At 41.4% G+C, this 62,896-nt stretch overlaps 6 protein-coding genes across 7 annotated transcripts; 2 read left to right on the top strand and 4 right to left on the bottom strand.

The window, feature by feature from the left end:
- The first annotated feature begins 2,315 nt into the window (after positions 1–2,315).
- On the top strand, positions 2,316–7,299 carry cgref1 (cell growth regulator with EF-hand domain 1). Its single transcript, XM_085773107.1, has 7 exons — positions 2,316–2,475; positions 3,329–3,416; positions 3,637–3,711; positions 5,433–5,506; positions 5,750–5,874; positions 5,988–6,089; positions 6,642–7,299. The coding sequence occupies exons 1-7, from the start codon at positions 2,466–2,468 to the stop codon at positions 6,888–6,890; spliced, it is 723 nt and encodes a 240-aa protein (XP_085629233.1). The 5' UTR covers positions 2,316–2,465; the 3' UTR covers positions 6,891–7,299.
- Positions 7,300–10,139: 2,840 nt separating this feature from the next.
- On the top strand, positions 10,140–12,796 carry drc8 (dynein regulatory complex subunit 8). The gene is made up of 7 exons (XM_085763817.1): positions 10,140–10,201; positions 10,405–10,483; positions 11,199–11,271; positions 11,608–11,684; positions 12,324–12,366; positions 12,454–12,520; positions 12,655–12,796. The coding sequence occupies exons 1-7, from the start codon at positions 10,141–10,143 to the stop codon at positions 12,771–12,773; spliced, it is 519 nt and encodes a 172-aa protein (XP_085619943.1). The 5' UTR covers position 10,140; the 3' UTR covers positions 12,774–12,796.
- A 1,049-nt stretch (positions 12,797–13,845) lies between these two features.
- adpgk2 (ADP-dependent glucokinase 2) lies at positions 13,846–23,307 on the bottom strand. The gene is made up of 7 exons (XM_085763803.1): positions 23,092–23,307; positions 20,976–21,135; positions 18,671–18,861; positions 18,321–18,417; positions 18,014–18,150; positions 17,427–17,563; positions 13,846–16,886 (listed from the first exon to the last, which is right to left on the bottom strand). The coding sequence occupies exons 1-7, from the start codon at positions 23,285–23,287 to the stop codon at positions 16,314–16,316; spliced, it is 1,491 nt and encodes a 496-aa protein (XP_085619929.1). The 5' UTR covers positions 23,288–23,307; the 3' UTR covers positions 13,846–16,313.
- A 1,428-nt stretch (positions 23,308–24,735) lies between these two features.
- Positions 24,736–31,876, bottom strand: ctsba (cathepsin Ba). Of its 2 annotated transcripts, none has more exons than XM_085763827.1 (11): positions 31,782–31,876; positions 28,478–28,605; positions 28,310–28,395; positions 27,676–27,790; positions 27,361–27,476; positions 26,754–26,839; positions 26,518–26,664; positions 26,033–26,149; positions 25,705–25,833; positions 25,338–25,419; positions 24,736–25,228 (listed from the first exon to the last, which is right to left on the bottom strand). In XM_085763827.1, exons 2-10 carry the CDS (start codon positions 28,598–28,600, stop codon positions 25,346–25,348), a joined length of 993 nt encoding a protein of 330 aa, XP_085619953.1. In that variant the 5' UTR covers positions 28,601–28,605; positions 31,782–31,876; the 3' UTR covers positions 24,736–25,228; positions 25,338–25,345. The 2 variants fall into 2 exon arrangements, with proteins under 2 accessions (XP_085619953.1, XP_085619962.1); XM_085763836.1 differs by having other exon boundaries at positions 31,682–31,876.
- An 8,427-nt stretch (positions 31,877–40,303) lies between these two features.
- On the bottom strand, positions 40,304–47,479 carry xkr5b (XK related 5b). The gene is made up of 13 exons (XM_085763848.1): positions 47,264–47,479; positions 45,804–45,893; positions 45,588–45,693; positions 44,673–44,839; positions 44,146–44,279; positions 43,910–43,988; positions 43,629–43,798; positions 43,362–43,473; positions 43,078–43,245; positions 42,120–42,310; positions 41,902–41,985; positions 41,611–41,797; positions 40,304–41,101 (listed from the first exon to the last, which is right to left on the bottom strand). The coding sequence occupies exons 1-13, from the start codon at positions 47,370–47,372 to the stop codon at positions 40,416–40,418; spliced, it is 2,283 nt and encodes a 760-aa protein (XP_085619974.1). The 5' UTR covers positions 47,373–47,479; the 3' UTR covers positions 40,304–40,415.
- Positions 47,480–50,037: 2,558 nt separating this feature from the next.
- On the bottom strand, positions 50,038–59,566 carry eva1ab (eva-1 homolog A, regulator of programmed cell death b). The gene is made up of 4 exons (XM_085773108.1): positions 59,359–59,566; positions 53,668–53,834; positions 51,875–52,234; positions 50,038–51,054 (listed from the first exon to the last, which is right to left on the bottom strand). Exons 2-4 carry the CDS (start codon positions 53,768–53,770, stop codon positions 50,942–50,944), a joined length of 576 nt encoding a protein of 191 aa, XP_085629234.1. The 5' UTR covers positions 53,771–53,834; positions 59,359–59,566; the 3' UTR covers positions 50,038–50,941.
- Between the last annotated feature and the right edge of the window lie 3,330 nt (positions 59,567–62,896).

Consider the following 62,896-nt stretch of genomic DNA (forward strand, 5'->3'; position numbering starts at 1 on the left):
AGTTAGATCTTATCTGGAATCCGGGTGGAGAAGCTGAAGGATCCAAATCCATGGAGTTGCTCCTCAACTCCTCCAAGTGCAGCCACGTGGTGGTCAGAGGGGAGACACCTACAGACAAAACAACTTATTGCCCTCTCAAATACAAAACACAACATGACCATGGCTAGAATATAAGTTGTTACACATTTCTCTTTTTTCCCCACTTCACATTCATGAAATTAGTATGAGCATGAAAAAGCAAACACTCACCAGAGTCAGTACCCAGATTAACACATGAGCTCCTGTTCCTCCTGAATCCTCTGGTAGAACAACAGCTCTCCCATCAATCCAACTCTTTGCTGGGTAATTACAACATTTAACTTAAAAGACACAGTCCAACACTGAGTCACTCTGCTCAGGATCTTCACAAACTAAACTCTACTGGCTAACTTCTTCCTTTTTCTTCCTCTCTGCCTCCATCTCCCTGTCCTGACTTCCACTCTCCATGCAGCTGCTCTGCGCCACCGCCAGGACGTTTGGTCAAATTGCAACATCACATATCCACCACTTGCACTTCGATGCTCAATGAGGAGCGATGTCAATTTAATGCATGAAAAGCTGTCATGGCTAAAGGTGGACAAGAGACTAAAATGTGGCCTTGTTTTATATTTGGACAGACAAAAAAGCCAGTATTCACAGCTACAACTGACCATTGATAGACATCATCATAACACTATAGACAGGCCTTAAAAGGTAATTTCACTTTATCTCAGACAAAATCCAATGCACTTAAAGATACAGTATTATATAGAGCTATACCATATTGGAACAGACACCCTCTTTATCTTATTGGTATTGATAATAAATCAAGATTCAAAAAAGGGTGTCATGCATAAAGAAATCATATTTTGAGCAACTTATTACCCGCTTTTAATAGGCTATTTTAAAAAATGTTTATCCTTGTAGTTGTTTGTCTTTAACCCCAGGAAGAATAGTCCTCACCAAGGTGAAGACTAATGGGGATCCATGTACAAATAAATAAAATAAACACTTCAAATGTATAACCAAACTATAGTTTGTTTAGATTGTTTGTATATTAAGCAAAGTTTCAGGACCATACTGTCAGCCACCTCACAATTGGAGTAATGGGAGCTAACTTTAAGGACCACGTTTCTAGGACCCCGGTTTCTAGGCAGCACCTCCTAGTCCTTAGAAAACATGTGTGAACATTGGAAATAGGTCAACAGAGCAATAATTTGCATACACAAATATACAGCCAAAATACAATATATGAAAAAACTTTGCCAGGGGAGATATGCAAGGTGTATGCAAAGTTGAACGACAGAACAGGTTTTGGAAATCCCTGCAGCACATAGTGCAGCATTTTTTATTAGAGATTAACTGTTCGAAATGAACATTATTATATCTGATGCGCTAAAAGATATTTTGATTCTTTTATTCTAAATTGAAGTCCTGAGAATGTGGGCCTAAAACTGCAACTCCAAGGTGCGGCCTTTATGGTCCTGACACTGGCCCTGACGGTGCAGCCTCTGAGTCTGGAGGAACACACTGCTGATTTAAGCAGGTAATTTAGTTTGGGACCAGCATGCACCTGGGTGGGTATGTGGTTTTTACCAGAGCGGGAGAGGAGGCTTTCTTTGTTTACTGTCTCATAAGGAAAATACAATGATATTGTTTGGACATTGATTATTAATGATTATCATGGTGCGTCTGTTGATGTATTGAACCAAAATTAGGCTAGTTGAGGACAAACAACCACCACACAAACAAACTGTTCTTTACAGGAAACAGAAACCTAAAGCAACATTTGGCCTACAGGAAACAGGAGATAGGCACCCGAATATAAGTTATTAGCTAAATAAAGGTAATGTTTTTTGTTTTTTAAATGGTTCTACTATTATTACAGAGTCACCTATAACATTGGAGTTGTGTATTAATTCCTGGGGGCCATGGTAGGGATAGCAGTGGGCCCCTCATCACCTTTCTCCCCTATGCCACGGCCCTGGTGCAGTACAGTATGAAGCTACTACTGCGACTGCATGAGCTGTGACGGCTGTGGGCAGGCAGATCATCATCATCATCACCAGACTCCTCCCGGTCTAAACCACCGGAGTCTGACGGACTGACAGTGTGGACGTGGCGCGGCGGAAAACCCGGAGAGACGAGCACAAAGAGTCTGAGCGGCGGCGGCTTTGCTTCGTGGCTGCGCAGACTCACTGACACGACGGCGGCTGCGTTCTTCCACGTGGACCCTGTCATTGACCAAAACAGCCCGCGGATGGAGGAGGAGGAGGCGTGGGTGGATGGGTGGATGGGTGCGTGTTGCCTTCGCCGTTGCGCAGTGCAGACCGGGCGGTGCGGCCGGGACAGAGGCGCTCTCTCTCTCTCTCTCTCTCCAGACATGAAGCAGTGAAAGCAAAAGCTGCCCGAGTTAAAGCGTCTTCCTGCCCAGCAGCCCGTCCACCATGTTGACAGGTAGGTTTATCATCAGTCTGGATACAGATGTGGAGCCCGAGACCGGACTTTGTCGTGCGTGTTGTTACTCCATGGAAATATTTCATCAACAATAGCCTACATGCATAATAAACGCATAGTCAGCCGGTTAAACAATCTGCTCTCATTCATTCTCGCGTGTATTTGTTGATGTGTTCATTTTCTTATATAAGCATGAAGAAAAACCACTACTAACGCTGCCCAGCCCAGGCTGTATTGTAATAATGCTGCAGAGAGCTGGTGTCACCCGTGGGTCATGTGGGGTTGTGCGTGTGTGTGTGTAGTTAGCATTGCTGCATGTACTAGCTGCTGTGTTATCATGGTGCCTTTCAGTAGCAGCAGGCCAGTCCAGAGCAAAGCAGGTCAACACACACTTAACACATCTGCTTGACTGGACACATGGATGGACAGTGGATGGATGCTGAGCTATAAGTAGATGTATAATAATATAATATAATAATAATATGTATAATATAAGGGATCCTGGTTGATTTCCCCATAATGATCCCTAGAGAGGTGTGAAGGCTGCAGCACTGCTTTATTTATTAGCAACTTTGTGAATTATTTAGGCAGGTAACATGGAGATTGGCAACTGACACTAGAAATGAATACTGGTTTTGTTGGATACTTAGAAAAGCCATGTGGAAATTCCAGTTTGTATTCATGCAACCATCACTTATCAACCACTCCCATGTCCCCAACAACACCTCTTATAGGAGAATATTTAATGTCAAGACACAAATGCTGTTATGTGTGTGTTTATTTTATGGTAAAAGGGACATTTACCTATACAGGTGCAATCATGTGAGGTCATAACATGGCTGTGTACTTGTAGGTGTGATCATGGAGTGTCATGGCATCCTGTACCTGCTGCTGCTCATTCACCTGTGTCTGGCTGCACCAGGGCTACCCGGGACACAGAGGTAAACCAACCTCACTAATCACACAACTACTACTACTACTGTCTCCTTATTTCACACAAAATCAAACTTTTTTTTTTTAATATTTCAAATAAATATTCTTTTAAGAAGTGAATTTCCACATGTAACTGAGGGTGTAAAGGCTGGTAACACAAATAAACCATCTTCCGCCTCTGTTGTAGTTGCTGATGCTTCTTGACATATAAATTTGTTTATCCAACAGAGAGGAAACAGTGGATGCAAATAATCCTTCCCGAACACTACCCAATCCCTTTGGCTCAGGAGAAGAGGACCGCAGGTGAGTAATGCGTACCTCATTGAAGTTTGTCCAACCTCAGCAGCTCCTGTGTTGTCACTCTGTGGACTTTGGCTGCTGTGTTGTGCTAATGATGTGGCCGGCACCATATACTGATAAGATTACACGAGCAACAACACCGCATCATGTTGCAATAGTGAAATATGTCTATACTTTCACATCTCTGCTACTGCACGGTAGAAATCTGGTGATTATTTGTTCGGTGAGTGGACATAGAGCCACAGTGTGTTGGCGGCAATGTGGCTGGAGTTTATTATTTGATAAGATTATTGGATGTGTATCCTGCTCTGTCACATAGTTTGATTGAGCGTTTGTCAGCTGTGTAAGTGCAGCTAATATGATCTGTACCTCCCTCCACAAACAAAACACATGGATTCACAGGAGCCTTGAGTGCAGTCTAAATGGACGGAATGGCCATTTCTGAATGAAGCACTTGTACCACACTGACATTGATTACCCATTGCTCAGGGCCGGCCCCTGGCATAAACACTCTATGCGGTTGTTTAGGGCCACAGCCGTTAGGTGGGGGGCCACATGATCAGAAAGGTACCGGGGTTCATTCAAGTCATTTAAACATCCTGAGGTCAGCACGTGCACACTATGAGCTTTATATGTAATTTGAAGTCAATATTCAGCTTCTTTTATCTCACATTTGAGACATTTGGTGAAAATAGAATGGCAGAATGACAACATTTGTGCTCAAAAAACAATCTTACAAAATTTCATTTTAGACTTGTTTTCTACACTTATCTATTACTGTATTCATATCCTATTTCAAGCACCAAAACAGTTCATTCTCATGACTGAAGGTGTGTTTTCACAAGGGATTTGAAATTTTTCAAAAAGCAGACCTCAAATTTCCAGCATTTGGCCTAAATTATTTCTTTATACAGTGTTCATCTAGGACAAAATGGCCTCAGTGTGCTTACAGCGGAGGTTCTAATATTTAGACATAAAACACTTGAGTACTGTTACATCTGTAAGTATCTTAAAAAGATACATTTAAGAAAATATGTAAAAGTCAAGAAAGTGGCCTCAAACCTCAGAGGGCATAAACATGTCTGTATTCAGTTTTAACCAGTGATTTGGTGTTTTCGCTTAGAGTGGGCCACAAACAAAAATCTTGTTTAGGGCCACCCTGCCATTGCTTCATCTGTGGCCTATGCATGGGACAAAACTATTCATCTAAAGTGTTTCCTTTATGTCTCAGGTTTGAGACATAATGTCTGCAAAGCCTTTTTATGTCTTGTATCGAACATAAACACTTTAGAAAATGGATTTAACCTTTATGCAAAAGGTGTAACAGCTGAAACAGCACTGATCTCTATAAATCACAAGCACAGAAGCAGAGAAGCTCAATGGCTCTGTGAGTATCATATCACTGTTTGGTCTTCTTGGCAACAGCTTCATGTAAAATGTGATACACTATTTTTTGATGAGGTGGCACCTCCTCCTCCTATTGTGAAGTTATGTGTTGAGAGGTATGCACATTGTGCCCTCTTGTGGCTACACAAAATACAGCATCACCTCTGTATTTACAGTATTGTCCCACCCAGTCTACTGAGGCATCAATGTAAAGACAATCCACTCAAGATGTTTTAATCCTAAACTTGTGACTCAGACTCTGCAGGGTTGAACACATCTGAGTGCTCTTTATCTTTTACTAATGGACTCCAATGTGCTATGTGCTGTGTGAACCACAGGTTGCTGCAGAGTTTCATTCAGTCCAGCCTAAAGGATGGTCAAGGAGGACCAGAAATCAGCACCTGGGAGCAAGGTAAATATCTCCAACTACTGCTGTGAAACCTGAACAAAGAAATACAAAAAATTCACAAACTCTAATCTTACTAATGGAATATATAAGGACATCTCTAATAAAGTCATTTTCTATTACTTTTGCCTTTGAATCTTCTTTAAGTAGTTGATCAGAGATCAAGGTTATGTCTGTGATTCTGGTTTCCTGCTATAAATCATCCACAGCAGTGTGTCAGTTTGTCTTTCCTGTCCTGTGTTGTGTCAGAGGTATTCTTCCTGTTTGGTCTGTATGACTACGATCGCAGCGGGTTGTTGGACGGCTTGGAGATGATGAAGCTGCTTTCAGACTATAGCTCCCATCATACACCTGGAGCAAAGGCCAATGAATTGGTGAGGACAGTGTATGTGTGTGTGTTGTGTGTTTGAACTGCTGTTGTATTTGTGTCTAGTTTTACCGTTATAACCAATCTATTTATTTAACTGTGTGTGTTTTCTGAGTTCAGGTGGTGTCCATGGTGGATTACTTACTTCAGACTCAGGATCTAAACCAGGACGGTCTATTGGCTCCATCAGAGCTGCTTTCTCCTCCATTACCTCTCACACAGGTACTGTGACATGAACACAAACACTCTCTTATCTAGTGTAGCCTAATGGTAACCTTTAAGATAAACTAAATATATGACACTCGGTTGAAGATTGGATAGTAATGACACATCTGTGAGTGATGCCAACATGTATTGTCCTCCAAAAACACTTACAGGATTTTGATATATCAGAATGGGAAAATAAATCTTTTGTAGTCTAAACATGAAGGTTTTCTTGACATTAGAAATAGTTGTTTGACAATCCCACATCAAGGTACACTTTATAGCTTTTTCAAACTCATAAGAAACAAAAAAAATTAAATATACTGTATTTATTTCAATATATACGATAAAAAAATGTAATTGATAAAGTTAGTAAGTGGACTGTGAGATGTTTAATTTGGTAATTTCATTGTGACATTGGGGGATAAATTGTTTGTTCTACTTTACCACCAGTTAATGTGTAGAAAGAAATAATGTTTTCTTTTACGTTGTGCATCTTACTTTGGTTTACTACAATAGATAATTTATTGTTGACTGCAGTAATGTTACATCATGCTTTCCATCTTAAAGGACTCCAGCAACAACAATGCACCTCACCAGGAGCAGGAGGTGGCAGTGGAGGAGAGGCTGTCAAACCCGGGTGCTGATGAGGAGAAGGTCCATGAAGAGATTCAAATAGAAGAACAACCTCAACATGACGTGAAGACAGAACAAGAGGAGCATATACAGCAAGTAGTTGAACACAATGGACAAGAGCTTCCAGAAGAGCCTGCAGCAGAGCAGCAAGTCCCTATACACCAGGGGCAACCAGAGATATGAATGCACAAACACATATAAACACACCAGAGACTGTTTTGGTTTCTTGGGTTTGGTCTTTTGAAGACTACAGGCTACAGAGTTAAAAGTACCACTAATCCTTGAGAGATTGTCTTCATTTTTATCTCCACAAATTGATGTGGAATCTCAGATTTTACTGGACTGTTAAACATGTACAGTGTGTTTTAAAACTATTCCTGTCAATGTATTGGGGCATACCTGCAGCCAGTTCCTGTAGGGGGTATTATTAGGAATACAAGCACCTTTCACGCTGAATAAGGGACAAATGTTTGGAATTCAAAACGCAATATTTCCCATATTAGTAAAATGGAACTCATCATTAATAGCAATGAGAATTTGTGAATGTTTTTTTTATTTTTTACCCCAGTTGCAGAAATAGTTGATCATTTAATTTCAAACAATTTGACTTTTTTTTTTTTTTGGCTATAATTGTAGGTTTTTATTTAATGTCCACCCCTTGTTCCAGACCCTTTTTTTCCCCAGTGTATTTGTGTTTTTCTACATAGAGACTAATGTTTAATGCACACTGATTAGTACTTTGCTGCACCTGGACTGTTATTTATTTAAAATGGTGTCATTTACAGGCAGGTTATATGTGCTGTGAAATTAAATTTGGTTCTCCTTAATGATTTCCTGAAAATTTGCTTATTCAATGAAGGAACATAGTTTTATTATGCACATGCAAAGCCTTAACTTCTTTGTGTACAACTCAGTAACTAAAATATTTTGATGAGGATTTCAATGTCCCTGAATTAGTGGGGAATTATGAAATTACAGGACAATACAATATGGGTGTCCTCTATTACAGTCCTTAGGCTATAGGCTCATTACATTTAAATCCTGAATGCATTTACTGTATAAAAGGTTATCTGTTGTAGATTTTGTTTACCTTTTTACCCATTTTTGCATTTATGAAGCTGGAGATAATAAAACAGACATTGTCTCTCTCTTTTTCATTCTGAAATCTGTTTTCTTAAATCTTAAAACGCAGAAACACAACACAGATACACAATTGACAACTATAATACTATACATTCCAGCCATTTTTGGAGTTACACCATGGCTACCCAGCACTCGAGATAGCGATAACGCTAACCCATGGGGGCAATTCTTTCAACCACAACAAACACTCAAAAAACAATCAAATATCGATGGTACATGACTCGAATCCATACGAGGCACCACTGAACTTAGTGTACTTCTGAAACATCCTGGAAAGCAGAGTGCCTGCTCTCCCCGCCACAGAAACGAACACTTTTTCCTTGTTGTGATGATTTCTTTACAAAAGAGATATCAGAGATATTTTGGACATTACCACTGCACTGCTCGACCGTATATTTTTGTAAAAAACAAAAATCATCACAACAAGAAAAAAGTGTTCATTTCTGTGGCAGGGAGAGCAGGCGTAGGCAACGCTCCATCCGCGCCTACGTGACACGTTCACAACTGCCACTGATGCTGCCGTTGCCATGGAGATGAGCGTCAGAGAATCTCTGCAGAAAAATCAAAACCAAACCAAAATGTTGTTGTGTCGCATCGTTTGAGCCCCACACACACCTGAACCATAGACTGTAAAAAAAATAGACCGGAACGCATCTTCAGTGTAATTTCCATCAGACATAAACTGTGTTTACCATTAAAACGATACTAGTTCTTTTGTGGCTATAGGTCTTTTGTATTCTTTTGTATAGCTACACATTTTGTAGGAGGCTAGCTATGTATTGATGATCAACTTGGTGCTGCCTTGTTTTAATGAATGTTGGGTTATGTGATTGATCTCATATTTTTTAAGTCTCTTCTTCTCCATAGGATTTTATAACAGTAGCTTCATAAAGTGTAGCCTAACTTAATTCCTGCTGCCAGCACATCACATCAGTACAGCAGGCTGTACACATGTCACGACTGTGTTTACAAACTAAGTCCTCTGTTACTGTAAATTGAGATAACAAAATAAATGAATGCGTCACGTGCAAACAGATTTTGTTAAATCAAGATAACAAAATAAGTAGTTATTACCTGCTGGGGTCATTATTAGTCTTATGTTCAAATAGTTTCACATCATCATCCAATGCTGCAAATAGGTTTGAGTTATTATTTTTATTGATTTATGGTGAGTTGACATCTATCTATCTATCTATCTATCTATCTATCTATCTATCTATCTATCTATCTATCTATCTATCTATCTATCTATCTATCTATCTATCTATCGAGTGAGTTAAAAAGAGAGAAAAATGGCAGAGAGAGGGAAACAGAGCAGAGGCAGACGAAGAGAGAACTTGGTGGGGAGGGGGCGGTGTTCAAGTGTGTCAGTGCGGCCAAACAACGTCAAAACAACAGAAGAAAAAAAGATGAAAGAAGAGCTGAGTGGCTTAATAGGAAAGGCAGCAGAAAGGTAAAGTGACTGTAGATAGTCCCAAAGCTGAAGGAATGTTTTGTCAAACGTCAAAAAAGAAGAAGAAGTGTAAAAGAAAGAATATTTATGGAAAAAACAAAAACTACTGTACTTCTCAGAAACTAAAAGAGCCTTAAGAAACAAAGAAAAAACAGAATAAGTTTGAGAGGGCTAAATGGTTTAAGTAAAGGCTGAAGAGAAACGAAGTTCAACACTAACACAGCTCGCCCATTCACCTGCCAAGTTAATGTCAATGTATTAAAGTAGCCCATTTGTGAGCCCTCATGGCTCTTTGCATAGTGGACTCAGACAAGGAGAGGCATGACGGGCTCCCTCTGGCTGGGCCTGGGAGTGGGACAAACAACCAGCAAGTCTTTGAGGGCGGAGGGAGGGTCGACCACACCCTTCCCCAGGTAGGAGGCAGCGCCCCCCACGGCCGAGAACACAGCCTTTCAGGCCCAGGGACACACAGCCAACACGCCGACTGCAGCGCCCCCCACCAGCACCGCCGCAGTCCCCACCTTCCACCAGGAGGAGGGAGAGGACGGGGTGCTTGGGGCGGGGTCGCTGTTGTCTCCCAACAACGTTACTGAAGATGGACATGATGATGTCACAGAACTTATTTTAGGTATGACTATTATTGATTTAGTCTTTGGCTGTTTGTCAGTTTTGTGTTATTTTTATAGCCTAGTTTTTTTGTTTGTTTGGACATCAAAGTAACTACTTGTGACGTGGAACATCAAAGGCAAACGTGTAACGTCATTTGACGTTCTAAAGGAGCTCGATGTCTGTGACGTCACCGAGGATTTTCGGAACTGCTCCCTGGATACGGCGTGCATGCCGGTTGCTAGGCGACAGAACAACGCGACACACATGGCGGAGAACAAGCAGGGCACAGGTTGGTCAGTTATTCATAATCTTTCTGTCTATTAGTTTGAATTATTTTTTACTTAGATACCAAGAGAGGGCAGTTTCGGTGTCTCTGGTCGATTTAAAATGACGGTAGTTGAAAGTTTTTGCTTGAACATTATGATGCTTCATTTAACAAGGTAGCGGTCCGGCGGTAACTCTGTACTCTGTTGGTGTTTTCTCCTTTGTCAGAAACCACAGATGTCCACAAGAGGATCACAGCAGCTTTTGAGGCGTTTGATTATCAGCAGAATAACACAGTGGATGTCCGGTGAGTTCCCACAGCAGCCTGCAGGGGGAGGTAACGTAACCTTAGTGATTATTTAGGAAGTAAGTCCACCAGGGTGAAAGCAGGAAACTGGAGCCATGGATGTATTATAATCATGGATGTATGATTATAATAGATCCATGACTGGAGCCCACGCAGCTGCAGAATTACTCCATATCATTTAGACCTACACAATTTGACTTACTGCACATTTGTTACTTAGTATAGTTAATACTGAGCTCATATGTTGTAAGGATGTGTTTTTATAAGTGTGCTTGCATTTTCCCCCCATGTGATGAACTGCAAAATATCACACTTTCAAGGGCACTGACTGTGTGTTATGCAAAGTAAATTAAAAAGTGTGAACACAGTAAGTAAAGCTACACCCATTGTGTGCTGTGGCATTTCTACTTCCCTGCTCCACAAAGCTGATTTTTGGTTTGGTGGCTAAAAAGTGAAATGTCCCTAGTTTACCACGAGATAACAAAGCCTTTGAATGAGATTAGGAAGTGACTCATATTAACAGGAAAGTGGGTGGTGAGAACCAGTGGCCAGTTGGCTCTGGAAGAACTGGATAAACCTGATCCTACAGTGACAAAAGAGCTGCCACATTTGTCACAGTCTTTACATATTCCTAAACAATGTGGGCTGATGTGATGTAGTGATCTTCTGACTGATTTTCATCTCTTCATTTCCTGTCACCTGTTTGTTTTTTTAGGGAGATTGGTACCATCATCTATTCCCTTGGTTGCTTCCCCTCTCAAAAAGACCTGCACGACTTTGTCGCTCAGGTCAGACCTTTATTGTTTCAGTGATGTTTTGCATGAAAACAACTGAAATCCACAGGCTCATTTTTTTTTAGAGATGGACAAGTCAGTAGGTACTTCCTGTCATGTTGAATTCAGGGGGAACAGTAATTCATTACTAGTATTGCAAAGTCACTGACCCATTAAAATATCATTCCATTTTTCAAAATATTGTAATTATTGTTCATTTGCTCTAGTGCACATGGAGAATAATGATCCATGCCTGCTTGAAAGATGTAACATACAGAGAAAGTGGTGTACAAAGTGATTGTTGGGTGATGTTATAAGCAGCCACCCTGAAGCCCTGTCCTGTTTAACCAGGTGGAAGAGGACCACACTGGGTGTATCCATTTGGACAAGTTCCTCCCAGCCATGACCAAAGTGCTGCTGGAGCACAAGTAAGGCAGCTCTGTTCAGTGTGACTCTTGACTGATGGCAGACATGCTTAAGTTTTAACATAGGTTTTTTTTTTTTTTTAAATCTTTCGTAAACACAATGGGGTAGTCACTGCAGGACTAACCCATAAAATAGATGTGTGGTGTACAGATACAGAGGCGCTTTGTTTTTTCATCATTAATCTTTCAGGTGGTGTTTTTTTTTTCTCCACCAAACATAGCACACTATATGACAGACTTCTTTGAATAATTAAAGCCACTTTCCCTTAAACCCATGCTTGTATGTTATATGTGCTTTCAAATAGCGTGCACTTCATCATACATCATGATTTTGTCCTTGTGTTTCCAACCTCTTGCAATAATTAAACTATCAACCAAGAGTGAAAATGTTACAATTTTCCTAGGACAGGCAACATTTTTAGGCCAATAGAGTAACAGTAACAATTTAGACACAGCCAGGGCTATTGAGAAACAGTAGTGTAGACCTGAAAACACTGACAAAGGACATGGAAAATTCCACCATTTAGCTGCTGCTTAACAAGTTCTTAAGTTGTGTTACCAAGTTTACTCTACTAATCAGGCATTATACCCACATCAAAGGAGAGAGACACAAATAGAAATGGTTTTGGGTGTGTGTTTTAGGTTTCCTCCCATTCCCGAGGACCTTCTGCTTCAGGCCTTTGAGGTGAGCCCAACTCTTGTTTCTTATGCACTCTCAGATGTTATTATAGTTTATGAGGATATGAAGCCTGTAAGAACATCACACTCACAGGTTCTGGACAAGGAAAAGAAAGGATACCTGGAGCCAGAGGAGCTGACTAAGTACATGACACAGGAAGGTAAAGCGGAGGCTTTTGGTTTTTACCAAGATTAGTTTGTGAGGTGAAAAGCTGCAGATTTTTGTATGGAAATGTTTTTTGTAAATGTCTTTCCTCTTACTTCCACAAAACCACCTCTGATGTCTTGAAACCAGGTGAGCCCTTCACCCAGGTGGAGATGGATGAGATGCTGACAGCACTCGCTGACCAGGAGAAGAACTGCATCTATTACAGCGATGTAATCAGCCAGCTGACCATTGACCCCGACATCTAAACGGTGCCTTTGTGTTTCAGCCTAACTATCTGTTTGTTTGTCTGTTCACGTCTGCTTTTAATTCATTCTGATATGGTAATGATTAATAAAACTGCTGGTTTAATCCTCGCTTTGCATTTTTCAGATCTGTCCTTCAGCTCTGATCAAATAGTATTCAATTGAACTGACATATTTGGGACAATGCAGCCAGGGGCCCAGTTATTTTGGTTGAACATACAGCAGTTTTAAATACTCCCACGTTTACATATTTTACCCAAACTCTATTTGCATATTTCCGAGCATGACAAAGACTTAGCAACATGTTCTCCAGAATCATATTAAACTGGAAACTACATGTGCAGTATAAACCACATGCTGCAGTTCCCCCTTTTAATGCGAATGAAGTCATAAATCCCTACAGCTACACACAAGTAGGTTATCTTCTATCTGATGCAAAAAGAAAAAATGTTGTAATCTTGAACATAGTTGGAATAAATAAGAAAAGTTCTTCATCCTGACTTAATGCAAGTATTTACGCTTTCTTAAAATCAACTTTTTTGCAAATTTAATACCAAAGCTCAAGAGATGGAGACAATCTATATAAAGGAGAGGCATAGTTAAGAATGAGAACTTGCTGCTTGCTGTCCCCACTCCAGAACAAGGGCTCAAAATAGAGGCTGGGGCATACATAGTGCCTTAAAATAGCACAGGCTCTGCAGCAGTAGACTAACGGCATGTGGGCCCAGTGGTGGAGTCAGAAACAGGAGTGTGGTCATTCATTGACACAATATTATAGAGTTATGCGCAGCCAAAGGACAAATAATTAGTGACATAGCGTACATGAGGTGACATCAAATTGAAAAATGAAATTAAAAGTGTTAAATGTCGGGAGCCAGCGGAAAGGAAACCTGATGAGTTATGATGTGACGAAGAAGCCATGATGTGACAGTCCAATAGTGCTCATCACAAGCATAGAAAACAGTGAAGTTCAATTGACTTCAACTGACTAAAGCAAGAAAACTGTAGCCATGACGGGTGCAAACCTATTTCAATAGATGACCCCAAATTTAATAAAATAAACAAAGCAAATGAGTGCTTTATCAGCATAGCATTTTATCTCAGGCAATTCTGCATTGAATAGGTAACATGCATGAAACAGTTAAACACAGCTTTGGAACATGGGTGACATGACTTCATCTTGAGATTAGATAAGTATGGTAGTGTGTGGTAGCAAACACAGGCTGTTTTCTACATGAGCATGAATGAATGCAAAGGTTTCATTTTGCAATAAAAACAGAACCCATCCTCGTGGCCTCCAATCATTGTGTGAGACAAAGACATCGGAAAATAAAAGATATCCATACAGTAATAGAAAAAGTCTGTATTAAACATTCCCTTTTCACTAAACACCAACAGTCAAGACAGAATAAGGCTCAGTTACCTTCAGCATAATCACACAACACCATCGAATCAGTACAGTCCTGATACACAGAGACACAATTCCTTTACCATTAGGTTTCTCATTTTCTCTTGACCTCATAAATGTTTCATTGTAACATGGATAAATGTGTTCCTCACTGAAAGGGGGTTTTAACAAGCAAGTTTTCAAAAGAAAAACAAAATCTGAATGGAGAAAAGAAGTGAAGTGGGGTCTGTGATGGAATGTGTGAGAAAAATACCAGTTTGCATCCCTCCCATTTAGATCCAGTTGCTTAAATATAGTGAAATGGGAGTTTCATTTAGAAACTTTCACCTATACATTTATCTTAAGACTAAATTAAGATGGTAATGGCTTTGGAGAGTGAGTGTGTGTAGTGACACGGGCAATGGCCCAGCAGCAGAGCACCAACACATCTGGTACTACTAATCCTGCTACGAGTGAGATGAAGACTAAACATGGAAAATATAATTTCAGTATGGTCCACAACTCCATTCATGGTGAGGGCTTGGACTGAAGCTTACAATGTCAGGTTACAAACCTCCTCTTTCTTGGAAAACTCTAAACCCAGACATGAGATTGTGTTCCACTGTGTGCAGCCGTATTGTGGCGAAATGTGACCACTGGCTGCAAATAACCTTCCCTTTAACAGAAGTGTTGTCTACACACTGGTCATTTGGTCCTTAAAGAGCCACAAATAAACAAACACAAGAAGAGCAGGAGAAACAAGGAAGCAGTGTCACAAATAATAGGAAAGTATGACAAAGAAAGGAGATGATAATAAAAAAAGAGCGAAGGGAGAAACAGAGAGAGCGTGGAGGTAGAAGAAATTTTTGACATCATATCCAGCTACCAACAGTGGTCTCTTCACATAGTTTATGCATTATTGCACTGCGACTGACACACAGAGGAATGACAATCCTAGAACAACTCAAACTCACCCAGACCGGTCCGTTATGCACTTGTTTCACATGTATTGGGAAGAACAGGGGTGACCACCTCACCAGCTTTTTACTTGAAGTCTATCTTTGCCTTTGAGAATGAGACAGGAGAGCTAAGAGGCGGGACAGAACCTTCTAGATGATGCAACCTTTTAAAAACAGCCAGCTTTGTTAACTTCTCAGCTTTGGGTTGGCGCTTCTGAAAATGCATTTGCGGTAAGGCAGGTTTGGGCAAAGGCTTGTGCAGTGGTGGGACCTGTAGAATTTAAGTAGGTGAAGACACCTAATAAACATGCTGCCATGAAACCAAGGATTCAGCTGCTTCAATAGTTACACAACTCTGGATAAATGTGCTGCATAGTAGAGCCACAGGTTTAAAGGATACAAAGAAAATTTATCTCAGAGCGGAGGTTGTGTAACTCTGCAGTCAGACCCTGCAAATACAGCAGATCTGTGATGCATTCACAGTCTTGATAAACTTTTTTTTTTTTAAATCATGCCACAAGCTATCCAGTGTGGCTCTGTAAAAATGACTATCCTACCTCATCTCTCCTTATCTCATCCTGACTGAAGGCCAAGTATTAAAATCTCCAGAGTTAGCTGATGGGCTACAGTGACTCAACAAAGATAAGTGTGTGCCAAAGCAGGGCATCGCCTGCTAGAAGTGGTGGACGTGGTGATGGTGCTAAAAATCAAACAAACTGTATACCTGAGGGCTTTGCACTCAGGCAAAGACACGAGAAATACATATTATTACATGTATAAGTCACAACACAATTCACACCCTCACAAACATACACACACACACACGCACACACACCAAACCACACTGACTGAACATTAATTGAAGAAGAGTCTGGTTCACATAGAGTTAACTTAGTTTACAAAACTGTAATATTTGATTGATTTATCCCTTTCAAAAATCATTACTGAAAAACATTGTGGGTTAACCTGATTAACAACCACTGTAGCCCATCATCTGACTCCTATGAGTGATAATAACAATCAGTTTCCCTATTAGTCCATTTGGGCCATGAGCTGCAGGGTGTGACACCAACTAGCCTGATACCCTCTGGTACCAGCGGCTACTTCGCCATCACACTTAGATCAAGTTTTCAGAGTCACCTTGTTGCTATCATCTAGTCAGCTCTGCACACAAATAGGACATTTTAGTCTCCTGGACTAGATCTGCAGCACGAGGCCGGCAGCTGAGATGTTGTCCCCTCCACCTGCAGTTTGGTAAACCTCCGTGCACACCAGCACCGGTGCCACGCAGATCTCATAATCCTCCTCATCCCAGCAGCTGACGGGCCTGCTCTCCTGCAGAGGGATACGCTGGCTGCCCTCCTGCCGGCTTATGGAGAATGAGTCATCCATGATGAGCCTCGCCTTGCTGGGGTCAATGTCGTTAGAGCCACAAACATGGCGGTTAGCTGTGAGAGAGGCCTTGGCCGTGGCCGACATGGTGTTCTTCCACTGAGAGCCACGGGTCACAATCATGGCCTGGAAAGCCAGCGTGTGGACGTGGAGGCGAGTCAGCGGCTTACTCTTAGCTTCGGCACTGTTTGTGTCACTTTCTGCACTCGCATTGATCGCATCCTTGGAGCGCTCGTTCAGAATGCGATAGACCTCCCGCATTTGGTCGAGGACAGTAGCTACACGAGGGTTTGGGTCCGACAACACTGTGATGTTGGAGCCTTTCAGCAGGCTGAGCAGGTTGGGAAGCTCCTGTTCATTCATCCCCAAAGATTCGGCCTGGGGAGCAGCGACAGAAACAATGATTCGACTAAGGACTAAAACTCCTGAACCTTCGTTGTGAAACTCCTGAACCTTCGTTGTGAATGATCAACACAGTATATTTATTACGCTCTATAAAAAACTTCAATCAACAGTAAAATCATAAAATAAAAATAACAATAAAATCAATAAAATTCTTCTAACAACCAGGCACTTAGCACAGAGACTGTTTGCGTTACTGAATAGTTTGATTAAAGTAGTTCCTGGATAAAATGTGGAATCGTTTCATTTTCTCACGTTCGTCCATTCCATGTAAGAAAAACGAATGAAACTATGTAAATAAAGGAAGACAAATAGTTTATGCTGAGTCACAACTGCTTCATACACAAATGTATTCAACTAATTTGACTAAGCAAATCTAGTTTCAAACTTCCTGGGGTGACTTCCATTTAGTTTTAACATCTCTACTTTTGTGCGATCACTCTCTTTGTCTCTTTGTATTCTGGGATATTAAATAAATGCTCTCAGTTCTAATGTCATTTGTTCATTCATACATACATGTGGAATGACGTAGTGAAGCAGGTCCTCCATTATGCTCTCCTCTACGAAACTGGCCATCTCAAAGTGGACACCAAGCTGAGGAGATGAGGTGGACAGCAGGTCGGCCAGGCGAGAGAAGAGAGCGTCACGCTCACCTGGAAAGACGAAGGGAAAGACAGAGGATGTTGAGTGAAAAGGGAGGGAACTGGAAGCACAGTGGTGTGGATGAGAATAATAAAGCGACAGCGACATGAAAAACAGGGCAGACGACATGAAAAAGTTAAGTAACAGGGTTGGTGGTTGAGAAGTGAAGAAATCAGGAGGAAGATGAGTCACCACTGATTGACAAAGAGCCTGGTGCAGGATGGGAAGTTAGTTATGCCTGGCTTTCAGAGTTTATGGGAAATCATTAATTATTATTATTATTATTATTATTATTATGATGATCATGTATTATTATTAATAATTGTGTGAAAGTTTATGGTACATGTCATGCAAGGTTAACTATTCAGTAGTAACATATTTCACTGATGCAACAAAAAGCAACAGGCATTTTCCAAACTAACAACATATCTAAGGGCTGTTGTCATAAGTTTTTCTCTTACCGGACTGAAAGGGGAAGTTGTCCATCATTTGCAGCCCACCCACCACCAGCAGATCTGGCTTGAAGTCTGACAGTTTCTTGGCAAATTCCTCCATGGAGTCCAGGTAAGGGTTGTGGTCATCGCTGTGGACGATGTATCTGCAGGGCACAAAGCCAAACAAAGTCAAACACCTTGCAGCCATGATTTATACATAATGTACATAGACACACACCAGACACATGTGAAAAATGTCAAGACTCAGATACACAAACTTTACCTTCTGTGATCTTTTAAGACTTAACAAACCGCCACCAAAAGCTCAACATACCTGTTGGCTCTTCGTGATGTATACTGCCCCCAGCTAGCTCCAGACGGATACTCTAGGATCAGATGAATGTCTGGCTCTTCTAAAATATTTCCTGCCACTGCACAGACAAGTGTAGGTGGGGTAAAGGTAAAAGAAGAGGAAATGACAATAGAGAAACAGAGTGTAGGAAAAGAAAAGGAGGCAGTACAAAAGAGAAAGGAAGAGGGAAATTCAAGGATACATAAAATTAATGTGGTGATTAAGCATAAGGAGACATTATCCTGATACATCCAGGAAAGTAATATGGCACTACTAGTGTGTATATGTGTGTGTGTGTGTGTGTGTGTGTGTGTGTGTGTGTGTGTGTGTACCTGTGATATGCTGGGACAGGACATCAGTAAAGTCTGGGCTGAAGCTTCCCCCTAGCAACACATCACATCCCTCGGTTGCCATACGACCAGCCATTACGGGAGCATTACCGCCTACTGACCATCTGTTCCCAGGTAGATCACGGGACGCTTCAACCAGCTCAGTGAAGAGAGTGTCATTTAACACAAAACGCCTGCAACACAAAGACATTTAAAAAAACAAACATCAGAACCTGAACGCAGCAACATTTCCTCTTCTTCTTATCTTGTCTTGTTGGTAAACAAAACAACTAAGTGTGTTATTATAGTTACAGTTTGTCGTACAGTAACAACAAGACAGGCTTGCTTTAGGACACAAATGTCCTGAACGCTGAAAATACTGACATGCTGGAGCTTGTCGGCAAAATGCACACATTAGCTATACCAAGAATAACACAGGTGAGGACAAAAGCAAGAGGGGGCAAGAATAAACGTTTCTAGAAAAAGAGAAAGACTGTGTGTGAGAGGTAAAGAGAAAGTTAAGGCCTAATGACACAAAAGGAAGGAACTGCAGAACAGTGTTTGGAAAGCCAAGTGACTTAATGCTTGTACAACGCCTGGCTGTGCTCAAACTCTGTGTGACACCATTTGCTGCTATGAGACTCCTGACAAAATACTACCACATGTAGCTAAACTGTAGTCATTAATAAAAAAAAAGGAAGCAGTGTTGCGTTGTCAGCACAAGACCAATAAATATGTAGCCTTAAAGCAGAAGTAAGTGATATATTTGTGTTAACATACGTCTTAAATAGTTATATCTTCCGACAGCAATCACTTACATAGAGTGTTTGGACTGAAACACGGGTCTGTCAGTCACTCTGCTCTGCTCTGAGCCGAAGAGAAAACATTTATCGTATCCTACAGTTTTTATCCAATGAGGAGAGAGAACAGCATGCAGGGCTGTGTGTGCAGCCAAGGGACGCCGTGAATGTGGTGACGTAGGGACGAGGACTGTTATGGTGCGTTCAAGGAAACTCGTAACTCGTGTTTTTCCGTCCTGTGAAGTTGTATCAGTTTGATCTTGTACGAGTTCACCTGTCGGAAGTTACGAGTGGCCGTTATAGTGACTTTCACAGGTAAAACAGGTTGCCTGGAACGCTACAAAGTCGTAAGTTGTGACTTGAAGCTGTAATTTACGATTTCAAAAGCCTGCCTGGAACGCAGCATTAGCGAAAACGACCGGATCGCTTACTTCTGCTTTAAGAGAGAGTTGTAGAAACATGCATGAAACTTTAAGAGATAAGTCTGCTTAGCTGCTGTAATAGGAGCAATGAGCATCCTGCAGAGATTAAGGTCATTTCTGGCACAGGTCATGAAGAGCAAACAGAAGGAACAGCAACACAACAACACTGAGCAAGATAAAGACATCTGATATTTTACAAAATTGGTTTGTGGTCTGTGATTGGCAGACATACCTGCTCATCTCATCTCTTACTTACACATATCATTTAGCTGCCTTAAGTTTTCTTTTGGCTGAAGTGCTTGAAATTATGGTCTCAGACTGAGTCTCAATGTCAGACTTCGCTGACAAAAGGCTGGTCATCGTGTGTGTTGGCATCAAGTGTTCATAATACACTTTAATTCCACAAGAAAACGAGGGAAACTGAGGTGAGAGAAATAACCCTAAAAGCAGAAAAAGAGCTTGTTCTCTTTGTGCTTATTCACTCTCTCACATGCTCTTGTCCTTTTTGTCCACATGATGATTTTATAGGCCTGTTGCCTTTCGGCGTTAGTTCCAGCCAATGAGCAAGGGCTCGCTGGCGCCAGAACAGAAGCAGGCACCAGCGACAGAAAAGACGAGGGGAGATGAGTTCAATGACATAAAAACCTACTGGTAAGAATCACTGCAACTAACTGATACACATCAACAGACTGATGGAAACAGTAAAACACAAACAATAGCTTAAGTGTTGATTTCCAAACACATAGATGGTGTGATTTGTGTGAAAAATTGCTGGACGGTTTGCAGAAGACGGAGCAAGCAGCTGCTGTATTCATTTGTATGTAGGTAAATGACAAAGACTCAACACATTCATGGTGGAATGTGAGTGTGGTTGTGAAAGAGCATGTGAGAGAGAGAGAGAGGAGCACAGAGGCCTCGGGGGTGCAGCAAGAAAACAGCTTTAAATGTGTTCTTTAAAGCCTCCCAAATAGATAATCTACTGCATATTCAATCACACTTGGCACACGTCGCACAGAGAGGACATCAGTATTCAAATATGTTCACAAGGTCACATCAGTGAGCACATTTGCTCTATTTATCACTTACTCTGCAGCAGCTCCCGGTGCAAAGAAGTAGGCAAAACTCTGAGCCAACTGCTCAGTATTTTCTATGTAGTCATGATGCAGGGGCTGGTCCGTGGGGGGGAGTCTGATCTTATTAAGCAGCGACACCCCGTCCACTATCAGGTCGACACAACCTCCAAAACCTGTGCATGAAGGAGAGGGCAGAGAAAGAGGGAGAGGATCACAAAATATGCAATAAATCAATGCGTACAACTACATATCATAGGTCAACATGACAGAGGGGAACAGGACACGGCCTAATAGGATTAAAGGGACAGGGAGAAGATTGTGAATCACACAAACATTAACATTGGTAACGCTCAGTCAACAGCACAGTTATAGTCCCAGCTGCTGGATCAAGCTTGTGTCTGATGAACACATAGCCTTCAGCTACAAACCCTTTTTCTGTCATGTTGGGACAAAGACCAACACGAACAGTAGCAACCTCCGATAGCCCACTTGTGTAGCCAACCTGCTAACGAAGTCAAAAGGCAAAAGACTGGAGTAGATCTCACACTGGAATCTGTGTTGGATAAGTCTTTGCTCTCAACCAACCATTTAGGAGCTTTGCCCAACAATTTAATGTTAATAAAGGTTTGAAGTCCCTGAATTATAGTGTGATTTTTTTGTTGTTGATTTGGCATTGTGTTGTAGTGACTAACTCTAATTCACCACCTGCCACATCTAATAGCAGCACAAAGGGGTTGGATGGAAAATATCTGTTATATTATATAACCGGGCTTGACATGTGATGTTATTGTATCTAAATCTGAATAACCACTGCGTAACATATCTGATTGCATATTATAGGGTTGGTCCTGGACTGGTTAAAGGTTGGACAGATATGGAGATAACTTCTGTTGTGTGTTTGTTTGCACCAAGGTTCAAAGGTGGTGGTCGCACTAATCACTTTATTTGTTGAGACCTCAAACACATTTACATCTGCAGGTGAGGAATTTCACCTTTTTCGTGCAGTAAAAGGGGCTCAGTGACCTCTGGTCATATTCGCTTATGTGGCACCACCCACAGTTGCGAGCTGTTTACTTGACCAGGATCAAAACCTGGAGCCGATGCTATGAAGAATATTTTCATCTAAAGCGAGTGTCCCTGAACATATCATCTGTTTTCACTATTTAACCAGTGCACTAGTTCACATTTGACATGTCTCGACCAAAGTACCTACACTAATGACATAAGCGTAGACTCAATATTTCCACTTTCTTCCATCCAGTAGCCTACATTACTCAGACTGCCACTAGCAAACACCAGCAGATATAGGCTAAACACTCCTTTCTACCTTCTGCCATTTGGTTATTAAACTCCAGGAGGAAAAAGGTAGCCCATCCTTAATGTTTTTAACATTTCACCCCCTTTTATAAATTGTGGATTTTTCTATTTTATGTATTTATGCTATTGGTTGTTGCAAAATATTATTGTTTTATTTCTGTGCTGTGTTGTATGTTCTTTAACTCCCCATTTGCTGCACAGCCAATTGCCCCACTGGGGACAAAATACAGTCATTGAGATTGAGATTGACATGAAGCATTAATTACTGTACTTTTGTGTCCTTTATCGTTTCAGACTCGTTAAATCAGTTCTTGTGATGATGCCTTCCCAGAACAAACTGTCCCCAGCTGCTCAGACCAAGTGCTAATCTGGACTGAGATCTGGTGACTGTGCAGATCCTCATGCTTTGCTCACACACCCCTATAGCTGCTTACCTACTCTTCCTCTCCTCCTATGTTAACATGTGTTTGCACGATTTAAATAGCAAGTAAAGCTTAGTCAGAGGTAAAGTCAGTTCACATGAGACAAAGGTTTCCCTGCACATTCAAAACTAACTTAAAAAAAAAAAAAGCCAATTTAGGTTTAAAAATAATATTGTATCAACACCGTTAATGAGATTTACAAGACGCATTGTTCACGTTCAACTTCTAATTTTAACGGTTTTGTTCAAGTTAGCTACTAACTAAGCTCAACAACAACAACTATCTTTCACACCAAAAGACTGATCAATATTTAACCCAGAGTCTCCTGTTAATCGGTTAAATGCTAGCTAACGTTAGCTGGTAGCTCCCTGCCTCCCTCTCTCCACTCACCCACGGCCACTCTGGGTCTGGAGACGTCGCTCACGCCGACTTTCCGCTCCGCCCGCAGCAGCGAGGACAGCACCGTGTCCAGCCGGTCGTCCAGCGCCTCGTCCCGGGGTGACCGGAACCAGACGGCCAGAAGAACCACGACCAGGGACACAATGGGCCCATATTTCATCCACGAAACCCTGCCTCCCCCCTCCATCGCTCGCTCGCTGACTGGCTGCAGCGGCTTCAGGCTGCGGGGACTGAACCAGCGCTTCCCATCGGCTCCGCGGAGCAGCGGCGGCGGGCGCTTGTTTTCAGTGCCGGCGTGTCCCCCCGGTTAGTGTTAGGTGAGCGGGTCCTTTGCGGATATCATGTTTTCACAATCTGATAAAAAGTACTTCTTTGTACCTTTAGACAACTACTCTCCACTGTTTATATATTTTTTAATAAACGGGGTTCTTTTACCCCTTTCCCGTAACGCACTGTAACCCCGCTCGTCTGATTGGCGTACGCCGGCGTCAGAAACGAACTCCCTTTCCCTTCCTTTCAAATTCTACTACGAAGGGGGAGTGTTTTGTTTTCCTGCTGACAAGGCGGAAGTGAGAAAGCTTGCAAGAGTCAATCAGATCCTGAACTTTGCTTGTCTATCTCATTACCTGTCACTTTTATATAACTTATTACAATATATTGAATTAACATAGGGAGAAGGGGTGGGATTTAATAAGCTTTGGCTTCTTCCCACTCCTTTTGAACATAAATAAGTGTTAAGACTTGTCATTTTGTGTTGTTGTCTTGTACTTATTGACATTCGTTTGTTGTTTTTATTCTGTTCTTTTTATTCCATGTTCAAATAAACTTTCATTCATTCATTATATTTACTCACACACCTTAACTAAAATATGCATTGCCACTTCTGCCTCAAAAAAATACTCCTCCTAAAAACCCAGGGCTCCAGACTTAACAGTTTTTTACTATGGGGGACACACAATAAGCGGACTTGCAAAGCAAATATTCACATTTCCTTTTCATTCATGATCCTCACACATATTGGTCTGCCACCTGTAATGGCAGATACCAGATTAAGTCACCACTTCTGCATTTCACAAGTGTAAAAATTTTTTTTTGCAAATTTACTGGTTGCACATGCACAAGTCAATGAAAAATGTACTTGCACTGTCTCAAATTTTAGGGGCAAAATGCCTCCATTTACTGTAGGGGCAGTCTGGAGCCCTGAAACTGGTAACTTTGTTTAATGTGTATGGATGTCAACGTTTTCTCTATAATTTTGTCTAATCTTCTCTTGTGAGAGGCTTCACAGTCAAAAAAAAAAAAAAAAAAAAAAAAAGGAAAAAAAAGTTTGATTTATAACCTAAGCAAACATATTCACAACACCACATTGGAAACAAAATGACTTTATTTTAAACAAAGTAATGTGCCAATATTTTCCACAAATACAGGCAGACAGTTAAGACAATCCATCTCTTTTCAAATCATTTCAAATCACATCATCATTTCAAACAACAGGTCTCATTTCATTGGACATTCATGTTTTAAAAACACTAAACAGGCACCAGTTACAAGGAGTACAGTGTGACATAATGGAGTGGGGGGGGGGTGGCACTGAAATAAAATTGGCAGTCCATATAAAAGCTGTGATTATTTAAAAAAAACAAAAACTGACCTATTCTACTGCTTTAGACAGTCTATTTGTAATGTGCCAAACTTTCACCACTTTTCACCAGTGCAAGAGAAACACAAATAAGACACACATAAATCCAATTGGTTCTACAACAATGACAGTCTGCTTCAAATCACCTGAGATGAAATTAAATGCACATGCAAGTCTTGCAATTTTTTTTTGATTGACTTTGCTCTAAGAAAGTGAAGGAACAAGATCTTATAACAACTCAGTCACAAACATCACCTGCAGTTCAAACATGATAATTTGTGGTCAGGCACATTGTTGCTGTCATATTCCATCTGCTAATCCACCTTCAGGTTGACGGTAGCTCTTGAGCTTTTTCAGTCTGCTGTAGAAAACCACATGCTGTAGAAAACCACATGCTGTGTGCTGGGCAATCAGTGGCCTTCAAACATAAACTACTAAAAGCAGGAGTGTGTCGCCCTCTAGTGATGAATGGCCATTACTGCTACAAACCTAAAAGGGAAACAGAAACATCCGTGCCATTTAACACCTTGATGAGGATTTCATGCAGACAATAGCTTTTTAAACTATTTCATTTCCAATTTGTCTTTTGTTTTCCTACCTTGGGGTTTACTTGGGAATACCCGCCACAATCTCAGACTCAATACCACAGTGATCCGACCCACGCAGGATTCTGAAATATCCTGAAAGACAAGAGACAATATATTCATGTTTTGACCATTGATTTATAAATGTAACTAACATGCATTACTTTCATGTTGTTTATGAAAATAAAAATTCATATCTCAGGAGCCATCAGACGTCTTTATGAAGGCAATTACGTTATTTCTGACTCTGAAAGAAACTGAACTATGTGGTCATTTGAGAGTGCGGTGGTTTCATTAGATTACACGTCAGTATTTCTAATATGACTGACTGTTACTGTGAAAATGTTAGTTAAAAGAAAAGTAAACCATGTCTCTGCTCACCGTTTTCACCCCAGTCAGTGTTCCAGGAGTTGGCACAGAGCCAGTAGGGAACGCCATCCTCCTCGCCCCAACCCAGGACCTTAATGGCGTGGCCTCCGACAGCAGACCCTGACACATGCTGATACACACCTAGAGACAAGGAAAAAAGAACAATGCAAAAACATATTTTAGGAGAGGGTCTTCAAGTGTGAGAGACATTTTTGCAGAATTACTGAGGAAAATCTGCAATCAGTGATTTTTATCTGTGCTTCATGAGTTGTGAGTGTACTGTACAAGTATTCAGTATGATTTAAATGCATTTGTCTGACAACAGGGCATGTGTTCGTACCGGACTTGTACAGCAGAAAGTCTTCATAGACGGTAAAAGCTCCCTCTACCGGGCCGTTCTTGGAGATCTCAACCTGAATCTGCTTCTCATCTGCGTCCACGGTGTACGCCGTTTTACCTGTAAGAGACGTAGAGTTAGGATCCTGTGCTGCCCGAGTGGATCAGTGTGAACGTGTGTACCATTGTTAGAGTTAGGTTCATGTTAGGACATAAACTGTTTCTCCTTATCAGATAGAAAATTATACATCAACTCCTAATACAGCGACTGAGTTGTAAATACAGTGAGGTTCAAAGTGGTGTAAGACTCTATTCACTATGGTCTCATTTAGATAACTGGGTCCGTGTCTGTTTAATAGCAAATATCATTTTCTGTGGGGAAACAGAAAATACTTACAACAAGGACAAAATGGAGTCCTAAGGTTAGATTACATCTCTCCTTCCTTTTGTCACATGATTAAATGTTTTCCTTCTGCCTGCCCCTCTTACCATAGTGCTTGTCCGCTTTGTAGCTCGGTGAGTATCCAGCCTCACACGTCAAGACGCACTGAGGTGTGTCTCCACCCTCTCCAGTGCAGGGAGGTCGGCTACCATTGACGTGGTGTTCACAGGGTTCGATGGTGTAGGGCCGGCAGCCTGTCGCCACAAACATAGAGGCAGAATTTTAGACGTCACCCATACAGGTGTACACGCTGCTATAGAAGTGTCACAGGTACAAAACTCACCAATGTGGGAGTTGTAGAGACCTCCAGAGACCAGTCCTTCGTTGGTCCAGAAGTCCCAGGCAGCTGAGGGGTAGCCACCATTACATCTAAAAAAAGAGAAAAACAGATAACCATAAATACACTTTTATTGACGACCAGCAAACACTAAATGCTTCTACTTCCAAATGTTGACACTTTACAACATTGGGGATGCACTAACTCAACCTTTCCCTCTCCCACTTCAGCGTTCCCTTTGCCTATATGATCTGAACACGTCATCATGTGTAACCCACTGGAGTCACTCTTATTTAAAGTTACATTGAGCCTGGGGACTCGCTGTGACCCACTATGAATTAATGACTAAAACTGAATTTTTATAATTACATTGATAAGAGAAATTTCTTGTGAATTAGTTCTGTCATGGCCGACACTCATGCCACTTAATGAAGACGGCTTCCTCACATACAAAACTCCTGCCTACTGGATCCATCCTTTCCTATACAATGTCAGACTTGTATCTTCGTATCAGACGATTCACTGGGAGGTTTGTGTTGAACCAATCCATTCTTTCCTCACATTTGAGCACAACAAAGTAGCAAAAGTGCTCTCCCACCACCCCGTCCCTTACCCCATGCCACAGGTGTCACAGCAGGTCAGCAGGTCCTCAGCAGAGATCTCTACGCTGACTTTGCCATTGCTGTGGATACACACACGGTCAGAGATGGCCTCTGCAGCACCAAAGGCCTGTGGGCAGGAAAACCAAAACAAAATCATTAAAAAACAAACAAAACAGGGAAACAGTCTAGAAATGATTAAATGACAAGGCAGGATGACACAAGTACATATGTACCCAGTCATATCAGTATAAATTGTGTCATGTTCAGATTCTTCAGCCCTTCAAGCCCAATATCCCAGTTTCATAGGATCACATTTTTATATTTACCCAGCAGGATCCACAGGAGCCCTGGTCGCGGATCTCCTTCAGAGTGGGGCAGTCGGGCCACTGCTCCCTGGAGTCAAACTCTTTAGGCAGCTTCAGTTCTCCAGCATATTGAACCCTGCACAGAAAGCGGCATTATACAGTTAACTATTACTGTGCGTTACTATCGTAAAACATACTGCCATAAAGTATGTATAACGTCAATCTATGGATTAATCTGGAGAATGATTTATGAACTGTGGTGCCTGCTATGCTGTAGAGCTTTTTTTTGGTTCATTTGCTGATAAAAAGGAAATAGTAGAAGATTGCAGAGTTTTAAATAAAACCTGATGTAATTGTGTAGGCAAAAATAAGACAAGCTCCAGTCTAAATTTCTATTGCACACTTCGTTTACTTTATTGTTTTGTCACTTTTTCTTTGACCTCATCTACAGTAGCTGCTGTATTTAGGTTGAGCTGTAATTTCTATTGTACAATGAGGTGCCATGTCAAGACTAAAATAAACCAATTATTAGACAAAGGTGATAACAAATCCTGCTCAGTTGTACTGAAACCACTGCAATTACTATAATTGACCTCAGTTATGTCTCATGCTCAACAACCGCTTGTGTGTACTGTGCACTGTAAATAATACTTACATGATTGGCAGTTTGGGTCCCTTCAACATCGTGCCACAGAGCGTCTGGACGTAACTGTAATCAACATTTCTGAAGTTGTGACCAGCCTGAAGGAGAGAGAGGAGATATTGTCAGACAGACGGTACGTATATCCACTGAGAGACGTCTGAGGTAAGAAAATAATCTCACCCTCCATGTGGTGTTAATCTTATTGATGTAGTTGACCATCTCGTCGGACAGCGGGTGGAGACGCGGTCTGGCCAGGCTCGCCGACAAACTGGCAGCCAGTAAGAGGAAGGCTGCACCCCACATCTTGCCTGTGATAAAAGACATAAACGAGGGAGACATTAGTAAATTAGTTATTCATTATACAAACTCTGAACTATAGGGTTATGTCACAACACATAAATGACCTACTTCCTCTTTCTCACCAACACAGCCCCCCATTTCTATTTCCAGCAAAATACAAGCGTGAGAAATGTTAATGTCAGGCTGAACATCAGTCATTCCTCACATACTCTTCTGTAACCACACGAGAGAGTCCTTTCACAGTTGACTAGACCGTGTCGCTGCCGTCGCACATACAAGTGGAACATGTGTACACAGTTTTCACAGACACAGCAGAAAAAACTTCTCAGTCATGCTAGTCAGAGTGGTTTACAGAGGTTAAACAGACTGAGAGGGGCTTAAGATACTTTCGATGTGCAGCGCAATTCATTGGTACAAAACCATTCAGTGTTCATTTCACTGTAGCTAAACAGAGTTTCAGTTCCTGCTTTGATAAAAGCAGAAAGTATGTCCTCATACTCAATGAAATGTTAGATATAGCTCATGTTACCAGAGGTTTGATGGAGCTACATCAGAGAGAGATAAAGATCATTTCCATTAGACATCATAACGTAGCCTATTAATGTGACAGTGTGTCTTCTCAGGAAAAGCAGGATGCTCAACGTCAAGAAAAATCAATACCTGGGCAGAGACTGTAGCTACTTCTTTATAAGCACAATGAGAAGATCAAAAAAAAAAAAAACACAGCTTCAAACCTGACATGCCTGATAAAAAGGCAACAGATCGATGAGGTTAATAATTCTTCAGACCTGAGCAGCAGGACATGGGTGAACAAAAAGCCTTGTGTCAGAAAGAGACACAACTCTCAAGTCTTTGACCAAATTATGTTAGCAAAAATAAGCTTGCAATCAATTAAAACTGAATCCAAACGGACCAATTCAGGAACTTAACAGGCTTATTGACCCGCTAGGCATGTTTTGACATATTCTCTCACGAACAAGAACAAGGTCTGTTTAAGAGCTGGAGTATCTACATACTTGTCTGGGCAGGTGCTGTTTCTATAATGAAGAAAAGCAGAAGGCAATCCAATGGAGACACGTCAGGTGTGTCCCAGAAAGGGGAAAGAAAAAAACCCCAGTGAAACTGGTTTGATATCACATGACTGAGGTTGATGAAATTGCATGAGCAGAAAGTACAAGCAGAAGGGGAAGAGAGAAAAGAAAATTTCACTCCAAACAGATGTCTTGAAGGGACATTTTCTTACAGCTTGTCATGTTGCAATCACTCATCCTCGAGTCTCCAAAATCTAAACCAGAATATTGCTTAACTTTCTTCAATAGCACATCATTTCATCATATATCAATCTGTGTCCTGTAAAGAAAAGGAGTTGTGAATTTCTTTGCCGAGCACTTCCTCAACCTGTGGTTTACAGTTACTGGGTGGCTGTAGATGGTGGTTCCTCTGGCTGCACCCTGGACAAAACCATACCAACTAAATCACATTTAAACCAAAGGATCTTCACCAGATAAGTATGAAAGAAACCAAGATTCCCTGTGGTACGTTTCTGGGGAAGTGGTTCAACCAAAAAACACAGTTTAAGCTGAAACAACGATTTGGGGAAGTGACCCATCTGCCTGCTGATCTGTCCTCAAGGAATCAGTCTCAAGTCAAGTGCTTTCAACACATCTGTGACACCAACAATCAAAAAGGCTGCATCAACAACTTGCTGAGTCATAGTGGTGAGGCCTTGTGTCATTACCGCTGACATCTCTCCATAATGTCAATTTCTCCATTTTAAAAAACAGATTGACAATGAGACACTTCTGATTTGAAACTTTGCAGGGGCTTGTGGAAGTTTCTGTGTGGGAGGTTTCCGATGAAGTCTGAACTAGCCGAGTCACCACAGTGACCTTCAAGCCCCTTGAACAACAACTTTTGATATAGAAAAGTACCAACTATTAACTGTAAGAGTTGCTGTTTCTTCAGATATAGGCTAGAGCTCAACTAGCCTATTCCATGTTCTTATCGGGACACCTGGAGTTTCTCATGTAAAAACCACAGCAATCAGGCTTATATAGATAAAACAGTGTAAACTGGTTTGCGCTCCCTCGGGTGATAGATAACATTAGTTTCCTCCTCCTTCCTTGTCAGTTAAGAGCATGCAAAGTGCTAGTTCATTTACTCAGTCGATTAAAAAAAGACCAAAGTCTGTTTACCATCTACCTGCAAAGTGTGAAAAACTTCTTCCCGTTTCCCTCTCTGTTGTTTTGCCAACGCTCTGCTGCAGACTGTGTTGCAACTTGGAGGCATCCAAACTATGCCACTCAGGGCTGGTGTGGCTGCAGGTTTTTATTTCAACCAAGAAGCAGCAACACACCAGACTTGACTAATTTAATCAACTGAACTCAGTCTTCAAACAGTTGATTGATACTGATTGGTTGGAACAGAAAACCTGCAACATGCCCTTTGTGGAAGAGTTTGGACCATAGATTGCAAAAGAAGGTTTGGACATGCCTGGTAGCCTATGGTCATAACGTTAATCCATTTGCATACCAACCAATCTCAGTTTATCCAGCTTTGCTCCCTCTGTGCTTTGTACCAGACGTGTTTATGGCTGGCTATGAAACATTATACCCATTATATAGCCGTATACAAACATTACAAAACATCGACCCCTCTCTTTCTGTATGGCTGCTTTAACTTTCACTTTCCATTTCCTTGACTCCTCGGTATCACGTCCCTCCATAGACCATACTAATCTTAATTTACTTTGAATATCAAGTTATTTCCTTCATTTCAATCAGATTTCATTGATCATTTAGCCTATGTTATGTTCAAACAATTAATCAATCAGACAGGCAGACACGCCTGTAGATAAACAAATCAGCACCACCTGTTCAAGAGCTGCTCACCTTTGACCGTTCAGCTACAAAAAAAAAAAAAAAGGTAAGCAGGTCAGTCGGTCAATAACAAGAGCTACGATTAAACTGCTCTAACAAGTCGTTGTCAAGCAAAAAACATACATATTAAAAGCCGACGTTGTGACCGTGTTGTGTGCTGGTTCGTGTAAACTGTAACAGAGTTAGCTCAGTGCTGCTAACTCACCGTGTAAACAAGCCCCAACTGGAACTAACGCTGCACTGACGGTTTACGTCTCCTCGCTCGACGTGAAGCGGGCGGTTGCTACAGAAACAAACCCGCTTACCTGCAGCAGCTCGTTTATCAGCCGGTGGAGTGAACTTGGTTGAATCTTCCCCTCTGTGGCTGACGGACTGGTCACTAGTGGACAACAAAGTGTGTGAATGTGAGACGACCCTCTGGAGCATTTATCCCAGAAACCACGTGAGGCAGCCAGTCAGTCACATGAAGGCGGCTCATGTGATCCGTGACGACACCAAACAATCAGCACCACCACCACCTCCCTTCCTCTTTTTTTTTTTTTATCCCGGTGAGTGTGTGGGTGTCTGACTGAACATTATTAAATCTAGTCAAAACCAGATCAGGATCACGTTTTAAACACAGTTAGTGAGAGTTGAGACGGTTTTGGTGCGGTCAGTGGGACACAGTGGATCTGTAGCCTACTACTAGCCCAGTCTGACCGCTAGGTGGTGCTGAAGCTGCCCTTCAACAAACCGCACATCGCTCTGGATTGAACATCACCCTTTTGTGTTATTAGTAAGCATTCACACTATTGTTATTCGGTTCGGCCATTTTCTGCCTTTCTTCGTCATGTAACTAGTCCTTCATACTTTGTGCTATTTCAACAATTCAAATATCAAAATGTTCAGCCTTTTCGGGACAGGTGTGCTATGTCTTTTCTCTTTTCAACTATTCATACTTTTTGCAATATTCAACTATTTCTGATTTTTTTTTTTCCCCATAGAGAATGCATTGGAACAGTCTTGAAACTCTTCAAATCTTCTTACTTCTTTCAGCCTTTAAAGTGTCCACATACTTTCAGCTAGAGACTTCATTCAAATTCTGAGCTGTAGACAAACTTTTTAAGTATTCCTCTATGACTCAGCTTATTGATATCTTCAACAGTTTCTGATATTTGGCCGCTTTAAAATCATTAAGTTTTTTGACAAAATCCAGCTTTATAATGGGTGTGTGTTGCGTCTAACGAGCAGGGCTTAGAGTGAGTGACATCATCGCTAGAGTGAGAGGGATCGAAAAAACATTCAGGATTTTTTCTGGATAAATTGCCAGCACGGCCACAAATTAAACTCTAGACACATGATTTCCTCACTGGTTTGTAGCCACACTTGTCGTGTCTCATTTGATGTGTTCAAAACAGCAGACAGACTTACAGAATTGTCTCTATGAGCCTAATTGTGCAGCTAGACCTGCTCCAGTGGCTCATCCACTTCAATATAAAAGTAGGAGCTGATTTTTTTAGAAAAACAGAAATGCCCCCCTTTTCTACCTTGCGACACTGAGAAAAGTTTTTGCCCTACAAACATTTAATGCACATCAATGTGCTCAGGAAGGTCTCCTTGCCCCAGTAGTCATGGCCACATTCTGATAAGAGGTACGTTTCTCTTTTTCTGGGCTGTTTTCGGAAGCTGCTCAGAGCACAAATCTCTCTGCTCTGCTCTGCTCTGCTCTGTGTGCAGTGGCCAGCTGTTGGGGCCAGCTCGTTATCAAAGTCTATAAATAGAACAGTGCAGGTGCAGCCTGTCGTCTTTTTAAAATCGCCTGTTTGGTTTTTGGTCATTTTCTCCAAAACCACCGGCCCGATTTCAACCAAACCTTCTGCGTTGGACTCCCCTCGGACCCCCAGATGATATATCCGAGTTTGGAGAAATTTTAATTTTTGGTCAAAAAAAAAAAAAACGTAAGCCGCGCGCCTGTCGTCTTTTTAAAATCGCCTGTTTGGTTTTTGGTCATTTTCTCCAAAACCACCGGCCCGATTTCAACCAAACCTTCTGCGTTGGACTCCCCTCGGACCCCCAGATGATATATCCGAGTTTGGAGAAATTTGAAGAAATTTAATTTTTGGTCAAAAAAAAAAAAACGTAAGCCCCGCGCCTGTCGTCTTTTTAAAATCGCCTGTTTGGTTTTTGGTCATTTTCTCCAAAACCACCGGCCCGATTTCAACCAAACCTTCTGCGTTGGACTCCCCTCGGACCCCCAGATGATATATCCGAGTTTGGAGAAATTTTAATTTTTGGTCAAAAAAAAAAAAACGTAAGCCGCGCGCCTGTCGTCTTTTTAAAATCGCCTGTTTGGTTTTTGGTCATTTTCTCCAAAACCACCGGCCCGATTTCAACCAAACCTTCTGCGTTGGACTCCCCTCGGACCCCCAGATGATATATCCGAGTTTGGAGAAATTTGAAGAAATTTTAATTTTTGGTAAAAAAAAAAAAAACGTAAGCCCCACGCCTGTCGTCTTTTTAAAATCGCCTGTTTGGTTTTTGGTCATTTTCTCCAAAACCACCGGCCCGATTTCAACCAAACCTTCTGCGTTGGACTCCCCTCGGACCCCCAGATGATATATCCGAGTTTGGAGAAATTTGAAGAAATTTTAATTTTTGGTCAAAAAAAAAAAACATAAGCCCCGCGCCTGTCGTCTTTTTAAAATCGCCTGTTTGGTTTTTGGTCATTTTCTCCAAAACCACCGGCCCGATTTCAACCAAACCTTCTGCGTTGGACTCCCCTCGGACCCCCAGATGATATATCCGAGTTTGGAGAAAATTTAATTTTTGGTCAAAAAAAAAAACGTAAGCCGCGCGCCTGTCGTCTTTTTAATATCACCTGTTTGGTTTTTGGTCATTTTCTCCAAAACCACCGGCCCGATTTCAACCAAACCTTCTGCGTTGGACTCCCCTCGGACCCCCAGATGATATATCCGAATTTGGAGAAATTTTAATTTTTGGTCAAAAAAAAAAAACGTAAGCCGCGCACGACCCAGTTGCCGTGCTCGGTGTGTTCACATGAAGTGGGAAAAGCTACCGTTTGTGTCATAAACACAGGAATATCAACTCTTTACTTGCTTCAAGTAAAAAAAACTTCTCGGCACATGTTTGAGTAGCCACCTGACGCTGACTGTGGAAAAAAATGTACACTTCAAGCAAGTAAAGAGTTGATATTCCTGTGTTTATGACACAAGCGGTAGCTCCGACTGCACCTGAACACACCAGCACTGCAACTTCGGGCTCGCGCGAGACTCCGGGAGACTTTGAATTAGATCGACTTTTACAAACATGTCGACTTGCTTGAAGTAAATAAACTTCTCGGTGCATGTTTGACTAGCCATCTGATGCTGTCTGTGGAAAAAAATTGCGGCTTTGAGGGCTGGAAACAGCCTAAACAGCAGAACTTACATCCACTCCCATTCATTGCTGCCGTGGCGATGCAGGGACAGACGCAGCTACCGCAAAACAGGAGCGATTAAACTGAAAATCTTCAGATTCATTCTTTTAGACCTAAAATGATATGAAAATACACCCCCGTGTTGAATTCGACTGGAATTGTCCTTTAATGTATGTTTTTTTTGTTTTTTGTTTTTTGCCATGTCTCACCCTTGCTATCACTTGTGCTAAAAGGCTATTCTAATTATTTTTTATCACAACATCAAGACAAGACAATAAATTCCCTGTTGAACAGACAAGAGTATACCCTGTTAGACTGGTGTAACTAGATAAATAATAGATGATAGGCTACTGTATGTTATTCAGCTAAAATGGGTTAGGCTGCTACACTATGTTTTTTGATGTAGCCTAACTCCCTCAGTCACATGTAGCACACTACTGAGGACCTTTTATTAATGCATGCACAGCAGTGTATAAGTGTTTTGACTAATTTTAGTTTATCTGAGACTTTCATTTCTTATTTTCCTCCTTTGAGAAGTATCTTGTGATCGTGGACTGACAGTGACTTTGTGGCTCTCCTGCCGTGTCATGGATCACTGACCACAGAGAACATGCTGATTGTCTGGCTGTTTTCCCTTCCTTATGAAACAGTCATCTGACTTTTAAACTGATGAGACTGGAAAAATGCTGTGAGCACACAGCAAACAAACTTTAATCATTACTTTACCAAACATGTTGTTTAAAAGCAGATCCTCATTTTGATTAACCACTTCCTTATTTAATCAGTGACACAGATCACACTCTCCTTTCAACTGACTGGTTATTTCCACAGTAAATATAAATTTACTTTATTTTGAAAAATAATAATTCACAGCTGGATTACAACAGGGGAAAGTAGATGTGCCCACAGTTTCATTGTGCAGCTAATGGTCTGTAGGAAATTTAGCTCTGTAACACTGAAATAAACATTACTCTGCTTAAAGCAGAAGTAAGTGATATATTTGTGTTAATATAAGTCTTAAATAGTTATATCTTCCGACAGCAATCACTTACATAGAGTGTTTGGACTGAAACACGGGTCTGTCAGTCACTCTGCTCTGCTCTGAGCCGAAGAGAAAACATTTATCGTATCCTACAGTTTTTATCCAATGAGGAGAGAGAACGGCATGCAGGGCTGTGTGTGCAGCCAAGGGACACCGTGAATGTGGTGACGTAGCGACGAGGACTGTTATGGTGCGTTCAAGGAAACTCGTATTTTTCCGACCGTGAAGTGGTACCAGTTCGATCTGGTACGAGTTCACCGGTCGGAAGTTACGAGTGGTCGTTATAGTGACTTTCACCGGTAAAACAGATCGGAAAAACACGAGTGGGTTGCCTGGAACGCTACAAAGTCGTAAGTTGTGACTTGAAGCTGTAATTTACGATTTCAAAAGCCTGCCTGGAACGCAGCATTAGCGAAAACGACCGGACCACTTACTTCTGCTTTAATGTCTTGATTATTATATATTTTTTAATCTAGATTATTTCGGATAAAATTCTATAATAATTTTACTGTACAATGTCGAGAAGATGAGTTGGAGGACTGATGCTTAATGCCCTGGGACCCTCTGGCAGGTTAATCCACCTGTGTGATAATGTAAACAGCACATTTTGTCCACTGTGACATTGTACGATGGCTGTCATGGTGCTGTGCCTATACTCAAATTACAGTGGACTCATTACCTACTGTATCAATGACACTATCATCATCATCTCTATTTACAAACATTACAAGGTTAATAATGAAGTTTGGATTAAGACCTAAAGGCCACCTTTGTTTAAAGCTCATAATATTGGCAAATACATCGATAGTAAATGAATGAAGTGTGATCGATTCACCACTCTGGGATTTAATCATGATTAATGACTTTATTTTGTCACATCAATAGCACAGATAATGACACAGTACCACCACCCACGACTGCTCTGTGGAGATCCTTGTAGAGATGAGGTGATGCATGTTGAAAAGTGGAGGCCGCCCAGTGGCGAGGTGATGTTACACTCAAACACCAAACTAATTCCAGTCTGTCAATGAAAACTATCCTGACTCTAAACAAGTTCACATGTGAAACTTCAGCACAAAACCTTGATGTGCTGCACCGTGGCTCATCTCCTAACAGTAACTATGTGTGATAAAACACAAAAGAAGAAAATGTCACAAATTTAAAATGAAATCCAAGTATAAACACGAGCGAATATTTTTGATACACATTAGGTACACAAAGCAAAGCACAATGTACTAATATAAAGCAATACACATACATGAGAGAAGCTGTCGTTCTACAAGGCAAAGCGCTGATTGGTGATGATGAAGCCATGGCATCAGTGCAGTCTAAAGCATGAGCGTAGATATTTTTCATCAGTGCACTAATATACATTTTATTAGCTGACTTATTGCTTTTGCATACACATACATTCAAGCATGTGCGTTTACTACTGTAATGTGTGCGTGTAGTTACAGGAAGTGCTCTCTTTCTCTAGGAGAATAAATACAACTCTGTTGCTCGTATGAACAAGTATCATGCAGTGTCGCAGTTCGACACAGGTTGTTTTGAAGCATATTTCTCTCTGTATTTTCCCAAAACCACCAATTTAAAGTATAACCTCAATGGACGGCACATGTTCTGTCAACTTCAAACATGAGCAGTTCAACCATTTAATTGCTTATTACAAACATAGACCTTACTCTATAGTTGTTTTGTTTAGAAACAAAGAAATAAAGTAAAATAACATAACATTGATACAAGAAAAACTGAAAAATTAATATGCAAATATAAATGGAAGACTGATATTAGTAAACACCAGTTAGGAATGATAATTCCTATAATGAAATAAATAAAGATAATACTAATCACAACATGACATACATAATACTGCCACTGACCAAACTAGAAACCCATAGCAGCACATTTCTATCCTGGAACATCTCCTTCAACTAGATTCCCTCTGTCTGGTAGTTACATTATACATTATAATATACATTTTATACTGTAAAACAAAGGCTCAGACAATTTTCAGCCATACAGTGAACAATTTAACAAACCATTTCATCACTGTGGCAAAAAAAAAGAAAATTAAAATTAACTTCAACTCATGGAAATTCAGTTTTACTGAGGTAGGCGGTTCAACTGATGGAAAGACTAAAGAGCGACTTATATTTATGAACAACTGGTTTATAATAGAAGACAAAAGTTGTTTAAAAATACAGCTATTCATTCAACACATTTCTTTTAAGTCAATCAATAAAGCTCATTGGCCATTGTAATTTAAAAATAATATTCCTGACATTTCGAGGTGATCCATGAGTGTAATGTTGTGTAATGTAGCACTCTACAGAGACACAGTTTAACGCCAAAAACCAGTTTGATACATCATGTTTACGCTGATGGATTGTCTACATGTGTGGAAGCTCTTTCTCATGTACCACAAAACTGATCACTTGCATTTTCCTCTATCTATAGGCACTCATATCACCACTTTAAATCAGCAGCTGGTTTCAGGCGTAGCATTCGCACGGCGATTACAATATAAACAGCTTGCAGTGAGCTCTCAATAAAACCAACCTGAGCAAATGGATATCAACATTAAAAGCAAATAAGACTAATGACTAGTGGAGCAGACACAACCAGACGGTAAGTGGGACGCGAAGAAAAACTGAACCTAAAACATTTCAAACTGATCCTAAAACATTTAAAGCTTTCTGGGACCACAAGAAGAAAACGGATGTGTAGTGAAGTATCTTAATTTCCATGCCAGTACACACAGGATTGTTTCCATTGCTGCTATCTGATTGTTAAGACAAAAATAAATCAACCAAAAAACTGGAGAAGGAAACATCTACAGTACTAGCACTCCTTTAGTTTTCTGTACCACTTACAGTAATCTTTCCCTTTGATAAATTGCCGAGTTCTTTTGTATTTGTAGACTCTCATGCTACAATAACTTAAGCTGTACCTTTTTTTTTTGCTGTAAAGTGCTGACTGACATGACTGCAGTTACAATAAGCAAAGGAAATATACAATATAATAATTCAGAAACTGTTTTCCCTTCAAACCTTTGCTTCTCATCATTTGTTACTCTGATAGTTTCATTACTGTAAAACACAGACCGACACGTCAATGAACAGATTTGAACTATATCACAGACTGTAAATTCGGACCTGTCTCTGTCTTTGTCTGTGTGTGTGACAGTAGTGTGTCTGTGTTAACACCAACCACATAGTGAACGGTAAATACGGTGAGAAACCGAATGGCTGGATGAACACGTGGCTGCCTGGAAACTGGACAAGATGCTCAACGTCATCTCAACATCGTCTAAAGGTTTTGTAGAAAATAATGATAAGCATTCTCAAGCAACATCAGTGACTCTGGATATATATACATATATATACTGGGGATTGCGTTATGGTTCAATATGTTATAAGAAATCATTGGTCTTATTGTATCTGACTAATCTCTCTTTTCTTTTTTTTTTCTTTTTAAAAAGCATTGTTTTGGTGAGTGGTGTCACAAGCAGCCAGGCAGACAGCATGTGTAACTATTGTAAACTGTTTAATTGCCTTCATTTAGAGTTCAAGTTCAAGTTCGATGTCACTGAGATACAGCTAGCGACTCATTATCTTCATATGATTGATGATTCACATGATTGTTTAGGCTTTTTATTTTATTTTAGGCACAAACCCTTATTTTAATAATTTGATTTGTTTGCTTTTGAATTTTATTACAGGCAAAGTCAGCTGAGTGCACTGATTGAACAAGCCAGGGACTAAACTGCTCTTGGTTTTCTAAATTTAGTTTCTAATTATTAAAAATTGCTCCACATGTATTAGCACCTGTGAAATTCTGTAAGTGGCGTCTTTTAATGACCAACCCAGATTCCAACCTCTGTGGATACTAATTTATATAGTAGCTATTATATATAGTTTTTTCAGCAACTACTTATAATTAACCGAAAAACTACTTTTTTCCCTTGTAAAGTGGAGTTTGTCACTGTAAACTGCTCTAATGTTTTGCATAGAAAGCAGACAGCCACATGCCCCCTAATACAAAGGAACTTGCCAGATGCTTTTTTTTTTTTTTTTTTTTTTTTAAACCTGTCTGCAAGGAGCACCACATATTCATCCCTTCTCCATGCAGCCGCCTCAAACAACCAGGAGCTATGATTTGTCAACAGCTGACCGCCTAAAACGCTGCTAAATGCTGGAGCTGGGACGATCTCAAAAGTCAGGGGTGCCACTTTTAACATATTGAACATGTTTTGCTGCCCGGTTATCTGCAATTTTTAACTTTGGACCTGCACATCAGGAGAAAAAAAATGAAAAAAAGTATCCTGTATGTTCTTTCTCAATTGATTCAATGAACTGAATAAGCCACTAATTCCCCACCGGGTTAGTTAAAGCATGGAGTCAGGTGTATCCTCAACTGTTTAACTGAAAAAGCCATTTCCCACCCTGGATTTCCCTCGGCCCTCACCCCCCATCCTCCTCCTTACACTGCCCTCTCTCTACTGTCCACGAACTGGACGATCTGTTTGCGAGCGTGGGAGATGACGGGAGTGAGCGGAACGACTGGAGTACTGGGAGTAGTAGCACCGGGCGTCGCTGCACCGGGGGTCGAAGCAGCCGGTGTTGTAGCCGCAGGTGTCGAGCCTGCGGTCGTTGAACCAGCAGGTGTAGAAGCTGCAGGTGTAGAAGCAGAAATCACAGGCGTCAGAGATCTGGGGGTCCCGCCGGGGGTGTTGCCGGGTGTCGGAGTGGCGGGGATCACGACCACAGGAGCCAGGCCCGGGCTCTCAGCTCCCGGCCGAGGCTCGATCCGCGGAGTGGACGTGATGAAACGAGCCTCCCTGATCCGGTAGGGGCTTCGGTAGCTGGAGATGGGCGACAGCTCGGACCCCCAGCCCAGGTAGCTGCCGCTGGAGGGCGACTGTGCGTCTGCGCTGAAGTACAGCGTGGTGCTCGACTCTCCGGGCATCTTCTTCTCCGGCGAGCCGATCAGGAGGGGGGAACGCCGCTCCGGTGACCAGCCGGGAGTCTTGATGTCCAGGGAGCCCACGGAGGACGAAACCTCGGTCAGGGAGGCGGCGTTGCTGTCGATGTGTCGGAGGCTGCCTGGTTGCCGTGGAGACGAGGGTGTGGGTGAGCCGTACGCTGCACTCTGAAACTCGTCATCACCTTTGGAAATGAATTCACATAGACTGTGATATGAAGTAAAGCATGTTCAAATGCATAAATATTTACCAAGTGTGTCTTTTTACATATGAAGCAACATGGAGTGAATATACCTGGTCACTTTGAAGATTATTTTAGACCAATTTCAGAGGTTCACTCTAATTCAACTTGACAGGCATTATATCATCTTCATAAATGTCTTAAGGTGCAATACTGTGGAATAGATATTCCCATCTAGGAAATAAATGTACATCAATAAAATGTTTCAAAAGGTGTTTAAAGAAACATGTATTTCTCTGGATTTTGTTTCAATTTCTTATGGGAAGAGGCTTTACATAAGCATGAGTTTTTCACTGTATCTTGTATGTCTTTGTGTGTATCTTGTTTTTTCTTTGCTTTGGTGCAAAATAAATTAAAACTTAAAAAATAAATAAATAAATAAAACTAAAATGATGGTTTGTGTGTGCACCGCTGTGTTAGAAATGTTGTTTGGTGTTTATCAGGACTCTAACCTTTCTCCTCGGACGGATGGGCACTGGAGGAATCTTCTTCTGCCGTCTCTTCAGGAATCGACTCCTGGACCGGGATGATCTCCGGGAACCGTCTAATGTCGTGGATTGTTGTCGGAGGAGCTTTTCTCACTGGTCGGGCCACTGCGCTGGTCAGCGGTGGCTTTGGTGGGGGGAGCACCTCTGTCTCCTATAGGGGACAGGACAAACAGCTGAGCCTCAGACTGCAGACAGACAGACAAACCGAAAATGTTCTGCACAGACAAGACAAATGAAATGCTGAACTAAACTTGCCTGCGGAGCCTGGGTCACTTGTGGTGGAGCTGGTTGAGGAGTTGGATATGAGATCTGAGGAACTTGTGGTTGAACAGGTGGAATCTGACACAAATAAGAATGAGACACTTCTTTATATAAACATAGGAGAGCTAACACTGCGGCTGCATGATAGTGACGGTTGGTTTACAAGTAAGAAGGACACATATACTGTAATACAAGTCAGTGATGCAACAAACCCGAGGCATGTAAGGTTCATCTGGGGAGTGAACTTCTTCAGACAGACCCATCAGTCCAGCCAGACCCCCCTCGCCATACGATGACCAGATCTTTGTTACATCCCCCGTCTTCATGGCCAAGCGAATCAGCAGCCAGTGGTGATGCTTCCAGCCCTCCCATTGGATTGGCAGGTCCATGAGAGTCCCACCTCCTGATAGATAGATAGATAGATAGATAGATAGATAGATAGATAGATAGATAGATAGATAGATAGATAGATAGATAGACAGACAGACAGACAGACAGACAGACAGACAGACAGACAGACAGACAGACAGACAGACAGACAGACAGACAGACAGACAGACAGACAGACAGACAGACAGACAGACAGACAGACAGACAGATAGATAGATAGATAGATAGATAGATAGATAGATAGATAGATAGATAGATAGATAGATAGATAGATAGATATTCATTCTTTATTTCACCCAAATGGATCCATATCACAATAAAAACACAATAAAAAAGAGACAGAGTACAAAACATGCTCTGAAATGAGTCCACAGTCTGGATGAGAATCTGACAGAACTGCGTACAGGATTAACCAGAACAGCAATTAGGTCATTTTCTGATTCAGACGCCCCCTACACATAAATCTATGCATCAGATTGCGCAGAACATGCTGTCATTATAAGCCACTATGAGCTTTGTTATACTACCTTGTTTATAGCGACAGCACAGGTGGGCACTGGGCAGTGTACAAAAGTGTGCAATACGCTTCAAAAAGTGAGATCTTTACAGATACAGAGCACATACTAATCTTACGACACAGATAGATAGATAGATAGATAGATAGATAGATAGATAGATAGATAGATAGATAGATAGATAGATAGATAGATAGATAGATAGATAGATAGATAGATAGATAGATAGATAGATAGATAGATAGATAGATAGATATTGACTCACCAGACAGTGTTGCATGTCGATTGAAAGTGGGTGTGACTTTCTCCTCCAATGACAGTGCAGATCCTCGCTCCATGCAGGCTCCGCCTATCCCTCTGTGGCGAATACTCTGGAAGATCTCAAAGGACTTCGGGTGGAGGAAACGATAGTACAGCACCAACGCTATCACACCTGGAGAGAGAGGAGAACAGGCGAAGAGCAGAGAGACACGAGGAGGACTTGTGATGATGAAAGTGTGCAAGTCAGAAGTTCAGTTTAATACAGTATACGTGGTTGTTTTGTCTGACCAATGAGGAAGCTGCAGAACACGGCTGCTGGGATGCCGACGGTGTCCCAGGACACCATGGTAAACAACCAGGAGGAGGCCAGGAGGAGGAAAGCGTTCTCCAGGAACATCGCCTCAAGAAAAAAAAACAGAAACAAATGGTTAATGCTCACAAATCTTAAAACCCTTATTTATCTCACACTGAGCTATGACGGCTCAATTCAAGTCATTTCTACGCATCACACAACAGACCAAATATAATATATAAATATATATAATATAATCGTACCAGGTAGAATCCGGCCATGCGGTATCTGGATTGACCCCACTTCACATTGAGGAAGAAGAAGATGTGAATGGCTCCCAGCACCAGGTTGAATAGTCTCCATCGACTCGTTGATCGTATGATGTCGGTCTGCTGAGACACCATCCAGAAAGTTGCACCCAGCCAGTGCACACCTGACACACACACACACACACTTAAAATAAATCTCCAACCTCTAACACAAACATAAATACACTAATTCAGAGAAGAATTGTTTGCCATTTGACAAAACTTCAACAACTTGCCGATGACTCCGAGGATCCACTGTTTGAAGATGCGTGTGAAGAGCATGAGGACGGCGAACCTGGATCCCAACATACCGACCTGCACACAGAGAAAACAAACACCAACAAACACTTTCATTACAAATAAAATAAACAGGCCTAAATAGACACTGTTCATTCTACCAACACTGTTACTGTTATATCCAGGGTGCACTTTGTACATATCGTTCTTCTGAAGTTTGTTTAAATGTGCTCACCCTCCACAGGAGTCGACAGAGAATGGCAGCGGGGGTCATTTGTAAGTGCCCTGGTCTGATGAGTGAACAGCCTCTGGCATAGAGGACTAAGGCCCAGGCCAGAGACAGCAAACACACCACAAAACACACCGAGGCTGGGAGGCAGAGGCGCAGAGTAAAGAGAGAGAGAAGGTGAAAGTGTGGGAAGTGTTAATACCTTGATATATTCTAATTCCTATTATATCTAATATTTACTTGACATTAGATACAATGCTTCTGCAGATGCATTATTGGAAATAGATTTCAGGAAAATTGAAAAGAATCACTGCACTGCACCACTTGGGGGCAGCAGAACAAACTGTAAACAAAATATCTCATATTATGAACTTAAAATAATGTACTCATTTATATGCAGATCAATTGGACACATGTAAATAACACTTCATAACACTTGAGTTGAGTCTGAACCAAAACAGTAACAACTGGACCAGGCAATTAAACACTGATCTGACTGACGGACACTGTTTTACACCAGTGTCTTGCTTTACCTGGGGATTTGATTCCTATATCAGTGCAGATGAGCACATACGTGTGCAGCAGCGTCTCAGGGAGGGTGACCACCAAGGCCTCAAACAGACGCAGGGCAGATACGTCCGCCTGCTGCATGATCTCACCATACACATCCTCATCTGGCAGACGCATGCACTCCCACAGTCTATTAAGGCCAGACGAGAAGGAGACGGGGAGGAAGACGGAGAGAGGGAGAGGGAGAGAGGGAGAGAGAAGAGAGAGTCCAGTATTACTGCTGGTTTCAGAATTATTGATCATTGACTAATTAAAGCAGATCTGGTCCTTAACACAGTCTTGACCGATCTCTAGTGATGGGCAAATGAAGCATTGAAGCACTTGAGTCAGTTGTTTTCGAAAATGGGTTCATTACTCAAAGCTTCAGTGACCTCTCCTGGCGAAGTGCAAGGTTGCAGTGAAAACTAGGCAGTCTAGTGGGTGGACTGGACGGTTTTACTGTAATTGTGCACACGCACTCACTCACACCTGCACACACACCTCAATGAGCAGTGTTGGTGAAACTACTTTTGTAGAAAACACCTTTTGTTCTGAAGCGTCTTTGCTTTGATCGCCCCTGGATTTAAAGTATCTTTGATTTAAAAATGTTTTGATGCGCACACACACTAAGACTGAATGTTGTATTTACAAATAAAGACTGATGAATGTTTGTTTTGTGTTACTGAGGAGAGTGCTGGGAAAATATTGCACTCAAAGATTTTTATTGAGGTACATTACGCTATATTTCTTGCTCACAAATTCTCCACACTCTGAAAATACTCGCTTGCAAGGAACAGATGATGCTGGCGTGCATAAAAATCGTTTTGCTATTTGAAAGGGATGAGGGTACACATTTCGACGACCTCCATCACACACACACATGCGGTCGACTCACTTACCTTTTGAAGATACCTAGGTGCAGTATATGTGTCCAGGTGAGAGACTTCCTACGGATACGTCCATCTGACAAGTACCACAGGTAACTGAGCCACTGTGGACCCCAACCTTGGAAATATAGAAGATGATAAAAAATGAATATCAATCAGTCCATCAATCCATTTAGCGTAGTAGCTGTCTATTGATCGGTTGGGTTGTTGTTCCTGGTGTTGTCTCACCTGGCAGCAGGAACAACGCAGTGAAGCCGGCGAGGTGGGCATAGCAATAGTTGTGACCAATCCATAGGTAGTACACAAAGCAGTAGATCACTAAGGAAACACACACACACAGAGGCACAAACCAGCCAAAAACACATTAAAATTTATAATAAAGTCTAAATCATAAAAAACTGACTGCATGTACAAATAATATAATGTATAGTTGTGATACTTTGTTATTTCACTTCAGTATTTCAATTCACTGCTAACATTCACTAATTACAGTTATTGGGCTGCTACAGCTGCTAAGTTACTAAGCTGTTGCACACACACACATCTCATCATTGCTTTGTAAAATATACATATTGAACGACCCAAAAACACACACTAAACAGTAAATAAACTAAAAAATAAACAAAATATATTTTATTGGGACAAAATTAAGATGTTCTTTATGTAGTCAAATGGTACAATTTGACTACACAAACATTTTGAAAGACTTTTCCTTGTGATGATGGAGTATATAAAATCTATTATTTCAAACTTCAGATGTAGGCCTACATGCCAGGCTGTCAGTACTTTTCATGATACTGCTGGTATTGTAGACTTTGTTTACATCATGAGTAACCTCCAGCAGCATCTTAATGTTTGTGTTGTGGGTGTCCACTGCTTCAGATGACCTCTGTTCAGCTCATCATCTCCATCTAAGGTTTTTTTTTCGACAACAGACAGCTGATGTCTCCTCTCCCACACTCTCCTCTGCACTCTGAGGCTCTGCAGCTCTGCCTCCCTCCCTCCATCGTCCTGTACATGTAATCTGAGCTGGTTTTAGCTGCTAAGCAGGCGGGCTGTCCGGGGCAGACTGGGCCCCATCCATCCCGGGGTACGCCCATCGCCTCGTCCATTCATGCACCTCCAAAAAAAAAGGGCGCTGGAATATGACAACAGGGCTTCGCTTTGTTTCTGTCCAGAAACACATCTCACTCGGAGGCGGAACCGATGCAGCTGCTTAAAAAGATGGCAAACTGCTATGAGTCTGCAGTTTTGCGACAAACTGGATTTCATAACTGCAGGGGTATAAAAATAGGGAAGAGGCGCACTAGTGCTATAACTGCAGAGGCTGTTCTCACTCTTATCAATGACAACACAGCAGTGAGAATAAATGTCCAACTTTATATACATGTTGTGTTACTGCAGCATTCTCATCTCAAACATGGGAGCATCTCCACCAACCCTCACACACACACTGAAGTCTGCATCCATGCATTGTGGCCAAAAAGGCACGATCACACACGCACGCGCCCCAATAAAGTCTCACAACACACATCAGGTATGTGCACGGGCACATACCATCACATTTCAACGCATAGATTGTGTTTTAACGTGTGTATGTGCGTGTTTTTGTATCCGTGTGTGTGGGTGAATCTGTATGTGTATGTGTATGTGTGTGTGCGTGTGTGTGTGTCCCAGGTAGGACTCACGCGCCGTCCTCTCTGCAACGATGAGAAATGCGGTAAAGACGAAGACGCAAACTTGGCAGCAGGGCATGCAGGCGCCTCCATTACTGGGAGTCGCCGAGTAGTCCCTCATAGCGGCCGTGCACCGTCTCCCAAACGTGTTTCTACAGCGGGTTACAGCCGAGTGTCTGATGTCTTGATGCTGTTGTTCTGGTACCGGGCGGCGGGAGTCGGTCCAGCTGCGGCAGCCCGCTCTCTCAGCTCCGTGTCCCGGTCCCAGCGTCACCGCCCGTCCCGTTAAAGCGATAGATACACACTGGTGGTGATGGAGGTGAGACACCGCACAGGAAGACACATCAGTTGTACAGTAAGTGTAGTGTTGACTTTTTCTTTACCAAGTCAGGATTGGTTATATTTTAGCTACCCACTAGTTTTGTTTTGCCTAGAATTTTCTGCTTTTATTTCCTCCTGTAAAATCAGAGTAGCTGATTAGTATGAACTTTATTTGGGCCAAAAATATAACTTTATGTTGTAAAAAAAAAAAAAAAAAAATTCACTTATTTTAATAAATGTGTGCATAATTCTAACAATTATTGCATGATTTCTTATTTTTCGACAACATAATGTGCTTGTAATGGGAGTTTTATAGAGTATGGAGGACCGGTGATGTCACAGGGAAAGTAGGCTAATGAAGCATTTCTTTAATTTCTTATTGTAAGTAGGGTGACCAGGTGTCCTGCTTTGTCTGCAAAGTATTTTCATCCCTTGTCCTATCTTACATCACACTTCCTGTCAATACTTACTAATAATGACACAAAATACAATTCTTTGTAATCCCAGAAAATACTTTTCACATAGGCCTAAAGGTAAAGGTAAAGGTAAGGTTTGCTTGCCCTGCTTTACCTTTACCTTTACCTTTACCTTTACCTTATACAATTCTTTGTAATCCCAGAAAATACTTTTCACATAGGCCTACATTCATCACCACACCACATGGTATTACCTGTCTGTGGGATTTGAACCCATTCCCCCCAGTCCAAAGTCTTGGGTAGGCTACTACCCAAAGAGCTACTGTATCCACTACTGATGTGCTGAGCCCTCAGATCCACACATCACATCACATCACATCACATCACATCACATCACATCACATCACATCACATCACATCACACCTAATCTTTACTAATAATAACACAAAATACAGCAAATCATTTTTGCAGTGGTTCTCAAACTTTTTGGACAAAGTTTTGAAACAAAGAAATATATTTGTTTTGAGACTGAATAACATTACTTTTTTAGTCAATGTACGGTCAAATTAGGGTCAGTGGCGTGAATTTTTGGAAAACTTTTGAGAAATTTCTGGAAAAAAGTGGTAAAATTGCGAAAGAAAGTTGAGGACCCCCTTGAACCTTCTCAAGGACCCCTGAAGGTCCCCAGACCCTACTTTGAGAACCACTGCAAACAGTAACAACAGTAACAACAAAGAGTAACAACTGCAAACAGTAACACACTTGGGGTTCAAACCTCAAGCCTCCACATCCACAGTCACTGAGTTCCCACTGAGTTACCCAGCTGGTTGTGTTGGACCCTCCGGCCCACCATACTATTATCTTTATCTTATATGACACCTCATTATGCTTACTGATAATGTCAAATCTTGTTGACTCAGGCACATTTTAGCTATGCCTGGGATTCAAACCCGCAGCCTCCCAATGCAAAGTCTGTGAATGTGTTGCTTAGCGACTTCTCTGACTCTCCACACTCACACAAACACACACATCATGTCAGTGGGCAGAGAGAGGCAGACGATCATGTGTCCGTTTAGTTCTGTCTGTACAGTGTGTGATTCCCTGATTTTAAGGTCATGGGTTCGATTCCCACGTCTGCTGGCTCTGCTCCTGGCTCCCCTCTCTCCACTCGTTTCTGGTAACCAGATTTACGTTGAGGCGATCTCTGTTCTTTCAGCTGGCACCATGCAGTTACCTGTCTGTGTTACATGTTTACAGTAAAAGAAGGCAGGGTGCTATTGCTTGGAAAATAAAATGTATTTCATGAATATTGTTTCATATTGTCATAACATGTTTTGTGGCTTTGTTTTGATGCTGATACGGCATCAAAGTATGAGTATTGATCAGGGTTATATGGAATAGTTTAGTCATAGAGAGATTAGGCTACTGGACTGGGTTCTTGTGGGCCCTGCTGGGATGTGGGCTCCTACAACGGTCATCACCTTTCTCTCCTTTGCAACGACCCTGGTTAGGGTTAGCGTTATGGTTGAAGTTAAGTTGCATGTAAATAATTTGGTGTTGTTGCAGGGGTTGTCATGAGCACTTCATGGACACCAGGGGGAGCCTCAACACAGCTTTATAGACAAGTTTGTGTTTGCAGAGATCTGCCTGGCTTTGTTCCAGCTGATAATGTGTGGGAAAACACATTTCCTCAAAGTGACCGTGAAATGCTTAATAAATATGTCTCTATTGAGATATAGCAACCAAACAGACAGTATCTGTGTTATATCTGTGCTAAAGGTTCCCATTGTTGTCAGTTTGTTTCCCTCTGTGGGTCGCCTCCTCTTTATATTCACCTCACTGGCTCAGTGCTGGTGCTCCCTGTCCCCTGAGGCTTGAAGGTTGATTCATCCTCAAACCCTCACACCGATACAGGTCAAGGATTATGCAGCAACTTCATTGTCTGGACAGGTCTTTCTGTTTTCTGATCTAAATGACAAAACAACCCAAGATACTCACTCAAAAACTGTTGAAGAAATGAAAAACACCATACGATTTTAATAGGGGACTTTACTTGATAATATGTACAGAACACAGCGCACATAAAATCCTAAAATAAAAGTTTATTAATCTTTTTTTTTTTTTCAGCTCATTGCCACAGGGGCAGAGCAGAGCAGATACAACCTCCAACCAGGCTGAAGGCAGCTTCTCCTTTATGATGCCTGTCATCTATAATAAGCTCCAACCAGTTAGTTTGCATTCATCAGTTTATTCAGGGCTGAAAAGTTGCAGCAGTAAAAGCACCAGTATGTGTTTCTCCATCGTGTCATGGAGCTACGGTCGGTTTCTCTTCCCTTCTGTTAGTAAACCATTCAAAGAGGCTCAGCTCTTGATTAAAAACAAATTTACAGGTTGAGATGAGAAACACCACAGTGTCACAAACATTTGAATCCACACTCTCGTCATGAGAAGCCGCAGAGCTGCAGCCTCCTTGTCTTGTCCTTCTTCTGTCCTCGCTCCATGTTTCTGAAAAGCACCTGTTTTAAAAATGTGAAAAGTTATAAAATTCCTTTTAATTTTATGGCACCAGTTGCACATCGCAGGATATTTGGGAGTGTCCACTTTCAGTTTGAGTCCACATCTAACCAAATGATGACAGTAATCCTGCCCTGAATCCATCCTCTGTAGGTCCTGTTGTGTCTTTTTCTTCCAAACACTTGAGTGTCGTCCTGCATCAGAGGCCTGAGCCATCACAGCTTGCATGTTTTCCTTGTTGTTTACTCAGTAGAGGAGACTGTCAGGTGTAGTTTGATGTGTAAGCGTCTCTTTGGTGCAGCACAGAGTAGACAGTGCTCCCAGATCAGTGTTTTTTTTTTTTTAAAATGTTCATTTCATCCAGCGTTTTCTTTTTTTTTTCTATTTCATCTATTCATGTGTTTCACCCATCTTCCTGTCTGTTTGACTGCGTATGTGTCAGTAATATCTGTTGAGGCTCTGAGTCACCGTGCTGATGTCTGGCTGTCCGTTCATCCAGATCTCTCTCAGAATCCGTTCCCGCTCTTCTAGCCGCTGGGCTCGGTCCAGCTCTGATGACACACACAAACACACACACACACACACACACACACAAAATTAAAATGGCTATTTCAAAGTATGAGTGTGTCTGACAGTCCTGACAGAGGTGAACAGGCAGAATACATGAATGTGTTTAAAGATGCACTGACATACGGTAACCTACAGTAAGAACTTAAAATGAAAATGGTTTATTTTTACCCATTACTTTGTATCAACTAACTAATTTTACCATTTTCCTCTGGTGTTTTATTGCTGTTTTATTGTAAACGAACTCTTAACTGTTTTATCCTTTTCCTCTGGTGTTTTTCTAATATATATATATATATTTTTTTTTTTGTGTGTGTGTTATTTGTTTGTTATTACTATACTTGTTTTTATTGTAAAGTGTATTGAGACCATGTACCATGGTGATTTTGCACTTTAAATAATAAATTGATTGACTGATTGATTGATTTTAGTTTTACAGGTTAATATCCAACTTTTTTTGTTGTTGCTTTAATTAAAAAATAAATGTAGCCTATTTATTCAATCCTGACCAACATGCAACACAGGCAGATGTTGAATATGGCAGTCTTTGACCATTGAGTGAATTTAGTAGCAGCTACTAAAGCAAATTTGTGTCATCAAACATTAGTCTCACTGTGATTCACACTGTTTTAAAAGGTGATATCACATAAATCACATAAAAAACAACAACACAACATCTTAAAAATCTTTACATTTGTGCCACCACGTCTCTTTTATGTGTGTTTGCTGTTCTAATGTTTGGATTTTATCTCCTGCTGACATGGATCATGGTCTTGAAGTGTGTCATGAGTTCAGTGTGTGTACCCTCGGCTGATGTGAACATGCTGGCGTGCAGCAGAGCTCTCTCGAAGCGCCTGCGTCGTCGCGCCGACAGCTCGGACGTATCATCCCACTCCTCCGACTCGCTGTCCCCGGCAGGCCCGGCGCCTCCGGCCGCAACAACAGCGGTGCTGTCTGGATTACTGTCGGCGAGCTGACGGTGAGGACAGCCGTGGTGGCGAAGGCGGCGTTGAAGCCTGCTCCTGTGGCGATGCTGAGGGTTGGTAGTGTTTCCGTATCTGCAGTCGGCTCGACAGTGGATCTGGAAGACGATGGCGCACAGTGTGACAAGGAGGCCGACGCACACACCACCCAGAAACACCAGGGCTGTCCGCTCCGGTTGGTCTGGGAGAGGGGGAAGAACAACAAGAGAGGGTGAATAAAAAGTTTAGCTATACTTTACTTGAGGCCTATCTCTATAACACATTATAACTAAACTTAAAATGAGTTATAATGCAGTTATAGCACTGTATAACCATAGTTATAAACACTTATCACAATGCCTTATAACAATAATCACAACACACTATAAAGCATTTTTATCATGACATACAAGGTCAGGTATTATAATAGGTTATAATTGTTAGTAACTCACTGACAATGACCACATCGATAATGCATTATTAATAAAGTTATAATGTGTTATAATTGGCTTATAAACGTGTATAACTATCATTATAAACACTCATTAATTATCATAAGGCTTTATAACAATAAGCATAAGACATCATAGAGCATTTTATAATGGCTTATAAGGTCTTAGTAAATAGAGTTATAATGCTCTATAATGTGTCATGCTTATTGTTATAACGTCTGTGATTTATGAGTGTTTATAATGATAGTTATACACATTTATAAGCCAATTATAACACATTATAACTATATTTATAATGCTTTATAAATGTGGGCATTGTCCGCCAGTTACTAACAATTATAACGTATTATAATACCTGACCTTATAAGTCAAGATAAAATGCTTTATAGTGTGTTATGATTATTGTTATAAAGCATTATGATCATTTATGAGTGTTTATAACCATAGTTATACACTGTTATAACTGCATTATACCTCATTATAAGTATGGTTATAATGTGTTGGCGTCAAGTAAAGTGTTACCAAAGTGTACAATGAATCAATGAATATATCCTCATCCACAGCGCCCAGGTCTGTCTCTTCCTCTGATCTTTCCATGTCAACCCTCAGCTGTCCACCAGTGTGTCACATGCTCTGCATCTGTCCCATCTCACCTGTTTTCCTTTGAGTCAGTACAGACAACCATCTGCTACCTGTTTACTTCTCTCACTGCCAGAGACCTGTTGACCTGTTGCTAATCTATTCATTCCTGCTTTTCCCCTCTATTGCTTTTCTATCCACATCTTGAATTGACAAAATCACATACACATAGACGCTTTATATACTTTGGGTGCCAGGCCGCTGCATTGCACACATCCATTAAAATACATCATAATACATAAAACATATCAGTAGGAACACATGGCAATCTCAATATACCAACTCATGATCCAAATGTAGCCTAGTTAAGAAAACAAAACATTGTAGGTTTTTTCTCTTATTTGAAATTTAGACTGAACATAACTCTGATCTCTTCATATCCTAAACTAATTTTCAGGTTGTTAGTGTAATAGGAGTTTGTTTTCCCATAGGCCTCAGCTGGGTCCTTTAGGGAGTTCATAGGATCCTAAGGAAAAGGTGAACTACAGTGTAAATGTAATTCCTTTACTTCTTAAAACAGTTGCACTGATTTCATTTCACCAACCTGCGATGAAGGTGTAAGCTGCCAGTATGTTGCTGAGCAGTGCCATCTCCTGGGACACCACCGTCACCTCCATACTCGGGCTTCCCGTCGTTGGAGCGCTCATGGTTTCACAGTGACTTGAACTTATTGAACTCTGTGTTTCATTCTGTAGCAGAGGTCGTGACCCCCTACCGGTTTGAAGGGAAGAGATGAGAGGACATGACGGCAGGGTAAAAAGACAGAGAAAGGAGGGGAAAGGTCAAACAGAAAAGGCAGAAACATTGTCATTTATTTATATAGACAGAATCTATGACATAACGCTACACACTTATCTTCTACTTGTAGGTTTCCACCCAAAACATGACAATAAACCCCAAAATAACAAAACAACACTTAGTTATGAGTATCTTTGTATTCATTCAGACTTTTGTGCCGACAGCCCTGCCAATGTAATTACGAACTCACCATCAAACAAGACGTCACCTTGAGATGATGTGATATACTGTCTTTAATGAAACAGTCGTCCTGTTTCTCTGTAAAGGTCTTTGAGGCCTTGTGATTGGGGATTCAGACTAATGAGCATATTCATGAATCTCATGTCAGACTGTGATTGTATGCAATGTTGGTGGTTGTGAAAAATGTGTGTGCATGTGGAAATTTATCACAAATCATTTCTATTTGTCTGCAAATGATACACATAGACAGACATGATGGGTTAATGATAGTCCTCTGAAGTGTGAAGTAAAGATTTAGACCCAAAGCATTTAAGTTTCCAGTTTCCTGCTCTTTATAAACATGTCTGAGCAGTCAGTCTGCTCGGTGTTGAGAAAAAACAGCCATGAATCATTCAATACCTCAGATAAACCTGAACGACTCCTTTCCCTCTGTGAAACACCAACAATTAAATCTTACATTTCACAAATTATTCACATAAACAGAGTAACAAAACAGCTCATGGTGGCGACATGGTGCAACAGATACAACAGACGTACACACAGTGTTACTGTCTGGAAATGAAAACCATGCAGGGACAAAATCAGATTCAAAATGAAATCTGATAAACAGAACAGACAAAAACACAGACAGGATAATGATGATTATAGAGGCCGAACATAAGAGGACAGGATTTTACAAGATGTTTTGTCATCTCTGTGAAAACACTAACTTGTTGGTGCATCCATCTCCTCTGGATATGCATATCACCACAACTTAAAGGAGCTTCAACTCTGAATTGAACTAATTGTCATTTCCTGCTTCCCCCTATCTCCCACATCACCACGCAGCAAGTGACCCCCCCCCCCTCTGTTCATGTAATTAGTTATTTAACTGAATTTGTTTTATTGGATGAGTAGAAACATCTATGAAGGTGAAGACAAGAAGTTGGTCACTGGGTTTGTTTCTGAACTCTGACCACTAGGTGTCAACAAAGAGCCACTGGCCAACTGAGGCATCACTGGGGCTGTGAATACAATTATTCAGATCAAGTAACTGACTGACCTCAGTGATGGATGTGCGTGCGCGCACACACACACACACACACACACACACACACACAACACACACACACACAGCCCAATCCCGCTGACGTAATGGACTGAAGTCTTCCTGGAGATTGTGACAGAGCAGCACTGTAGGAGGACTTTAGAGTTTAGTCCAGTTGCTTTTAAAGCAACTGGTAGTTGATTTTTTTATTTTGATTCATTGCTTCTTTGCTCTGACAAACACTCAGCATCAACCAGTGACACACACCGCAGCATGTTTGTTGGCTGTGAGGTGTGCACCAGAGTAGTAAACAGATAGAAATGTTTCTATATAAGCATTGTGTCTGGACATGTAGAGAGCACTTCTACGGGAAGTCCCCGATAAGCGCTCAGATTATACACCCTCAGTGTGTGTGTGTGTTGCTTATTTGATGGTTCTGATGTAGTGGATTACAGTTCAGATTGTCAGAGAGGGGAGAGAGAGAGTGAGAGACGAGGGGAGAGAGGGGTAAAGAGAGTACAGTCCCTCTGACTTGCAGACTAATTAAACTAACAGAGCTGAAATCCTGGAGAAGATCCAGGAGGATCCTTCATCCTCTGAAAGGAGAGGAGGATTGAGAGCGAGAGAGGAGAGAGAGGAGACTCCACTGTGTCTGCTTTTCTTACTTAACTCCTTTCTATCCTGATCTGCTCAGCAAAAGTCTCCACGGTACAAATAGGAACAAGGATCAGGGACAAATCTTTGCTACATAAACTATGATATTTACCTGTTAAACACCAGGTTGCGTTTCTTGGTTGATATACGGTGTCATAACAGCCCGAGACTTAAAGGGATAGTTCAACATTTTGGCAAATTGGCCCATTGCCATAATCGCTATACTCATTGCAGTAGGTTTGTTACCTTTAATTGTTGGTGCAAGCTATTTTTAGAGCGGCGGAGCAGAGGTAAATTCATGCAAAACCACTGATGCACGTTCCCGTCGGGGGCAGTTTTTCAGCAAGCAGTCTCCGCATTTACCTCGAAAACAACTCAGTCTCGTATCGTTCTGTTATTCTTTCATAGCGTGGTGAATGTGCAGGTCACAACTTGTCCACCAGAGCGTTTTGGAGTTGTTGGATTGTGTATTTGATGAGTTTGATGAGGGAAACCAAGAAATCCCATTAGCCTCTGTAGCGTAGCTCTGGGCAGCTCGCGGCTCTGCTCCGCCGTTCTAAAAAATAGCTTGCACCGACAATTAAAGGTAACAAACCTACTCCTAAAACTATAGGGATTATGGCAATAGGCCAATTTGCCAAAATGTTGAACTGTCCCTTTAACAGTGAAGTGCATCGTTGTAGAAAATTGTCATAAAATACATGAACATATTTGTAAAATTTTGAGCCACGGAGAGTTTGTGTGTTTATTATGACGTGTATCTGATGCTATGTCCGTAATGTGGTTTGACTCGACTGAGTTCCACTGCTCCAGAAATAAACCTGTCTGCATCAGCTCCTGCGGCTAATAAAAGCTCTGTCCTCTTACGGGGGGGAGGGGGCACCGTGCAGATGAACCACTATCACTCACTGTTGTTACAGTGTTGTGTAACAGTGTAAGATAAGAGCTGGGAGTGTTTATATCATCACTTATTAGGTTCATTAACAATGTGCGTTCTGTAAATATGAGTCCGCCCTCGAAGCGTTTTCAAAGATAAATGACAATCTGTGTTACTTTTTATTTTCTCCATCAGCAAAACTGCATCAAATGAGCTCAGCAATATGTGAGTGACACTTAACTGAACTCCCTAATTACACAGGAAATTTGCGAAGCCCCTCAGCAGAACTTGTATTACTGACATTCTTCACTGACGTCTCATAATGTCCTCAAACCGAAACTTTTAAATCTCTCCTCCCAAATGAAGCTAAGCTCTGCAGATGTGAGCGAAGCTTGATTGTGCTTGATTGTGTTAATCCTGTTACAAAAGTACAGGCGCAGAGAGAAGAGCGGGGTTAACAGGGCTTTTTGTAAAACTGTTTTCATTTCAGGAACGTGTTGTGATTTCCCCAGCTGACAACCTCTCACACATCTCATTACATGTGAATGTGTTCTGCCTGTTTATGAGCTGTTGCCCCCATTAAAGCCTTCATTAGTGATTGGAAACAAGCCTGATTGCTTCATGAAGACGGAGCAGGCTTCGTGACAAACAGCTGTGAATGCATCTCATGATGAAACCTCAAAACCTGCATGTTGTGCTCTCGTGCTGAAGCTGTAAGGACATGGCAGCAGTCTAAACTTCAACGGATAAAAAATGGATGACGCTCTCACACACCATCAACCTGGCCTAATTTTTTTTGAGGAAGCTTTCAGCTGTAAAAACTCTGAAACAGAGGGTGCAGCACTCTTGACCTGTTCGTGAAAACTGAGCTCATGCTGAGGAGTAAAATCTGATTTTTATCTGCCACATTTTGGAAAGTAGGCACCCCCCTCCCATGTCTCATCCTTGCATGTTGAGTAGTAGGCCTGTTCTCATGGTACAAAACCAACACAACTGTCCACAAAGGCAATGCAATAACACAGCAAGTGCAAAAGGGAACAACGCAATGACAACAACAACAACCGGCATGACATTGCAGCACAACATAACACTTCCAAACATAACACAACCTCCGAGCACTTGTATATTCACTGACTGCCAGGGTCATTTTGTGATGTTGTGTGTAAATGCTGCAGGACGCTGCTGCCCTTCTCCTCTTCCTCTTCCTCTTCCTCCCTCTTTCTCTTTTGGATTTGACAATTTGGGTCACAGTGTAAAAAAGCAAGAAAAAAAAGCATGTCATCGTACAGTCACAAATAATTTACAAGGTTTTTTTTTTATACTAACAGCAGAAATTCATGAATTGCTTCTTTTACTGTTTTGGTTCTTTTGTTTCATCTAGAAACACGTCTGAGCTGAGAACTCGTGACGGATTCCCATCAGCATCCTTCGCGACAGACAGGTGAGTGTAGTGAAAGATCACACGCCTTAAATTCACTGTGGAGCTGCCGAGCATCGCTGTTACGTAATAACATTAGTGTGAGACACTTGGACTGCAGCCAGCTCATTACAGCCCATCACACTCTGTCCAGGAGTCTAGACAACAAGAGCTGTTTACCCTGATGGCACGACCACGCATGAGAGGAGCTTTCTCACAGTTTATCTCACTCTAACTGGCCGAAGCTTCATATTTGTCCAACACACACACACACACACACACACACACACACACACACACACACACACACACACACACACACACACACACACACACACACACACACACACACACATAATATAGTGGTGTCATTCTTCTCATCTAACTCTCAGCAAGAAATTAAGCAATGCTCAACTTGCTCTTACACGTGGCTTAAACTACATGAAGTGCTGAGTGATGCAGGTTTAAAGAGTGATAAGTCAGGATGTGGTGGTTTCAACCGTGTGTGTGGCACAATTCAATACAAGTCGAGATGCACAAAGCCAACCGAGCCAGAAGTCAAAGATACTTTTCCTTCCTAATTCTTTTTGCAGAGACAGAGACACTGATCTTCCCGCTCACGTCTCGGTGTCTGTGAAGTCTGGACAAATTCTTATGAGGCACAATGGCTCTTTGTTTTTTTTTTTCTCCATGTGGTTAAGAAGACTATATGGTTCCTTCGCCTGCTTCAGCCGAGCTCACACACACACACACACACACACACACACACACACACAGCAGAGGAGATACACGGGCAATCCCCACACACATCCTCCGCATGCGCTCATCATCACACTTTTGAGTGTAGCTCTCTCTCCCTGTTTCTCTCTCTCTCTCAGTGTGTGTGTGTGTGTGTAACGCTAATGCAATGTGACACTGGCCTTTCCTTCCTCTGCTGTGCTGTTACTATCTAACATGACCTGCAGAGAGAGAGAGAGAGAGAGTAGAAAGAAAGAAAGAGAGGAAACGTATGAAAAAAGAGTAAAAAAATCCCAAAACAAAACACATGCATGGACAGAAAGAATTAGAGCAAGACAAAGAAAGAAAGAAAGAAAGAAAGAAAGAAAGAAAGAAAGAAAGAAAGAAAGAAAGAAAGAAAGAAAGAAAGAAAGAAAGAAAGAAATGTGGAGGACAGAGAGAGACACAGTGGAGACTTCCTACAACACAACAGAGACGACAACAATAATATGATCAGCAGCAGCAGCAGCATCACGCCACATGCAAACACAGTGTTTATACTCACGTTCAATCTGTGCCAAGCTCCCATCTGGAGTGTGTTTACTCCTCTCCTCTTCTCATCTTCCTCCTCCTCTCCTCCTCTCAACTCTTCTTCTTCCCCTCTCCTCCTTCCTCCTCCTCCTCCTCCTCCTCCTGCTCTGCTCTGGTCCTCTGCTCTGCCGCTCTGCTCTCTACTCCTCTACCCTCTCTGCTGCTCTCCTCCCATTATCTCCTCTCTGCCTTTCCCCTCAAAGAAAAACAGTGTAATTATATATATAAATCTTACACGTATACGCCCCCGGTTGTCAGATAGGGCCAATGTGGACAAGTCTGCGTCTCCTCTTCACCTCTGTGTGCTGATACGAACTGAAATTATCACTCATTCTTTTCTTTTTCCACCTCAGTTTTTCCTCTCTCTCTCTGAGGCAGCGACGGCGGCCGGAGGGATGAAGCTCTGAGTGGAGGTTTCCAATTCTGCATCTTTTTTTTTTACTTTTTTTTTTTCCAGGTTATTTTCCAGACAGAAGGACAGAGGTCAGGTCCCCGAGGGCAGAGATGTGACATGAGAGACCCGGACAGGTCGAGCGAATCTCTCTCCTCTGTCTCTGCCACCACATGTCTGACTCTCTCTCTCTCTCACACACACACACACACACACACACACACACACATACACACACACATACATATACAGTGCCCTCCTGGTTTATCTCTCTCTCTCTCTCTCTCTCTCCCTCTCATCTCGTCTCATGCAGCCTTCACCAGGGGGAGGAGAAAGAGAGGACAGAGAGAGGGAGAGACAGTGACAGGAAAGAAAACAGAGAGAGAAAAAAAACACATGTCAAATTCAACTCAGATTCAATTCGTGAAACATGTGAAAATAAATTTCATGTGTCATGTTGCAAAAAAAAAAAAAAAAAGCACACATGCCCGTGAGCAAAATGATATTTTATACATAATATTTCTGGTGTTTTACAATTTGTTTGTTTCAGTTGTGACAGATCCTATCAGCTTCACCCCAAAGAAACAGGAATAAACACTTTTGGATGATGATAAAAGCACAGAAAAGGAAAAAAAGAGAGAGACAGGTAGCCTGAGTATTTCTTATGATAATGAGGATTTCATTTATCTGTTTGGGAATTCACCGTCTTGCTGCACACAGAAACACACTCACACACACAGCTGACATACGCCTTCTTCTATTGTTGTTGTGGTTGTTGTTTGTGTTTGCTTTGTGTACTGTGTTTGTGTTGTGTGACTTTTTTTTTTTCCGGGAGTTTAATACGGGAATGACGTTTTATTGCAGAGTCAACAATTTTCTAAAAATAACTTTATCACAGATAAACTTTATGAAATTTTTATCAGCCGACCTGTCGTCTTGGCAGATTATTTTTGTGCTGATGTTACGCAACAGAAAGGGAAGCCTGAAAAACCCTCCCACCACCACCGGCCGGGCCCGGGGTCTGACGGAGATATCCCGGCAACAGCTGTCAACAGGAAAACAAGAGAGAGAAAAAAACCACCTGCACACATGTTTATTATCTTCAGGTACAATATTATAGCACTGTTGATTGAGATAAACACATGGTCCGTTGACCCACCTTCCCTTTTACTCATCCCAGTTCATTCACAAAACACTCAACAACTAAACACTCTCCACCTCTGTGCAACTTATTAGAAGAATATTATTAATGAACTGTTTCTACAACATTTAATATCACTCAAAAGAACGATTTCCTGCAAGATCTAAAATCTCAGCACATCTTATCCCTCGTCTCTCGATGATGGACATTTGAAGACATTACAGTAATTCCTCCACGGTTGTCAGGGTGTTTATCAGGCCCTGGGCATGAACAAAGGTAGAAAATCCTCTTCAGTGTGAGAGGGTTAATGAGACAAAGTCCCAGATGTCGGCTGGAAAACACTCTTCAGCACTTCACCAGTGCTACTTCCTGTCTCCATCACTTTGTTTGGTAACATTTTATAATAAGTAGGCACACACTATTAAGCATTAGTTAAGCTTTAAATACTGAATTCATAATTTATAACGCATGAATACTCATTAGTAGGAAGTTTATGAACAGTTAAAAATTGATAACCACTAACTGTATTTATAATTAATATTCATGCGTTATAAATGAAGAATTCAGTATTTATTAATGCTTAACTAATGCTTAATAGTGTGTACTTATTATAAAGTGTTACCCTTTGTTTTGTTGTGTTTCTGATATTTCATCCATCATCATTTACATACATGAGGGCGGGCAGAGGAATATTAGAGAAACTCTCTCAATATGATAGAATCACTGAATTAAATTTAATTAAATTAAAAGTAGAAACACAGACTGAAGTGTACGACTGCCGTACTGGGCCTTAATTGGCTGCAAGGCTCTAAATAATAACCTGGTAACTGTATGTGGAGATTTTGACATGATTATCTGCACATGGGTCTTCAGTAGTGATTCATCCAATAGTTTTGGCGATATCAGGAGTGAAGTTCGCTGCAGGTAGAAAACCTATTAGTAGTCTGTCCAATATATCATCATCATCATCATCATTTAGTTTGTATAACTTTTTCTACATAGTTTTATATCATTTATTCTACACATCTTGATATTGATGCTGCTGCCAATGTGCTTTTAATTGCCCCCCTGGGGATAAATAAAGTCTTTTGAAATTGAAATATGTTGTGATATTTCAGTCTGGATGAACAACTGGCCGACACTGAACTGGATAAAAGGAACAACGACAGACATTAATTAAATAAATCCACACTCGTCCTGTGGCTGAGAGGAAGAATAAAATATAAATGACAGCAAAGACACTCGTCCATCACTGACACCATCCCATCATTAGTTCCTCATCACTTTTATCATTAGTGATGAATTAAAAACACAACACACGTACCTAAACCTTGTTCTACATACAAAATCCACAACGTACGCTCCACTTAACATCCATAATGCATCCAATCCTGCACCTCCTGCTCAGTGCGATGAAATATTAACAGTCTCAACTTTGTGCGCTTCGTGCTGGGAGGAATTATTGTCAGTCATCTCTGAAACAGCTAGCGAGGGACTGGAGTTGTGTGTTTCACGTGGTCACTGGACCTGCACGCTGCAGGTACAGAGTCTCTGCTCCACTGTTACATCACTTCATTATTCATGACCGAGGAGCGAGGCACGGAAAATAAAACGTGGTCAGCTTCTAATGGGTTAAAGTGGGTGGTTAGTTAATATTTACTGATGAATGTAAACATGCACCACAGACCCATGGGCGTGGTAGTGGGGGGAAAAGTGGACCTGACTACCCAGGGCCCGAGTAGAGAGAGGGGCCCATGAAAATCCTGATTTTTTTTTTTTTTTTTTTTTTTTTTGTGATGTTTTTATTTCGAATGAATTGGGCCCTCCAATTAATTGGTGTCATAATTTATTTCAAATATATTGATAACATCAAATGAGAGAATGAACTTAATGTCACAGTTCTCCCAACATATTAGACATTCTGGGGCCCCCCTCTTGGAGATGCAAAATGGTTTAGTCCGCCCAACAGCGACCGGCAAC

Source organism: Trachurus japonicus, chromosome 3 (assembly GCF_045865225.1).
Source record: "Trachurus japonicus isolate A0001 chromosome 3, Traja_1.0".
Lineage (NCBI taxonomy): Eukaryota > Metazoa > Chordata > Actinopteri > Carangiformes > Carangidae > Trachurus > Trachurus japonicus.

Excerpts from the sequence above, each read along its gene's own strand:
- cgref1 (XM_085773107.1), top strand. Across the intron at positions 3,417-3,636 it reads GGGCTACCCGGGACACAGAG|AGAGGAAACAGTGGATGCAA; the intron begins GTAAACCAACCT and ends TTTATCCAACAG. Across the intron at positions 5,875-5,987 it reads GAGCAAAGGCCAATGAATTG|GTGGTGTCCATGGTGGATTA; the intron begins GTGAGGACAGTG and ends TTCTGAGTTCAG.
- drc8 (XM_085763817.1), top strand. The coding sequence starts at position 10,141 with ATGCCGGTTGCTAGGCGACAGAACAACGCGACACACATGGCGGAGAAC. Across the intron at positions 10,202-10,404 it reads GGAGAACAAGCAGGGCACAG|AAACCACAGATGTCCACAAG; the intron begins GTTGGTCAGTTA and ends CTCCTTTGTCAG. Across the intron at positions 10,484-11,198 it reads AATAACACAGTGGATGTCCG|GGAGATTGGTACCATCATCT; the intron begins GTGAGTTCCCAC and ends TTGTTTTTTTAG.
- adpgk2 (XM_085763803.1), bottom strand. The coding sequence starts at position 23,287 with ATGGAGGGGGGAGGCAGGGTTTCGTGGATGAAATATGGGCCCATTGTG. Across the intron at positions 21,136-23,091 it reads CAGACCCAGAGTGGCCGTGG|GTTTTGGAGGTTGTGTCGAC; the intron begins GTGAGTGGAGAG and ends CTTCATGCACAG. Across the intron at positions 18,862-20,975 it reads GCACCGGGAGCTGCTGCAGA|GCGTTTTGTGTTAAATGACA; the intron begins GTAAGTGATAAA and ends TTTGTGTTGCAG.
- ctsba (XM_085763827.1), bottom strand. The coding sequence starts at position 28,600 with ATGTGGGGTGCAGCCTTCCTCTTACTGGCTGCCAGTTTGTCGGCGAGC. Across the intron at positions 28,396-28,477 it reads AGATTAACACCACATGGAGG|GCTGGTCACAACTTCAGAAA; the intron begins GTGAGATTATTT and ends TCTCTCCTTCAG. Across the intron at positions 27,477-27,675 it reads GCTCCTGTGGATCCTGCTGG|GCCTTTGGTGCTGCAGAGGC; the intron begins GTAAATATAAAA and ends TCCTGCCCACAG.
- xkr5b (XM_085763848.1), bottom strand. The coding sequence starts at position 47,372 with ATGAGGGACTACTCGGCGACTCCCAGTAATGGAGGCGCCTGCATGCCC. Across the intron at positions 44,280-44,672 it reads TATAGGAATCAAATCCCCAG|CCTCGGTGTGTTTTGTGGTG; the intron begins GTAAAGCAAGAC and ends TCTGCCTCCCAG. Across the intron at positions 41,798-41,901 it reads AAGTGACCCAGGCTCCGCAG|GAGACAGAGGTGCTCCCCCC; the intron begins GCAAGTTTAGTT and ends TGTCCCCTATAG.
- eva1ab (XM_085773108.1), bottom strand. The coding sequence starts at position 53,770 with ATGAGCGCTCCAACGACGGGAAGCCCGAGTATGGAGGTGACGGTGGTG. Across the intron at positions 52,235-53,667 it reads AGCTTACACCTTCATCGCAG|ACCAACCGGAGCGGACAGCC; the intron begins GTTGGTGAAATG and ends CCCCTCTCCCAG. Across the intron at positions 51,055-51,874 it reads CATGTTCACATCAGCCGAGG|AGCTGGACCGAGCCCAGCGG; the intron begins GTACACACACTG and ends GTGTGTCATCAG.